The following is a 60948-nucleotide window of genomic DNA, read 5'->3' on the forward strand; positions in this document are numbered from 1 at the left end:
TTTGATCAGCGTCTCCCCTTTTCCCCTACTCCTCAGCCCCTGACAACCACCATTCCACTCTCTGTTTCTATGAGTCCAATATTTTTAGGTTCCAAACATAAGTGAGATCGTATAGTTATCTTTCTCTTTCTAACTTATTTCACTTAGCATAATGCCCTCAAGGTCCATCTATGTTGTCACCAATGGCAGGATTTCCTTTTTTATGGCTGAATAATATTCCTCTGTGTGTGTGTGTGTGTGTGTGTGTGTGTGTATCTTACATCTTTTTCTATCATCCATTGTTGGACACTTAGGTTGTTTCCAAGTCTTGGCTATTGTAAATAATATTGCAATGTCAAGGAGCATATTCTCTACGTTTTTTTCCTAGGAGTTTTATGGTCTCAGGTCTTATGTTCAAGTCTTTAATTCATTTTCAGTTGAAATTTGTGTATGGTGTATCATAGGGGTACAGTTTCATTCTTTTGCATGAGAATATCCAGTTTTCCCAACACCATTTATTGAAGAGACTATTCTTTCCCTGATGAGTGAATACTCCCTAGTCAATGTTAGTAAACCATATATGTATGGGTTTATTTCTGGACTCTCAATTGTGTTCCATTGGTCTACATGTCTATTTCTATGCCAGTACCTTACTGTTCTGATTACTGTAGTTTTGTAGTATAGTTTGAAATCAGGAATTGTGATGTCTCCAGCTTTGTTCTTCTTTCCCAGGATTGCTTTGGCTATTTGGTGTCTTCTGTGGTTCCATATGAATTTCAGTATTCTTTTTCCTATTTCTATAAATAATGCCATTGGAATTTTGATAAGGATTGCATTGAATCTATGGATGGTTTGGGATAGTATAGACAGTTTAAGAATACTAACTCTTCTAATCCTATGAACATGGGATATCTTTCCATTTATTTGTGTCTTCTTCAATTTCTTTCACCAATCCAAGACACTTCCCTGTTAAAGGGACAGATAGTAAGTATAGCTTCCTATAAAGAGGTATCAAGGAAATTGAGGGCCACTGAAATCTCACCTCCGGCCTTCTGAGTACAAGAGCCACAAGACACAGTGTGTTTTGTGTGACCCCAATTAAAACTGAAAGAAAATGTTGGTGACTAGTAAACAGTCTCTAGTTCCAGTTTCCTGCCTCTCACCCTAATCCATCCCCAGGTCCCTTCCCAGGCAGGATCAGAGCCCTGAGAAACTTTACCTCTGAAAGAGCTAAGGAACTAGTCTTCACATGTGGGCTCTACCCTACAGTTGGTGTATCCCCTAAGCGACAATGTCTCTCAACATAGATGTATATATTGCCATCAAGTTCTCCAATTATCCCATCTACACTGCACAAGGATGTCCTTGACAGTGTCCACAATTTTATTTGATGGCAAAATAGGAAAGCAGTTATGTAAGCTATCACACACTCACATAATGGAATATTATGTACCTAGTAGAATGTTTATAAAGAACTTGCTGTAACATGGAAAATGTTTATGCTATAACAAAGTTTATAAGGCAGGAAAAAATTCTGTGTATGCAGTATAATCACAACTATATTAACAATGCAAAGAAAGAAGTCTGGCAAGAAATATACCAAACCATTAAATGTAGTTTTTTATGGATGGTAATACTTAGAGTAATTATTTTCTATTTTTCAAGCTTCAAAAATTTCTCTAATTGCAATGTATTAATTTTATAATAAAAATAATAAAATAGATTCAGAATTTAATAGGAACCAAGATGACAACACAGGAGGCTCCTGAAATTCCCTCCTCCCATGAACACAACCAAATTTACAGCTACACATGGAGGAATTCCCTCAGAGAAAAGTCCAAAAACAAGCAATGGTATGAAACTAGAAATCAATCCTAAGAAGAAAACTGAAAAATTCACAAATATGTCGAGATTAAACAGCACACTCCTGAACAACCAATGGGGTAAAGAAGAAATCAACATGAAAATCAAAAAACATCTTGATTCAAGTGAAAACAGAAATACAACCTACCAAAACTTAGGGAATTCAGCAAAAGCAGTTCTAAGAAGGAAGTTTATCACAGTAAATGTCTACATTAAAAAAAAAAGAAAAAAACCCTCAGACATCTTAACTTTACACCTCAAAGAACTAGAAAAAGAAGAACAAACTAAACCCAGAGTTGGTAGAAGGAAGGAGGTCTAATTTTAAAATAAATTCTAGGGCTTCCCTAGTGGCGCAGTGGTTGAGAGTCCACCTGCCGATGCAGGGGACACGGGTTCGCACCCCGGTCCAGGAGGGTCCCACATGCCGCGGAGCGGCTGGGCCCGTGAGCCATGGCCGCTGAGCCTGCGCATCCAGAGCCTGTGTTCCACAACAGTGAGAGGCCCGCGTATTGCAAAAATAATAATAAATAAATAAAATAAAATAAACTCTATTAACTCAGAAGCATAAAGATCTTGGATGAAATTATACTGGTAAAAATATTATTAAATCAAGCCAATGGGTCTTTTATTCCCATTGGAAACTAGGTCAGTTTGCCACTGAAGGATAGAAAAACAGGAAGGAAATCAAGAATGGCCCTGGCTTCTCCCAAGTTGCTTGCCTCTGGCGGTAGTATGTGTGAGCCTGCCCAAGTGCCATGGTCCCCATGAGGAGAAAACAGCCATATCCTTGCCTGCCAGTTGGCCAGGTGAATTCCAAGCTAAGAAAGCATCCTTGAATTAGGGCACTCATCCCAGCTACCCTGACTAAGAGCCTGGAGGACACTCTAGGAAAGGTCAGGCCTGGAGTAAAATAATTTCCCAAATAGAAACAACTCCCTTCCAGTGTTAACCCAGCATGCATGTGCCTGATCCCAAACTCTCCTGCCCACAGCAGGGCCTCCAGCCCTCCCATTGGATAATAAGTACATTCAAATTGCATTATGTAAAAATTAAAATAAAAAATATTAATAAAATTTTAAAATAAAAGAAATTAACCTGTTCTCCCATCAAACTACTATAACCTTCCTTTTACCACCAATTTCTTAACAAAATTTTCTGTGCTGACTCCTCTTCCTCGCTACTTAGAGTGATAATTTATTTAAATAGCTCTTCCCAGGGGTGGTATTTAAAAGATATAACAACTGAAATAGCATCAATCCAAACGGAACACGCACCAAACAGACTGGGAAGCAGACGTGGAGAGGGAGTGTGGCTATGCGGGGGGCACCAGTGAATGGCAGCCCCCACTCAGCTACTCACCCACTTGCAAACAAACCTTCCAGGGCTCCACAAGGTCAGTGAACAAAAACATCCAACTTAATATTAACTTGATGGCTGGTAATGAATGTGGGCAAATTCTCTCTTCCCTAATTCCCCACAGTATTTTTCAGGTTTCCAAGTTCATGTCCTGACTTAGAATGTCTAAGGATCGTCATCCCCACTCCATTCTCATGTTTTATAGTTCACCTCCCACCCACAGCCTAGAAATCCAGAATCACTGCACAATCCCTCCCTCTCTCCTCCCAAGAAACTACAGGACACTCAACAGCTATTATGGGTTGGATTTTGTCCCCCACCCCCCAAAAGATGTATTGAAGTCCTGACACCCAATACTTCAGGATGACTTTATTTGGAAACAGGGTCATCGCAGGTGTAATTAGTTAAGGTGAGGTCACATTGCAGTAGAGTGGACCTCTGATCCAATATGACTGATATCTTTATAAGAAGAGTGCAATTTGAAGAGAGACACAGAGGGAAGATAGGAGACACAGATTGGAGCAATGCTTCCATAAGTCAAGGAACACCTGGGGCTACCAGAAGTTTCAAGAGGCAATGAAGGATCTCTCCATGGAGAGTTCCGATGGAGTATGGCTCTACCAACACCTTGATTTCAGACTTCCAGCCTCCAGAACTTTGAGAGACTAGATTTCCATTGTTTTAAGCCACTCAGCTTGTGGTCCTTTGTTATAGCAGCCCTAGGAAACTAACATAGCAACCGCTGTGAATTCTCTCACACTGCAGAGCCTTTTAAAATTTCACAAAAAGCGTTGAAAGTCAGCTCCTTTTCTTCCTTTTATGGCTGGCTTCTTCCCCCTAAGCCTACAGAGTTACCTTTTCTCTCCAATGGGAATCACCTCCAGTCTCCCTTGGGTCCTCCCTTCCCCACTTAAAAAGTTGAGATTTATGTTACTCAACATCTTGACCTCAAATAGTGTTTGTTTTGGGTTCTTAGGTGTGAAAGGCAACTTTTGCCCTTCTAAAAAGTAACAGACACTGTAAGTCTTGCATCTCATGTTTGCTTTAAATCAGCTAATAGAAAAAATGTACTGTATATTCATGCAAATAAATTAAGTGAGTCTGAAAAAAAAAAGCTTAAAAGAGAGAACACCTCTTTTGCATAATGAAGACCAAAGTAATCTTTTAAATGAAAGTCTATTTTTAAATTAGGATGTGACATTTGAAAGTTCTATGTGAACCTGTTAGACATTTGAAAGTTCTATGTGAACCTGTTAGAAACACATTTCATACCACGCTAGGATACTTCATTTTAGGGAATAAGTCTTAACAAACCAAAAGTTGTTATTTCTCCTTTGAAATTTAGCTAATATCTCTGAAGAGATTTAGTCCTATCTCATTTCTACTTATGTTTTATTCAGCTTATTTATTCCTACCAAACAATTTAGACATGTTCTGGACATGATTTTACAAAAAACAAAACAAAAATTTGAGTAATAGAAGTTCAGCTGTTACCAGATATAAATGATATGTAATCCTTGGATCTTATTACTAAAGATGAGTTTTGCCTTTATTAATATACTAGAGTTGATAATGATTAACTCTGCAAGTATAATCTATACCAGTGGTCTCTAAAATTGTTTTAATTACTCTCCCATCAGTTAAAAAAAAAAGTATGTTATGTACTCACAGTACCTGTATTATTTATACAATATATATATATATATGGATACTGTACTTTAAAATACACTAAATTTAAAAAAAAAATTAAAATACACTAAATTTAGAATTTTTAAAGGAAGAAATTAAAAACTAAATATAAATAGTAGTTCTTTTGTTTTCACATAGACCATCTTGAGAGCTTCACTTTGGACCTAATAGTGCATAAGATATAGGTAAACAGTAAAATCCTGAGTTACTTCAGCAGTAGTATAAGGATGCTTGGAGGTATTTGAGGGGTATCATAGAACTGGGTTAAGGGGAATCCTTTTCAGACTGTATTACTCTTCTCTCACTCATACAAAACCCTTCCCACCATCATAGCAAAAGTTATCAGGTTAACAAAGTATAAGACAGTCAGAACAGAGAATTCACCAAAAGATAGTATATGCAGCCAAGGATAATTGAAGAAGAGCAAACTTAAATTTCAACATGATATGGATCTGCACAAATAGAAATTATAGTAATATAGCCATACACTGGGAGGAAATATAATTGTTAAGGTTCTGGTGTTAGACAAAATTGAGAGGAAGGGGGTGAGTCAAGAATGTTGAAAGTCATCTCTTGATTTTAATTTCTTAAAACAGTGAGTGTATATGATTTGTAATATGCCATACAAAATCCTATGTAAATATCCCTTCGGTCTTTTCTAGATACCAGTGAGCCAGTAATGCACTTACCTGATGAGAGGTTACATTCTAGAGTAATAAGTCTTCATTACAGCTCCGATTTATTGAATGCTTGATAAGTACCTTACAGACATTATCCCACCCAACTTCTCAAGGTTGGTATCCTCATCTACAAACAGGAATAACTATCTCCAATAAGTAACTCCAGGGTTGTACAGCCATTAGGTCCCAGAGACAGGATTTTAGGCTAGGGCCGACCAATGCCAGTGGGCTTCAACACTCCTATACTACCTATCAGGAAGAAAGACCTCCTCATTCTACTTGTCATAGAAAAGACATCAAATTGCCTTTTCAACAATGCTAGTTACTCCATTAAATCTTTCCTACTAAGCAAATCAGATAGAGCAAAAAAATCATTAAGCAATTGGTTACCCCATTCTTGCTTTTTTCCTTATCAGCCTTAAATAGGGGAACACATGATAGAGCATCTGAGGAGCATCCAGAAACTCCTCTGCTATCAAAAGAGACATCCTTGAACTCCTCTGTTTGAGTTCAAGACTGACCTCATTGTTGCTGATAACACCTTTTGATCTTATTTTATTTTATTGCAAGGACGCTACTAGACCATTTCTGGAAGGAGTGAGCCATTGAATGAGGAATGAGCTTGGAGTGCTAAAGATTTTCTCTCAGTTTCATGATTTAAAACTTGGGCTGGGGGCTTCCCTGGTGGCGCAGTGGTTGAGAGTCCGCCTGCCGATGCAGGGGACACGGGTTCGTGCCCCTATCCCGGAAGATCCCACATGCCGCGCAGCGGCTGGGCCCGCGAGCCATGGCCGCGGAGCCTGTGTGTCCGGAGCCTGTGCTCCGCAACGGGAGAGGCCACAGTAGTGAGAGGCCCGCGTACAGCAAAATAAAAAAAAAAAAAAAAAAAAAAAAAAAAAAACTTGGGCTGGGAAATGGGGGGTGGGGTGGGAAGGAAGTCATTTTAAATGTCCTGAGACTAACCGAATAATAAAAAAGGATTTATTCTTATCCAATGTTATTATATTGTTGGGTAATATACTTATGAAAAAAACTGTTTGGAGTTTCACACTCTCTCCTCTGCCAGAGTTCTAAATTAATAGAGAGAGACAAAGGAGTAAAGCACATGGAGAGCATATTAACACCTCTATTATTAATAAAGGCTCTGTTGAACAATGACAGTTTTGCCCCCAAAAGGCTCTAAAATAGGCCCTAGGAGTCCACCAAGTAAACTGATCCTAATGCACTTTTCTTTCCTTTCTTTTTTTTTCTACTTCAATTTAATTAATTAATTTATTTATACAGCAAGTTCTTGTTATTTATTTCATACATATTAGTGTATATATGTCAATCCCAATCTCCCAATTCATCCCACCACCACCACCCCACTTCCCCCTCTTCCCATGCCACTTTTCATCCAAGGGCGAACATTCATACCTTATTCTATTTTCCACTTTAAGCTAGTCTATCCACAGTGTCCAAAATATCTTATCAGCTGTTTTGCAAATAAATAAATAAATAAACACCCTATGTATAAATTTAAGCCTGCTTACCATCATGTTCCTAGAAAGAAATTTAAATCCTCAAATGAAATCTCTTTACAAATTTAAGGCTTAAAAAAGGAAAATTCCAAAGAAATTCACGTTTAATATCAAATTCACATTCCTTTGTATGTTAAAAATTCAAAGCAACCCAGGGAGATTGGTTCAAGGTGGCAGAGTAGAAGAATGTGTGCTCACTCCCTCTTGCAAGAGCACCGGAATCACAACTAACTGCTGAACAATCATCGACAGGAAGACACTGGAACTAAACAAAATAGATGATACGCTACATCCAAAGACAAAGGAGAAGCCGCAATGAGACGGTAAGAGGGGTGAAATCACAATAAAATTAAAACCCATAACTGCTGGGTGGGTGACTCAAACTGGAGAACAATTATACCACAGAAGTCCACCCACTGGAGTGAACGTTCTGAGCCCCATGTCAGGCTTCCCAACCTGGGGTTCTGGCAAGAGGAGGAGGAATTCCCAGAGAATCAGACTTTGAAGACTAACAGGATTTGACTGCAGGACTTTGTCCTTTGACTCCACTCTTAGAGGGCACACACAAAGTAGTGGGCACATCAGGACCCAGGAGAAAGGAACAGTGACTCCATAGGAGACTGAACCAGACCTACCTGCTAGCGTTGGAGGGTCTCCTGCAGAGGCAGGAGTGGCTGTGGCTCACCACAGGGGCAAGGACACTGGCAGCAGAACTTCTGGGAAGCACTCCTTGGCATGAGTCCTCCCTGAGTCCACCATTAGCCCCACCAAGGAGCCTGTGGGCTCTGGTGGTGGGTCGCCTCAGGCCAAACAACCAACAGAGTGGGAACTTTGCCCCACCCATCAGCAGACAAGCAGATTAAAGTTTTACTGAGCTCTGCCTGCCAGAGCAACACCCAGCTCTACCCACCACCAGTCCCTCCCATCAGGAAGCTTGCACAAGCCTCCTAGATAGCCTCATCCACCAGAGGGCAGACAGCAGAAGCAAGGAGAACTACAATCCTGCAGCCTGTGGAATGAAAACCACATTCACAGAAAGACAGACAAAATGAAAAGGCAGAGGGCTAAATACCAGATGAAGGAACAAGATAAAACCCCAGAAAAACAATTAAATGAAGTGGAGATAGGAAACCTTCCAGAAAAAGAATTCAGAATAATGATAGTGAAAATGATCCAGGACCTCAGAAAAAGAATGGAAGCAAAGATCGAGAAGATGCAAGAAATGTTTAAAAAAGACCTAGAAGAATTAAAGAACAAACAAACAGAGATGAACAGTACAATAACTGAAACGAAAACTACACTAGAAGGAATCAATAGCAGAATAACTGAGGCAGAAGAACGGATATGTGACCTGGAAGAGAGAATGGTAGAATTCACTGCTGCAGAAGAGAATAAAGAAAAAAGAATGAAAAGAAATGAGGACTGCCTGAGAGACCTCTGGGACAACATTAAACACACCAACATTCACATTATAGGGTTCCCAGAAGGATAAGAGAGAGAGAAAGGACCCAAGAAAATATCTGAAGAGATTATAGTCAAAAACTTCCCTAACATAGGAAAGGAAATAGCCACCCAAGTCCAGGAAGAGCAGAGAGAGGCAGGATAAATCCAAGGAGAAACACACTGAGACACATAGTAATCAAACTGACAAAAATTAAAGACAAAGAAAAATTATTAAAAGCAACAAGGGGAAAAATGACAAATAACATACAAGGGAACTCCCATAAGGTTAAAAGCTGATTTCTCAGCAGAAACTCTACAAGCCAGAAGGGAGTGGCATGGTATATTTAAAGTGATGAAAGGGAAGAAGCTACAACCAAGATTACTCTACATGGCAAGGATCTCATTCTAAGTGGGAAACAGAAGAGAAGAAAAGGACCTACAAAAACTAACCCAAAACAATTAAGAAAATGGTCATAGGAACATACATATCGAAAATCACCTTAAATGTGAATGGATTAAATGCTCCAACCAAAACACACAGGCTTGCTGAATGGATACAAAAACAAGATCCATATATATGCTGTCTACAAGAGACCCAGTTCAGACCTAGGGATACATACAGACTGAAAGTGAGGGGATGGAAAAAGATATTCCTTGCAAATGGAAATCAAAAGAAAGCTGGAGTCGCAATACTCATATCGGATAAAATAAACTTTAAAATAAAGAATATTACAAGAGAGGAGGAAGGACACTACATAATGATCAAGGGATCAATCCAAGAAGAAGATATAACAATTGTAAATATTTATGCACCCAACATAGGAGCACCTCAATACATAGACAAATGTTAACAGCTGTAAAAGAGGAAATTGACAATAACACAATAATAGTGGGGGACTTTAACACCTCACTTCACCAATGGACAGATCATCCAGACAGAAAATTAATAAGGAAACACAAGCTTTAAATGACACAACAGACCAGATAGATCTAATTGATATTTATAGGACATTCCATCCAAAAACAGCAGATTACACTTCTCAAGTGCACACAGAACATTCTCCAGGATAGATCACATCTTGGGTCACAAATCAAGCCTTGGTAAATTTAAGACAATTGAAATCATATCAAGCATCTTTTCTGACCACAACGCTATGATATTAGAAATAAATTACAGGGAAAAAAACATAAAAAACACAAACACAGGAGGCTAAACAATTTGTTACTAAATAACCAAGAAATCACTGAAAAATCAAAGAGGAAATCAAACAATACCTAGAGAAAAGTGACAATGAAAACACGACGATCCAAAACCTATAGGATGCAGCAAAAGCAGTTCTAAGAGGGAAGTTTATAGCAATACAATCCTACCTCAAGAAACAAGAAAAATCTCAAATAAACAATCTAATCTTACACCTAAAGGAACTAGAGAAAGAAGAACAAACAAAACCCAAAGTTAATATAAGGAAAGAGGCCATAAAGATCAGAGCAGAAATAAATGAAACAGAAACAAAGAAAACAACAGCAGAGATCAATAAAACTAAAAGCTGGTTCTTTGAGAAGATAAACAAAATTGATAAACCTTTAGCCAAACACACCAAGAAAAAGAGGGAGAGGACTCAAATCAATAAAATTAGAAATGAAAAAGGAGAAGTTACAACAGACACTGCAGAAATACCAAGCATCATAAGAGACTACTACAAGCAACTCTATGCCAATAAAATGGACAACCTGGAAGAAATGGACAAATTCTTAGAAAAGCACAACCTTCCTAGACTGAACCAGGAAGAAATACAAAACATGAACAGACCAACCACAAGTAATGAAATTGAAGCTGTAATTAAAAATCTTCCAAGAAACAAAAGTCCAGGACCAGATGGCTTCACAGGTGAATTCTATCAAACATTTAGAGAAGAGCTAACACCCATCCTTCTCAAACTCTTCCAAAAAATTGCAGCACAAGTAACACAACCAAACTCACTCTACGAGGCCACCATCACCCTAATACCAAAACCAGACAAAGATACTACAAAAAAAGAAAATTACAGACCAATATCACTGATGAATATAGATGTAAAAATCCTCAACAAAATATTAGCAAACAGAATCCGGCAACACATTAAAAGGATCATATACCATGATCAAGTGGGATTTACCCAGGGATGCAAGGAGTCTTCAACATATGCAAATCAATCAATGTGATACACCATATTAACAAATTGAAGAATAAAAACCATATGATCATCTCAATAGATGCAGAAAAAGTTCTGACAAAATTCAACACGCATTTATGATAAAAACTCTCCAGAAAGTTGGCATAGAGGGAACCTACCTCAACATAATAAAGGCCATATACGACAAACCCTCAGCAAACATCATTCTCAATGGTGAAAAACTGAAAGCATTTCCTCTAAGATCAGGAACAAAACAAGGATGTCCACTCTTGCCAGTATTATTCAACATTGTTTTGGAAGTCCTAGCCACAGCAATCAGAGAAGAAAAAGAAATAAAAGGAATACAAATCAGAAAAGAAAAAGTAAAACTGTCACTGTTTGCAGATGACATGATACTATACATACATAATCCTTAAGTTGCCACCAGAAAACTACTAGAGCTAATCAATGAATTGGATAAAGTTGCAGGATACAAAATTAATGCACAGAAATCCCTTGCATTCCTATACACTAACAACGAAAGATCAGAAGGAGAAATTAAGGAAACAATCCCATTCACCATTGCAACAAAAAGAATAAAATACCTAGGAATAAGCCTACCTAAGGAAGTGAAAGATCTGTACTCAGAAAACTATAAGACAATGATGAAAGAAATCAAAGATGACACAAACAATTGGAGAGATACACCATGTTCTTGGATTGGAAGAATCAACATTGTGAAAATGACTATACTACCCTAAGCAATCTACAGCATCAATGCAATCCCTATCAAATTACCAATGGCATGTTTTACAGAACTAGAACAAAAACTCTTAAAATTTGTATGGAGACACAAAAGACCCTGAATAGCCAAAAACAGTCTTGAGGGAAAAAAACGGAGCTGGAGGAATCAGGCTCCCTGACTTCAGACTATACTACAAAGCTACAGTAATCAAGACAATATGGTACTGCCACAAAAACAGAAATACAGATCAATGGAACAGGATATAAAGCCCAGACATAAACCCACATACCTACAGTCAACTAATCTATGACACAGGAGGCAAGGATATACAATGGAGAAAAGACAGTCTCTTCAATAAGTGGTGCTGGGAAAACTGGACAGCTACATGTAAAAGAATGAAATTAGAACACTCCCTAACACCATACATAAAAATAAACTCAAAATGGATTAAAGGCCTAAATGTAAGACCAGACACTCTAAAACTCTTAGAGGAAAACATAGGAAGAACATTCTTTGACATAAATCACAGCAAGATCTCTTTTGACCCCCCTCTTAGAGTAATGGAAATAAAAGCAAAAATAAACAAATGTGACCTAATGAAACTTAAAAGCTTTGGCACAGCGAAGGAAACTATAAACAAGATGAAAAGACAACCCTCAGAATGTGAGAAAATATTTGCAAATGAATCAATGGACAAAGGATTAATCTTCAACATATATAAACAGCTCATGCAGCTCAATATTAAAAAATCAAACCACCCAATCCAAAAATGGGCAGAAGACCTAAATAGACATTTCTACGAAGAAGACATACAGATGGGCAAGAGGCACATGAAAAGCTGCTCAACATCACTAATCATTAGAGAAATGCAAATCAAAACTACAATGAGGTATCACCTCACACCAGTTAGAATGGGCATCATCAGAAAATCTACAAACAATAAATGCTAGAGAGGGTATGGAGAAAAGGGAACCTCTTGCACTGTTGGTGGAATGTAAATTGATACAGCCACTATGGAGAACAGTATGGAGGTTCCCTAAAAAACGAAAAATAGAATTACCATATGACGCAGCAATCCCACTACTGGGCATATACCCTGAGAAAACCATAATTCAAAAAGAGTCATGTACCACAATGTTCACTGCAGCTCTATTTACAATAGCCAGGACATGGAAGAAACCTAAGTGTCCATCGACAGATGAATGGCTAAAGAAGATGTGGCACTAATATACAATGGAATATTATTCAGCCATAAAAAGGAATAAAATTGGGTCATTTGTAGAGACATGGATGGACCTAGAGACTGTCCTACAGAGTGAAGTAAGTCAGAAAGAGAAAAACAAATACTGTATGCTAACACATATATATGCAATCTAAAAAAAAATGGTTCTGATGAACCTAGGAGCAGGGCAGGAATAAAGTATGGCAGTTCCTCAAAAAATTAAAAATAGGTACCCAGCAGAACTCAAAACTTATGTCTATACAAAGTCTTATTCCCAAATTTTCGTAACAGCATTATTAATAATAGACAAAAAGTAGAAACAACTGAAATGTCCATCAGTTGATGAATGGATAAACAAAAAATTGAATATTCACACAATGGAATATTATTTAGTCATAAAAAGGAATAAAGTACTGATACATGCTACAACATGAATGAACATTGAAAACATTATAGTAAGTGAAAGGAGCTAGTCATGAAAAGCCACATATTGTGTGATTCCATTTATAGGAAATGTCCAGAATAGGCAAGTCCATAAAGTCAAAAAATAGATTTGTGTTTGTCAAGGACTAGAGAAGGAGGGAATGGGAAATGATCCTGATGGGTATGGGATTTCCTTTTGTGCTGATGAAAATATTCTTAACTTGTATAGTGGTGATGGTTACATGACTCTATAAATACCACTGAATTGTACAGTTTAAAAGGATGAATTTTTAGTATGTGCACCATATCTCAATAAAACTGTTATTTAAGAAGATAAAAGAGAGCCTAATCAAGCTGTCAGTTGCTAAAAAATTCAAAATATTTTAAATAATATCTAAAATATTTTAATATTATTGGTTGAAGTAGATAAAAGGACCAAAGTCCTGGAAATGAAAGTGGACCATTTCCACACATTTATGCATAAGAAGGGGGTAGCTTTTGCATAACATCTAGATAAAGACAGGGGACTTGAATCTTAAGTCTTATGTTGATATGCAATCTGAAAATAGTATATATTGAAGATTTTTATACACTTCAACATTTTCTGTGTAAGGCCTTTACATTCTTAGTTATAGGCAAGAGCCCAAGTTTTCTGAGATTCCATAGCCAAACCATCAGTGAAAGAGGAGGAAAAATAATAACCTATACATTGGGAAGAGTTCAAGAAATTAAGTGACTTGCATATAACAATACTTGATCCACTCTTCTATTTATTTATATGAATAAAGTTTCTTAGCATTTAAAAGTTATAAACATTTGCTCCTTCAAAAAACTTTATTAATAAAGCCACAAATTAGGAGGGGAAATATTTGCAAATTGTATATCTGGTAAAGGATTTGTGTCTAGGATATGTAGAGAATTCGTAGAACTCAATAATAAGACAAACAGCTCAATTTCCCCAATTTTTAAATGGGGAAAAGATTTCAGTGGACATTTTGCTAAAGAAAATATACAAATTGCTAAAAAGCACATGAAAAGATAATCAATATTGTTAGTCATTAGAGAAATGAAAATTAAAACCAGAATATAATACCTGTACAAACCCACTGGAATAGCTATAATCCAAAAAAAAAAAAAAAGACAATAACAAATATTGGTGAGATTTTGGAGAAAATACTGGAGTCACGAATGTATAAGCAAAATATAGAATATCCATATAATGGAATTTTATCCACCAGTAAAAAGTAAAGAACTACTGACACACACTACAACATGGGTGAACCTCAAAAACATTATGCTAAGAAGCCAGACAGTAAACACTACATATGGTATGATCTCATTTATATGAAATGTCCAGAAATGGAAAACCTATGGAGACAGAAAGCAGATCAGTAGTTGCCTGAGGCTGGGGGTAACTGATGGAAACAGCAAACAGGTGCAAGGGAATGCTTTGGGGTGATGGAAGCAGTCAAAATCTGGGTTATGGCAATGGTTGCACAACTCAATAAATTTACTAAAAATTATCAAATTGTACACTTACAATGGGTGAATTCTCTGGTATGGATGTAAATATACCTCAATAAAGCTGTTTTTAAATAGCTAGAAAAAAAGTCAGCTATCTATGTTTAAAATAACTTTTTTTTCCTCTCCCTGTTATTTAATCAAATGGTTTTATTTTTCCCCTGTTATTTTCTGGTCACCTATTATGAGACAAGTGCTAGTTATCTCACCTCTACTGTTAGTAACATTTAATATTCACTTCAAGTCTATGAAGTCGGTGTAAATACACCCATTTTTCAGACTTCAAGCTTAAGTCACTTGGCCAGGATCAGACAGATCATCAGTAGCAGAGCTAGAATGCAAATCTAAACCTGTTTGAATTAGATGCACAGGCCCAGTCCGTAAGCCACGCTGCTGATCTGCTAAGGAATGCAAAGAGTTTCAAAGAAACTTTTTAGCAAAAGAAAGAAGAGTGGTTGCCCAAGCAATAAAGTTCTCAATTTCAAAACATATCCTATGCTCTGAGCCAAGCCACCCTAGAGTATTTCAAGACCTTTGCTGCTGACATAAAATGGGGACTGCACAAGTGACTCAAGACTCAGACCACCAAAGGTCAACCCAGCCTCTCTAGTCATGGCTTCTGGTTGGTTCAGTTGGTCACTGAACAGATGAAATGGGCATTTCCCTTTACTGCCCATACAAATCTCCCAAGGAGGTCATTTAAATGCAAAGTCTAAGCCCCTGGGCCCAGATATTCTGGTCCAATAAGCTTGGGACGGGGCTTAGAATCTATATTTTTTTAACTAGAATAGGAAAATTGTTAAAATTACAGGCTTCAGAAATAAATGTACCTGGGTTTGAATGCTGCCTTAGGCCATTAACTAGTCATGGCCCCTTGGCCAAGGTAGCATCTCTGAGCCTCAGTTTCCATATCTAAAATAGGGTGTTGATAATCATTACCTTTTTAAATTGTTCTGAATTTTTAATTAACCCCATGCTTTTAGAAAGCAGTCAATAAGCAGTAGTGCTTTTTCCACACTTTTGTGTGTTTTTTCCCCTAGAGAGTCTAAAAGGGTGGTGCTTTGCCAACAATCCAGATTGCAAGCTTTTTCTTAGAATCAGGTCAGAAGCAAACATGCTGCTGGGTTGGATGAAATGAACCCAACAGAGAAAACAAAATAACCAGGCCTGCAGCCCTCAAGGCTGTTGATTTGTGTCTCTTGTGGGAGACTTTAATATTTGGAGTTGAACTCCATTGACTCACAAATGTATTCTATTCCTGGCCTTCAAAAACAATCCTGAGAAAAATAGGTAAGAGCAGAAACCATGAGGCAAAGGTGACACCTACTGGCAGAGCAAGGCCCCTGCAAAAGCCCTTTCTGTTGCTCAGCTGCTTCCAACAAGGATTAATCCTTCCTATTCATCCTGCCGCCCTCTTACACAGGAAGCGTTGTCAGTGAAATAAACAGAGATGTGGACAAAGGTTTACATTCAAAAGTTTTCATCAGGTATTATTTATAAAATGAAATGTTGGAAAGAGTTAGTCCAACATTTGGGAAATGGGTTAAATACATTTTGGTATATGCATATAATGGGCCATTAATCATCCATTTTAAGCTGTTTTCAAACCATTTTAATGACATGAGGAAATGCTCACATAAAGATTTTAAATGCAAAAGTAAGATTATAAAACAAACATATATAGAATATTGATTAAGTAAGATTGATGTATTGATATATGCTCATAGGAGAAATCTAGCTTGAAATGTAAAAATGTTAATAGCGGTCGTTTCTTAGGTTAGTATTTTCTTCTTTATATATTTATGTATTTTTCAACATTTCTGCAATAAGCACATATTACCTTAGTGAATAGAAAGCAAAGGAATAAAAATTATTTTTTAATTTTTCCAGCTTTATAGAGATATAATTGACCTATAACATTGTGTAGGTTTAAGGTGTATAACTTAATGATTTTATACACATATATTGCAAAATGATTACCACAATAAGGTTAGTTAACACTTCCATCACCTCACATAGTTGCAATTTGTGTGTGGGGGGGTATGTTGTGAGAACATTAAAGATCTACTCTCTTTTAAAAGTATTTTTTTAAAAAAGAAAAAGACTCTCAATGCCATTTTAAGGTGAGAAGAGGGGCCCCAGAAGAGATACAGATGGAAAAGTGGCGAAGATCAGAGGTGAAGAGTTGAGTCTCAGAACTCGGGGACTATGATCAGAGAGGCTGATGAGAAACAGTCTGATCCCCATGATGACATTAGCAACATCCGATACTGCAATGTGTCAGGACAGTGGAACAACACAAGGAGAGAACGGGGCTATTTCATTGTCTGAAAAGCAGAAAATGTTTTGTTCTCCCTGACCTCGTCTTCAGGCTTTTTACAACTGGCTCTCCTTTGATATCATCTCTGGGGAATTTTCTTACATAAATGACTGTGATTGAAGATCTGTCCTGCTGGGTAGGTGAGTACAGCTCCGCCTCCTCGATGAATGCCTGACCGACTGATGCATTTCTTGCTTCCCCACCATACCTGGCAAGGCCCTGGTACTGTCACAGACCAGCTCTGTGAAATCACCTGACTTCTCTGCATTTCACTCCTCTCATTGATAAAATACAGATGACAATAGCCACCTTGCTAATGTCCCACAGCTGTGAGCTTTGCATGAGATCATGTGTTTTGAAAGCAACCCCATGCAAATCACAACCAAGATCATAGTAGCCGACATCCCCCATTGAGTGATCATGTGTCAGACACCCCACAAGGTGTTTTATCACCAGTTTCACTGAGTCATCATAAAAAGCTTGAGTGAGTGTGAAACCCATTTTACCCACAAGAAAACTGAGTTTATAACCTGCTCAAAATCGAATGCCTTTTACATTGCAGAGCCAGGATTTGGATTCAATTCCATCTCCAAAGGCCGGGCTCTTAAACACTATGCTGTACTACTGCATAGAAATCTTAGCACTCGAAGGGACCCAACAGATCATTAGGTTAAATCCCTATAGTTTACAGAAGAGGACACCAAGGCCCAGAGAGGGGGCATGACTTACCCACATGACCAACAAAAATGCCACAAACCTCACAGAACACCAAGATCCTCTGCACAATCTGCGAGCCAGTGTGGTTCCTCCTGGTCACCCAAGCCCAGGGAGTGGGCTGAGGCTTCTGTTCTCAGTTAGCCCTGCTTCTCTATTGCTGGTAACTGGAAACTTTTGGATCCACCCTGTTATTCAATGGCCAAATTACATATTCTGAACTGAGTGAAATTTTGAATTTCTGGAGAAAGTGAACTTCCACACAATCAAGTTTTCACCACAGCAAAAGCCAATGGGAGGGGGCATAGGGTCAAGGGGCAGAGAGGCCACAAGTGAAGGCTCCAAGGTTACCAGGCAATCTGAGCTCTAGATGTAGGATGTTCCCCCAAATTATCATCTTAAGTAAGTCCCTTGAGAGTGGAAGGGGATGCTACTGATAATTACAGTGACCATATCCACAGGGTAAAGCAGAACTGAGTTGAAGGAGAAGCTAGCAAGGGGCAGAATACCAGAAATCAAAGGGTCTGAGACTAGAGGCAGAAAGATGAAGCTGGGTTTGGGCATCCCTCTAAGTTGTCCTGAAACAATCAGATGATTTGCTGTTCATCGATACATCATGTCACTTCTCTGGTGCTATGCCCTAGCCCATAGGCTGTGATAGAAGTGGCTGTAGTATACACAGAGACCACAAACAACTTAAAAGTCAACTTATACACCAAGTACATATGGGAATCAAATTCACCACAAAAAAATTTCAATTTAGTTTACTCCAGCTCCAATTCTATGAATGCAGCATTTCCCTCTGAAACCTTCACTTTCCCTTCCATCTTGTATGTCTGTGTGAAAGTGAGAATACATAGCAAGTATCCATTTCCATATCGTAATCAAGAATCATATTAGATTATTTTACATCATGAAGTATGATGCAGCTTTCCAATAACCAAGGTGAGGAGAAAGACTAATTTACAAGTCATGTCTCTACATGGGAACTAACTAGTAGGATGACTGATTTTGCTTTTAGTCAATTGGCTTATTATCAATGACCATGAAGCAGACCTCAGAGGGCTCCTGAATTGACCATTCTAGCCCATAGTATTGTCTCCAATTACAACCTTGAATCTTTCTGGTCCTCAACCATACCTGGCCACAATTTAAACTCCTGTGTTCTGTGGCCTCTACTGCTCACCTTTCATTTGGCTGCCTTGTAAGACTGTTCTTGCTTCCACTGTATTTCATTCATTCATTCATTTAACAAACCCACCATATGCCAGGTACTGTCCAAATGAACAAAGATCCCTGCCTTTGTGGAGATAACATTTTTTTTTTTTTTTTTTTTTTTTTTGCGGTATGTGGGCCTCTCACTGTTGTGGCCTCTCCTGTTGCGGAGCACAGGCTCCGAACGCACAGGCCCAGCGGCCATGGCTCACGGGCCCAGCCACTCCGCGGCATGTGGGATCTTCCCAGACCGGGGCACGAACCCGTTTCCCCTGCATCGGCAGGCGGACTCTCAACCACTGCGCCACCAGGGAAGCCCTGGAGATAACATTTTAAAAAAGGAAAGCAGACAATAAAAATCAAACATAGTATATAAATTGTACATTATGTTAGAGGGTGATCAAAGGAAATATAGAACAGAACAAGATTAAAATTTTAAATAGAGGGGTCAAAGAAGACTTCACTGAAAAGTTACATTTTAGCAAAGCTTGGAAGAACATAAAGAAATGAGCCATGAAGGTATCTGGGGAAAAGTACTCCAGGCAGAGGGAACAGCCCATGTACAAGTCCTGAGATAGAATCCAGCCTGACATGTTCCAGAAACATCTAGGAGACCGGTGTTATTGAAGCAAAGTGAGCAAAGAGGAAAACTCGTCAGAGATGAGGTCAGAGTGGTGTTAGGGCACAGATCACAGGGGGTCAAGCAGGCCACTGTAAGGATGTTAACATTAACTTTTTTTTTTTTTTTTTTCGGTACGCGAGCCTCTCACTGTTGTGGCCTCTCCCGTTGCGGAGCACAGGCTCCAGACGCGCGGGCTCAGCGGCCATGGCTCACGGGCCCAGCCGCTCCGCGGCATGTGGGATCTTCCCGGACCGGGGCACGAACCCGCGTCCGTTGCATCAGCAGGCGGACTCTCAACCACTGCGCCACCAGGGAAGCCCTAACATTAACTTTTGAGTGAAACAAGAAACTGTTGTAGAGTTTTGAGCAGAAGAGTGACACGATCTGACCTACTTCCTTAAAGGATCACTCTTGCTGCTACACTGAGAATAGATGGCTAGGGTAGAAGCAGGAAGGCTTGACGAGAGCATCTTACAGTCATCGAGACAAGGGGTAATGATGGCTTGAACCAGTGCAGCAACAATGCAGGTGGTAAAAGGTGATTGGATTCTGGATGACTTTGAAAGTAGATTTGATCTGGCTATTTCCTGACTCATTGGATGTGGTATGTGAAAGAAGGTGAGAAATCAAGGGTGACACCAATGGTTTTGGCTCAGCCACAGGAAGAATGAGGCTACTGGAAGAAGGCCATAGGTGGAGCATGTATGTGGGGAGAAGACCAGGAGCTCACTGAAGGCATGTTGAGTATGCCCTCCAAAAGGAACTGTTCAATAGGCAGTTGGATACATGAGACTGGAAGGCAAGTGAGAGCCCTGGAAGTCATCAATAAGTAGGTAAAGACTTGGAGCTGGATGAGGTCAAGAATGGACGAAGAGAGATAGAGAAGAAAAGAGGACCAACAACTGAACCCTGGGCCCTTCAATATTAACCAGACTGGAGATGAAGAGGAACCAGCAAAAGAACCTGGGAAAGATCCATCTGGGGTGGAGGAGAACCAAGAAAGCACAGTAAGACAAATTCCAGTTTCAATGGGCACACAGGCCAGGAATATTCTGTTCTCCAATAACTTTTTTCTTTAGTTCCCTGAACCAATGCAAATAAATTCCACACTTCTGAGTGCTTTTTCTTTTGCACTTGATGCCCAACCATTTCAAGCCCTCTCCGCATGATTACTGTGGAGGTCTGAGAGCAGCCACAGCAGTAGCCCTGACGTCAGAAAAATGGCTCAGACAGGCAGCCTGTCTGCTGCTTTGATACGACCCGTGTCCAGAGGGAGAACTGCCAATCCAAACAGATCCCACGGATTGTGCCCTAACCAATGCTGTCAAAACACAGCATGAGAGAAACTCAAGCCAGCCTGCCTGGGGCAAACTGTCAGGTTGTCACGGAGCTTGTGGGAGCTCAACTGCATATAAAAGGTGAGGCACTGAATTCAGAGAAGGAGACAGATAGACTCAGGGGCCCAGAGCGTCCTACAACTTGAGCCTTGTAGCCTATTGCCTCTGCAAGGGTCCTGCCTTTTATCTTTGTGGGTAAGATGCTGAAGTTGCCCTAAAGAGGAAACAATGTCTAGGAATTCACGTCTGCAATTCTGAGGACGTGGAAGTATCTTTAAAGCGTCAACTCTACGATCTGATTTATACACTGACTCATGTATGAAATTCTACTGTTATCAGAGTTTAATCTCTTGATTTAAAAATGTTTTCAATAAACACTGCTATCCATCACTCTCAGCTCAAGATGGAAACAGAGTTTGGTAGAGAGGAACGGGAAGAAGGGAGAGGGCATGGGATCATGAGGATGCAGGACGCCCCCTCTACTTCCACCCCACCTCCCAGGGAGGAACGTTGTCCAGAACAGGGAGGTAGGAAACAACCTCATCCCTGGAGTTTTCCCTGTTGGCAGATGTAGGAGGGAGTCAGTCACAGGGATAAGTCAGAAACTTTTCAGTTGATGCTTTAGTGTTGCCTATGCAAATTTTCTTGGGCCTTCTTTACGACCACAAAGGAACAACCTAGGCCCAGAGGCCTTGCTAGTACACAGAAGCCTAACGGAGATGAAGTATGATTATTCTGAGGATCTGAGGACAGGTTTCTCACTTAAAGCCTAAAGGAACCTCAACTGTCCCTTCCTCTCTTTTTCCCTCTATCATCTTCTGGCCTTTTGCTCCCCACCCAAGTATCATCCAAAAAACATGACCCAATGCTGAAAAATACACAATACTGTGATTCTTCATTCCACTTTATTTATATCCCATATTTCTCATATCTCTTCCCTGGGCTTTCTTAAAATATCCATCTTTTTTTGTTTGTTTGTTTGTTTTTGCGGTATGTGGGCCTCTCACTGTTGTGGCCTCTCCCGTTGCGGAGCACAGGCTCCAGACGCGCAGGCTCAGCAGCCATGGCTCACGGGCCCAGCCGCTCCGCGGCATGTGGGATCTTCCCGGACCAGGGCACGAACCCGCGTCCCCTGCATCGGCAGGCGGACTCTCAACCACTGTGCCACCAGGGAAGCCCAAAATATCCATCTTTTGAAGGAGAGAAGGGAAGGGAGGCAAGAGACAGACCTAGGGAGTTTTCTGGACCCATTGAGAATTCTCTGGACACATTAAAACTTGTTGCTGTTCTGTTTCTAAGTCAGCCTCATCTCTAAGGGCAGCAATCTCAGAATCTGCTGGAAACTAATGGCCACAGCCCAGCATTGAGCCCAGAACCTCTTCAGTTGGCCCTGGGAAATAAGACCAGGTGCAGACCGCTCACAACCCAGCTTCAGGCTCCTGGCTGGTGAGACTTCATTTATTGCTACATCTGCTCCCCAAGTGATTCAGGAATATGTCCAGCTTGTTTAGGACAAGCCAGGAAGTCAGTGTGACCAGGGTGAAATGAGTGAGGAAGAAAGTGGTAGGAGGTGAGATCAAAAAGGTAAAAGAGGTCAGGTCCTGTGGGGCTTGGACAGCCCCACAAGAAGGCACTGGATTCTCTTTCAAGTGAAAGGAGAAGCCATTGGAGGGTTTGAAGTAGAGCAGTAACGTGACATGACTGTAATTTGAGAGGATGGCTCTGGCTCCTGTGTGGAGAAGTGAAAAAGGAAACAAGGAGGGGGCAGGGAGGCCAGGTGACAGAGGGATGATGGTGGCCTGACCCAGAGTGGGAGCAGTACTCAAAAATGGACAGATTTGGGACATGGTAGAAAGAGAGTCAACAGGATTTGCTAACGTGCTGAACTGAGAGAAAGAGGAGTCAGTAATGGGTCAAAATTTTCCAGTTACTGAGTTGAATCCATGGCCAGTGGCCAATGATTTAATCAATCGTGCCTATGTAATGAAACCCCTAAAGGACAGCGTTCGAGAGCTTTCTGGTTGGTGATGAACACATGGGGGTTTGAAGAGAGCAGCATGCTCAGAGAGGGTACGGAAGCTCCGCACTCCTTCCTGCATGCCTTGCTCTATGCATCTCTCCCATCTGGCTGTCCTGGGCTATATCTTTTTATAATATACTTGAAATCTAGTAAGTGAAATGTTTGTCTGAGTTCTGTGAGCTGCTCCAGCAAATCAGTGGAACCCAAGGAGGGGGTAGTGGGATCCTTTGATATATAGCCAGCTGGTCAGAAGTCCAGGTAACAACCTGGACTTGTGATTGGCATTCTGAGTTGGAGGGTGTCATTGGAACTTCCAATCTACTGCCAGGGGGTCAGAAACACAAGGGATGATATGGGCTTTAGACTGGCATCTGAAGTGGGGAGAAAGGGGGCCAGTTTGTGAGACTGAACCCTTGATTTGATGCTACCTCCAGGAAGATCGTGTCAGAATTGAGTCGAATTGTAAGATACTCAGCTGGTGTGCAGAGCATTGCTTGGTTGTGTGGGAAGCTCCCCTTTCACCCCTGCACATTGGAATTGGGTCCAGAATCCCAAATAGTAAGTGATCGGCCAAGTCATTATTTCTGAGAACTGAGTCAAAGAAGACTGAGAATGAAGTCAGAGTTCCAAGCTATGTTCTGCAGAACCCTAGGTTTCATGGAGCCCCTGTGGTGTTAAGTAGAGATGTTGGGGGAGGCAAGTGGTTACTGAACAAGGCTTAGCCGACAAAGTTCCAGGACTCTCTCCCTGCTTCAGTCAGACCTGCTCTTTTAGCTTTGGGGTTCCATGTGAGATCTCTGAAGAAAGTGTTCTACTGTTTCATACACAAACTTTAAAATCTGTTGGAGCCCATTCTACCACTGAGACAGGGCAAGAATGTGGAGAGGAGCTCTTTCTGCGGTACCACCTGCAGGGAAAAATCTAAAGCTGAGGGTGAAAAACCAGAGAGTAGATGATTCCTATGGCCTTTTCAGCTCTAAAAGATTTGAATTCTACTCTCTTATTCCCAAGCCCTGAACAACAATCTCAGTTCAGACTCCACTCATGCCCTGGTCTGATAATGACTTTGATGGAGACATATGACCTGGCTAGCCCTAATACATGGGTCTGATAACATTTACGGGCCTTTGAGGAGAGGTATAAGAAACATCTATTTGGGGCTTCCCTGGTGGCGCAGTGGTTGAGAGTCCACCTGCTGATGCAGGGGACACGGGTTTGTGCCCCGGTCCGGGAAGATCCCACATTCCGCGGAGCGGCTAGGCCCGTGAGCCATGGCCGCTGAGCCTGCGCGTCCGGAGCCTGTGCTCCGCAACGGGAGAGGCCACAACAGGGTAGAGGCCCGCGTACCGCAAAAAAAAAAAAAAAAAAAAAAAAAGAAACATCTATTTGATCAAAGTGCCTTGAACCTTTTGATTTTGAGAACTGCTGGACTGAAACATTCATTGTGAGTTAACAAACCCTTCCTTCTGCCGCCCCTGATCTTCATCAGTTTCACAGTCTTTAGGGCCTCAGGCAGTGTCTGGACAAGGTCTCATCCATGACTGCCAGCCTCCTACAGCAGAGAAGTTTACCTTTCCTGGTCAGTTTCTCAGTACTCTCAATTTTTCTTGGTTTCTCAGATAATGTCATTTCTCTGTCTTTTGCCTAGAGGAAGTGTTAACAGATTTAGGTACCCAAAGATGCTCTTCCCTTGAATGTAACCTTCTAAGCTCTACCAACTTGCAGTATAGGTCTGGGGAAGAAACACAATGATCTTGAAGAAAATCTGATTTTAGGGAAAGCAACTTTGTTTTCCTATGACAAACTCTCATTTCCAACACTAGGGTCCAGTTGCAAAGAAATGAAGCATGAGCAGCTGGATTCAGGAATCTTCTAAATCCACATGTTCAAAGCCTGAGGTGAAAGCATGCTGCATAGAGTTAACAGAAGCTGATAACTACAGAAATTCTTGAGCTTGTCTGACAGAACAACAGATAAAGGAACAGTTTGTTAAAACCCCTGGGCTTATAAACTGCCTTCATTGATTAAGCTCGCTTTAGTTATTTTCCTTTCTTTCTTTCTTTCTTTTCGCTTTAATTACATACCTTCCCAGCTTCACACAGCTCAGTTGTTTTATAGGAACTTGGAGTCAACGCTTGTCCAGTGCAAGGCAGTTGGAACTGGTTGGGACCGCCGACCCTAAAACAGGGTCCTGTCAGACATCAGCGGGCTGGAAAACTCCACCCTCCCATCAAGCTAAGTGCCTCTATTTTGAACATGCAAAAGCACGTAAACCAGATGCACCTGCACAAAACACCAATTACCTCATCTTTTCCTGACCTCCAATCACCTTTCCCCGTGCCTAAGACACTCTGCTTATCCAATAAATATCCCAACACCCTTGCCTTCCAGGAGGCAGATCTGAGACTTATTCTTCAGTCTCCCGATTGGCTGCTTTGTGAATAAACACTTTCTCAGCTGTAAACCTCAGCATCTCAGCATTTGGCTTGCTGTGCATCAGGCAAATGGAACTGGTTTGATAACAGAGCCATAAGATACTCATAACACCTGTGCTCCTCTTCCAAGATTTTCACCCTATATTTTAAGAACTTTGATGGAGGATCAAGTACATCTTCATTCTAGGGGAACATTATAATGCCACATCCTTTGTAAGACAAGAGAAAGGCAGAATTGTGCATAAGTCACCCAACTCACTTGCCCACCATGGTGAACATATGTTGCTCTTATCTGTACAGCACCATTATTTTTCTAGACCTCTTTAATTACATCGCCAGAAAGAGCAATTGGCTTAGGAGATGGGGAGGCATGCATTCATTTTTTACAAACAAATGAGTTTTACTACTTTCCAAGTGTTACTGCAAGGATGACTAGACAATAACAATGAAATTGATGGCTGGAAGCCTGCTAGGCTCATCCACTTCTCCACGCTAATCTCTTAGCTCAAATAATTTACTGCATGTCATTCTTTGTTCACCAAAACCACAAATGTTAAATCCTTGACTGCCAAGGACCTCTTGTACCCTGTAGTAATCTGTACATATAATAGTACAAAGTTTTTAGTGCTATTTATAATTTATCAGCTTTAAAATCTATTTTTAATGTTACCTTTGTGATCTTTGTAGGGTTTATTTTGTTTGTTTGGTTGGTTGGTTGGGTTTTTTGTTTGCTTGCTTGTCTGTTTTTTGCTTTAAGTCATGGTTTGTTTTTTTTTTTTTTCTCTTCTTGACAATTCTGTGCTCTTAATATTAATTCTCAAACAAATGGTCTAAATTCTCCCTGGCAAATTTGGATGTGTTGGGAGAGTGGGCTACGTTCCACGTGTTGCCTTTGAAATATGGGCACAGTAAGATGACTTCACATCGTGTGAGCATACCAACCAAATTCAGGCTGAGGGCTACAGCCATGACACAGTCCTTTCATATCAGCCATCTTCAAAACTGCCATAAATTATTGCTGCTGGATGTAGTGCCAGGATCCTGGGGCCCATTTTCATGTTTAAGAGGATTTGAGGGGTGTCCCATACCACCCTACTGGCTCAACTAGCTAATGACGTCTCCTCTCCACCTCAGTCCTTCCGTGAAATATGGCAGTGACTTTCCACAGTGGGACCTGCTCCTTGCAACAGAGCAGTAGGTTAGCTATTTGAAGGCTGAGAAAGATGTAGCATAGACGACAGAGAAGGGAGACAGAAGGGAGAAGGGGAGGCTATTAAACCACTTCAAAATGACTTAGAGTTTCAGACTGCATAGAAAGTGGCTCTGAAACTCAGAGTGAAACCTCAATCTTTCGTACATTCATCTTTGAAGCCAAAAGTTGGTGAAAAGACTGGCTATGAAAGCAAGCCCCATACTTTCATAAACAGCAAATTTAAGTAATTTCCCCAAATTTCCTATGTTAGCTTTGCTTTAAATTACTATGGCTGCCATAAATAGTCTCCCTCATCTTCTCTTTATATCCTTTATCCCCACACCTTCATTCCTCAGATTTAGGGCTTACAAAGAAACTGAGATTTCATTTTCAGCAGAATATATCATGACCAAGCCTCATGTGAGGCTGTCTGTACATGAGAGAAATAGAAATGTCTTACGGCTTGTCCTTCCCTCCTTTATAAGACATAATCACCTCCAGCTGAGCCAAGTTGAGCAAATGCTCAGTTTTCACATGATTTTGCTACAGCATCATAATGAATGCACCTCTCTGATGGAAGAAAGAAGCTCCATGGAAAAAACAATTTAAGGATTTGGAGTTGGAGCTGAAAACATGGGCTGCTTTGTTCTTATGACAACGGTTTCACCATCTAAAAAATTTCTCCAGTTTGAAGGATCTGTCTTTCCCAGCCACAACCCTCAAGCTACAATAACAGACTCATGATTTTTTTAGATGCCAAGGTTATGAACACTCTTTTATGAATATTTTCCTTTGAACTCATTTCTTTGAAGAAGAAAAATAGCCCTGTGTGTTGCAGGGTTGACAGTAACAGACAAAACATACAAATTGTTCTCTTAGGGGCAGTAAAATGCTCCAAAATGCATATAGAAAAATTCCAAATACAGCATAATGTTTATGGAACCCTGCCTTTGTAGCTATAATTTTTAAAGTAATATTTCTGACTGGCATTTTTATACAGAACATATTTCAGGGATTAATATCAAGATTAATGCCTTAAAATGTCTCCCTTTCCAGTATCATGATTGCTTTTCCCATATTAGTACAAACTCTTAGTGAGTAGAATTTTAGAATGTGCCACTCGGAAGGAAACTTTCATTGAGTTAATCTGCTTATGTTTTTATTTTTCCTTTTATCTCATTTCAACATATCCTCCAACTTCTTCCTCTAAAAATAATTCAACTAATGTCAACCCAACAGATTATAGTAGATCTATTTATTTCATTCCGCCTCAAAATGAATTTATTGTTTAGGCTTATAATTATATATGTAGTACTGTCAACTAATTTTAAGGCTCCTTATTAAAACTTCTTTTCAGTCTGTTTTTGTGTGTGTGTGTGTGTGATACGTGGGACTCTCACTGTTGTGGCCTCTCCCACTGCGGAGCACAGGCTCTGGACGCGCAGGCTCAGCAGCCATGGCTCACGGGCCCAGCCGCTCTGCGGCATGTGGGATCCTTCCAGACCGGGGCACAAACCCATGTCCCCTGCATCGGCAGGCGGACTCTCAACCACTGAACCACCAGGGAAGCCCTCATTCTGTTTTAATATCATCAATTAAATCATTTCTTTTCTGGTGTTTAAAAAAAATGTTTTCCCTGAACCCCTTTCAAATGTTTTCACTCATCCAAAAATTAATCCAGGAAACTCAGCCTCTTTTAATCCTGCTTTGTGGCTTAGATTCTTTAGCCCTGGAACCATTCGCGTTGATTTCTGTTATAAGCATGCTTATGTAAAAATAGCCTTTGATATGGCAGAGAAATAATTCTATTACAAACGACATGCCTCTGAAGCCTAACATTGTCAGGTGAACCCTGGCAGCAGTGATTTAAGAATGCTCTCCCAGACTGGGTGAATGACCTATAAAAATTTCAAGACACAATTGTTGCTTTGCGCTTGGCATTAAGAACTTTCTGCAAAGGTCTTTTCATGTAAAGAGGCAGTACTCTAAAGTGCTTCAGAGGATGAGCTTTAGAACCAGACTGGTTGGGTTCTAAACCCAGCACTGCCACTTACTAGCTTCATGATCTTGAAGAAGAGACTTAACCATTCTGAGCATCAAAAAATGGGGCTAATAATACCCCTTACCTCTTAGGATTGTTGTGAGGATTAAGTTGGTAAAAACATATAAAGCACCTATGACACTGACACTGAGTTAGCACTCAATAAGTGTTAGCTGTTAATATTACTTAACTCACAAAAGCATGACTTCCCTTTATATAATTTTAGAAGATTTGTAAAATAAAAAGAAACCTATAAAAATCTAGTTCTATAACATTTACCATATAGACAGATATTGTTAGATATAATTGTCTATAACTCTGGCTATTCTTTTATAAAATTGTATCAATTCATATAGATAAAATTATATTGATCCCTTTTTTTAACCTGGAAAGTTTGTTTTCATAAGTAAATTCCTTTTCCAATGACTTTCTTTGTTATTGAACTTAAGGTTGCCATTGCTTTCCCACTCAGCTTGTCTATCTCACTCCCTACCCAGCCTCAGCACATTAATTCAGCGAGGTTTATTAAATGTCTGCTCAGAACAGATAGCACATGAAAAACAACAGCCCCCAGCTAACTTCATCTATATAGCAGGATCAATTTCCTAATTGTTTAACTGATCAAGTTTGTATTTTTAGATAACTGTTTCCTACAGCCAAAGAAAAATCCATGAATTCCTATGTGTTTCCAGCCCAAACAATTCTACTTCCATGAATCTCCTGAAAGAAATAGGCTATAAGTAATTAAACTAACTTGAATACCGTATAATTTACCTACACAAAAATGATCCTAATTTCTGTCCTGCCAGTGTGTTACCTTCATATTGACTCTGGAGGACACACTCAACAGTCTCTGTCTTCATCTCAACCCAAGATCAAAACAGCAAATAAATGTCTGGTAATTATGTCATTTAATAGCAAAAAGGCCAAAAACGTGTAGGTAGAGTTTCATTATAACGACATAAAAACTGCATTGAAAATATGTGAGGGAAAACTAGAGTAAATGGTTACTCTGCTAATGTAATGAAATTATAGGGGTTTTTTCTTTTCTCCATTTTCTACATTTTTGGTACTGACTATATTATTTTATGATAAAAATGTTAAATTTGTAAAACTATAAAAATTGAGCTATACTTTAAGTTATACAATTTTTCATTCATATATTAAAAAAGACATTCGCAACATGGCATTTAATTCTGATTTAACTTCCATGAAATAAACCGTACAAAGATTTCTCAAAGAAATTGAGTCTTCAAACTGCATCTCTGTTTTGTATTATATGCAATAGATTCCCAAGTATAAGAAAATCATAAAACTAAGGCTGTACTTTGCACATGACCATCATATTTAAGTACTATTTAGAAAAACGTGATACTGACTATACACATCTGATTTAGCTTCATAGTTTCTTATCTAAAGAAGTTTTTAAAAGATATTTACCTTCAGTTTTTCTTACATTTCCCTTTCTTTATCACTAGATGAAAATGAATAAGCAATTTGGACATGACATAAATCTAGGATATTCAAAGATACCTATAGAATGAATCTATAGGATAGAAGTTTCCACACAGAAGTTTCCACACAGCATCTGGAGTCAGATTAATTTAAAGGGTGCCTTGACTTTTGAATATAATACTAGATGCAATTATCATAAACTAAACCAGAATATTACAAATGAAGATATTCTAACACAAAGACTTTTAGGATTTTGTTTAGATTATCAATGGTTGTTTTATCCAAATTTTCTTCATTGTCATCCATGGTGTGCCAGACTTCAGGGAAAGGAGATGGTATCAGATGCAAAACTGGAACACCTAACAAGATGAAACAACTTGTAATTAAGTGCATATTTCCCATGAGTAAACTAGAAAGTATCATTCTTCAAGGAAATCTGAGTAGGACTATACTATATACTGTACTATTCTATACTATATAAACACAGCTGATAGTTCATCAGCTTCTGTGTATTTCCCTGTATCTTACCCTTATACTCCAAAGTCATTCATTCGTTAAACAAATGTTAAGTAATTCAGTAAATAATTATAAAGCACTTACTATGTACCAGCCCCTATTCTAGGAATTGAGGGTTCATCAGTGAAAAGGCAAAGCCCTGCTCATATGGAGCTTACATTCTACTAGAGAAAGAAACAAATAAACAAATACAAAAAATAATTTTAGAAAGTGAGAAGGCTTATAAAGAATAGTAAAACAAGGTAAGGGAATAGAGAATGAGAGGCAGACAGTAGGGCCAATAAAGAGGTATTTAAAATCAGGGAAGGCCTCTTTGAGAAACTAACATTTAAATAGATGTAACAAAGGAGAAAGCAAGCTGTGTGAAGATCTGGGGACGAGCATTCCAGGCAGCAGTATTAGCAAGTGCAAAGGTCCTGAGGTAGGAGTGTGCTTGGCCTGCTTGAGGAACGGCAATGTGTTCCTCAAGCAATGTGGCTGGATCAGAGCAATAATTAGAGAGAGAGGTAGGAGGTGATGGCAAGGGAGAAAAGAGTTATAAAATGGAGGCCCTTGTAGGTCATGATAAAGACTTTGGGTTGTTTTCTACTTGATGGCAAGCTACCAGAGCTTTAGAGTAGGGAAGTAACATAATTTGATTGACATTTTTTAAAGATAACTCTTGCTCCTACGTAAAGAATAGGGAGGCGGAACTTCTCTAGTGGTGCAGTGGTAAAGAATCCGCCTGCCAATGCAGGGGCCATGGGTTCGAGCCCTGGTTTGGGAAAATCCCACATGCCACAAAGCAACTAAGCCCATGCACTTCAACTACTGAGCCTGCGTGCCTAGAGCCTGTGCTCCATAATGAGAAGCCCCTGCTATGAGAAGCCCATGCACCGCAACCAAGAGTGGGCCCTGCTCGCCACAGCTAGAGAAAGCCCGCGCGCATCAACGAAGACCCAATGCAGCCAAAAATAAATAAATTTTTAAAAAGAAAAAGAATATTGCTTCTTTATTAGCAGGAAAACACCAGAGTTACACAAACTATAAGAATACAGTCTAGCTCTATGAAAGGGAAGGCAGGATGTCAGAGGTATATGAGATTTGATAAATATTCTATGGGTAGGAAAAAATATAAAAGTGTCCCCAGGGATTTGGAATGACTTTCATAAAAAAATATAGAAGCCATGAGATGATTGGTGAATGATTTACTTAATCAGTTATTAAATTGAATGGTTCTTCACACTTCTAGACTGTTGCAAATGCACATAAAATACAATAAATATAATAGGTAAAAAACACACATGTGCAGTCATGCATACATATATACACTCATACATTACCTTTTCTTAAAAATGGAATATGGTCATCCTGAATCACACCTCCATAACCATAATTCTGGAAATACTGCCTCTCCCAAGAGTGATCCTTGAGCAAACCTAATTCATGGAGTTCATTTTCTGCAGATGATAATTAGACAGCAGATGAACATATATTTTTATCTGATCAACAGTCAGATGCATAAGGAGTTTGAAATCTTGACACTTGGTTTTAAAACATTATGCAGTAGTGCACCCATGGCAACAACCTCTGAGCTGCAGGAGTCAGGCCTCCCCAGAGGGCCCACGGCCTCTGCCCTCACTGCCCTGGAGGTGGGCGGTGAGACCCCAGGACAGGAACCCAGCCTCTGGCTCCAAAGAAGAATCAGGCCCTAAAAGAGAGCCCTAACAAAATTAGACAATGGTTCTCCTCTGGTTCGTGATTTTAAAGCTGATTTTGCTGCCACGTTTGGCAAAGCAAGGGCCACTCTGTTCTCCCAGCAGTTCCAAGTCTGGGCCACACACCTGCTTTTGAGGAGGAGAGACCCTACAGGAGCAAAGACGCCCCCAGGCCACACAGCAGGTCGTCAGGGCCGTCACCACCTTGTCCCCTGAGGGCAGGCTGCTTCTCGTTTACAACCAAAGATGGTCAAAAGCATCATTTGTATTTTCAATCAAATCAAGCACTCAAAGACACAGTAATATTTTGGTAACATTTAAATATTCAAAGCACATGATGAATACGAGTTCACTGTCAGAAATCCTCACAGCATCTCACATGCCTTTCATTCTACAGATGACGCAGCAGGGAGAATATTTCAACCGAGATTTTTAAAAGCCTTTGTCTTTGGTGTCTGTTTTTTTTAAGTTTTCAAACTGTAAATGTTGGGCTTTGTATTTTGATGTAAACTCAGAATAGTGGCATTTGGGGCCAGTGACCAAAAACCAAACCAAACTTGTAACTGACCATGGACCTTAATAAACCTGTTCTTGGTAAAAAGAAAAAAAAAACCCTCTGAGCTGAACTTGGGTGTGGACATTTTGGAGTCCTTCTAAGAGTCACACATGATTCTAGCTTTACAGGTGAGAACCTCCTTAGAATCAGAAACTCAGCAGAACAATGGAGAGATGGAGAATGAGAAAGCTAGAGGAAAATGGAGAGAAAAAACACAGGTGTAGATGCTTACAGATCCTCAATCCTGCATGAAGAATGCCTTACGAGGAGACGCAGAGCTTGAAAGGGGAATCCTTAGAGAGAATAGGTATGAAGTACTATACTGAGTGACCACTCTTTGGGAAAGGGATACCTATTATGACTTGCATCAGTGGTTCTCAAAGTGGTCTCTGATCAGCTGCATCAGCACCACCTGGGAACTTGTTAGAAATGCAAATGATCTGGTCCCACCTCAGACCAACTGAATTAGAAATTCTGGGGGTGGGGTCCAGCAATCTGTGGTGTAACAAGCCCCCCGGGTGATTCTAATGCACACTAAACTTTGAGAATCATTGGCCTACATTTCGTCAGTCCTGTCATCTTGCAACATAGAACCCATGTATTACAGGATTACATATAACATGAGCCTATGTTACAAGATGATAAGAGATCACAAGAAGAGTTTAAGACAACTGAATGAAACTTTCCAGGATTGGTTATTTTAATTACTAAATTTAAAGGGTAAAATTAGACCAAGTGGTAAGCATTCATATGTAATGTGATTTTAGGAACATCAAGAAAGCCCTACTATGACCAAAACAATATTCCCATCTGTTTATTGATAATTATAATTCCTTTACCTTAGGATACAACTTTTCCTTATACAATTAGAGATATGGTTTGAAGTGTAAGGATCACTCGGTGGGTTATACAATGGGTTAAAATTGTATTAAGATGTGAGTTACTGATATACATCCATTCCAGTGGAAGAAATAAGAGAAGGGAATCAAATCCTTGACAGAAGGCCAAACCCAATTTCTTGAGGCTACTCAAAGTAAGGAAAACATGCTGTAAGGAAGTGCCCCCAAGAAGCTTACATTAATAATACCATAATAGCAATTCTTTCAAACTAGAAATTTAAATTTGCCATAGATAAGCATCTGAGGTTCAGGTAAAAGTTTCTTTCATAATATTCTAGATCTGGATATTAAGCACGTTCTGAACTCATGGCAAAAGCATGAGTTGAGATGGCAGCATTTTCCCCACTGCTGAGAAGAAAGTACAACCCTATCCTGCTCCAAGAAGTTTGTGTGGCTAGAAAGGAATTCTTAGCCTGATGTTCTTGCCTCAAAGCAGGGCTCCTGGCCTGGATTCTATAATAAAATTCTATCACATGTTCACCTCTCCCTGATGCCAGTTTTTTGTGCTTTGTTGTGTTTTGTTTTGGGGTGTTTGTGTGTATGTGTGTGGAGAGGGAGGGGTGTATGGAGTGGAGGTACAAGAGAAAGCAGTTATTCTCCTTTTCCTTCTGCAAGCCCCAAGCCTCTCTCCCGAGCCATAGATATCTTTGTTTCCTTGGCTGGTCTGGCCTAACCTTATCTGGTCTCTTCCACTCTCATTTATTTGACACTGAACCTTCTCTTAAATGACTCTTGAAGGATTTTGGCTTGCTGTTGCATCGCCATCTCTTACTCCTTTGGAAAATAAGCAGAGATTGTACTAGATTTTTTTTTTTTTTTTTTTTTTTGCTATACGCGGGCCTCTCACTGTTGTGGCCTCTCTCGTTGCGGAGCACAGGCTCCGGACGCGCAGGCTCAGCGGCCACGGCTCACGGGCCCAGCCACTCTGCAGCACGTGGGATCTTCCCAGACCAGGGCACGAACCCGTGTCCCCTGCATCGGCAGGCGGACTCTCAACCACTGCGCCACCAGGGAAGCCCTGTACTAGATTTAAAAGAAAATCACATCTGCATAAAGCAGAAAATAGAAGATGACAAAGACAGAGATGGAAAAGAAAGAAACATTAAAAAATATCTTTTGGTATCATTATGAGGACATAACATTCATCATTATCCAACATGCTTTGCTGAGTTTTCCCTAAAAATGCATTCCATATGCTTCAAACAGGACTCTCAGAAAATATTTCCAAGCCATTTCTAAGGATATGCAAATATGAAATGTAGTATTTTATGTTTCCATTTCAAAATTCAGTTTCATGCAGGAAAATAAAGTTGGCCTTCTAAAAGAGATGAATAGGAATAATAAACTAATCAATAAAGCAAGAAAAAAAGCCAGTAAAGTATATTGTATACTCAAATCGCACACTTAAATCATAAATTCTGAATTTTAAAACTCAGTGTTTGTCAGTGGGAAGAAACCAGGTTTGACTCTTGAATAACAGTGGTGCTTACCAATTGCTTGAAGTCTATGAAACCATCTGGCAGTGTCTGGGAAAAAGTTGGGAAATGTTGGGTTTGGAGCTCCAATTAAATCCAGTAAGATCAATAAGTCCTAAGGGAGAAAAAATATTGTATAATTACTGTCGCCAAAACACATTTCATACTCATCAATGGAAAAAAAAATCAGTCAAAACTAACTGCACTTTAATAACTGAGAATAAAATGGGGAGCTGTATAAATAAACAAAAGGTTTAATAACATTGTAAGTGAATCCTTTGGCGGAAATTTTAAAATCTTGCTTATGCAACGTGGACAAACGGCAAATTGTAGATTCTTTTTGTCTGTAACCCCAGAAGAATATCACTAAGGAGGACATTTGGATAAATATTTCATAGGAAAAAAAAAAGAATACATTTGCTTTATGTCAGGTGGGCATGCAAGCCTGTCTGATCTTCTATTCCATTCTAATTAGCCATTTTATCCCCAGTCTATAATAACACCACTGCCAAAGGAGAGCATTTGGATAGTAACTATTTATTCCTTAAAGCAGCATATAAGAAAATTTCCTTGACTAGAAGCTCTACGAGCTTAGTCCCTGGATCTCCTTTTCCTTTTCTATCAAACAAGAAGCTCAAGCTTGCTGATCTCTAAAGGTCCTTTCTGGCTATAAGCCTCTATAATAAACCAGTGTTTCTTAACTTATTTGAGCCATAAAACATCAGCAGGCTTGAGGACTCCCTGAAGACTAACCCAAGATTAAGAACTCCTGATTTATATAAGTGAGGTAAGGTATGGGTAAATATCTAGCATTGATCCTGACGTGTAATAGATAAATATTTTCAGAGTCTATATGACTCTAAAGACATAGTATCTACTAACTCATGAATGATGATTAAATATACTCACTGGGAAAAAATAGTCTTGTTTGAAATAGGAGTATATTCACAAGGTTGGATAAGCTCCTAAGAGTTTGTTTCTGGGGGAAAAAATGGTCTAACTATCACTATGGATTCATATATTTGGACTGGTAAACAAATAACTTTGTTCCTCCTGCCGATCAATCAGGTCTCTTCTCCTCTGAACCCTTTTTAGCCACTTGAGCAAAAGTGATTAAATGAGATACCAGTTATGTTCTCCTAACCCCTTATGAGCTGCCAGTGGGCAATGAGACAGACAGAAAGCCAACATGAGATGTGCTGGATTCACAGAGGACATTGAATGTGGTCATTTGGACTCATACGGTGAAGGTCAGTGATAGGGCAAAGACAGGGATGAACGGAGAGGGTTAGAAACAGGCTATCAGTTCACAGATAGGGTGAGGGCCAGGGATGGATGGAGCCACAGGGAAGAATGAAGTCTCAGGGGTTCCATGCTGCGGTTAGTGAGGACTCAAATACTGAGTGAAAGTCAAATATGGGAAGGGAGCCAGAATAGGAAGGAAATTCAAAGGTGGGGTAAGGGACTAGGTATGGGCTGTGGGGTCAGAATGGGGGATGAGGAGGGGGCCATAAACTGCACCCATTACTTGGTAATAGGATCAGGGTTTTAAGGCAGCACTGAAATGTCTCCACCACCATGTCAAAGCACCACGTCAAAACTGACACATCAGGGGCTTCCCTGGTGGCGCAGTGGTTGAGAGTCCGCCTGCCGATGCAGGTGACATGGGTTCATGCCCCGGTCCAGGGAGATCCCACATGCCGCAGAGCGGCTGGGCCCGTGAGCCATGGCCGCTGAGCCTGCGCGTCCGGAGCCTGTGTTCCGCAATGGGAGAGGCCATGGCAGTGAGAGGCCCGCATACCGCAAAAAAAAAACAAAAAACCTGACACATCAAAATGTCCTATACACACTTGGAGTCACTATAATGCTTTGAAGCCACCGAGGAAATTCTTCACTCTCATCCCCATACTATGTTCCACTCTTACTCCATTTCCCAAGACCCCAGCCTCCTCTGGCTTGACAGAGGCCTCAAAGATGGGATTTGCTCTCTCCACCTCTATACTTACTGGGGGAATGTGCTCCCGTGAGACTGAAATGAATCTGATGTTTCCTTATTCTGAATTTTTACATCATTTTAATTGAGCTCAGTCAACTTCTAACCTAGAATCATTCTTTTTTAGCTCTGGGATTCCTCAAAAACCCAACGCCTGCCAAAAAAATGTTCTATTATAAACACTCTGCTCCAAGAATGCTGTGGCATTTTTAGGTCTTTAATTGGCTTCCCCTCCCTGCCACAGGCTTCCTTTGAATCAGAGTCTGTAGCTGCAGCACCGTGAAAATTACCTGGACTCACCATGCCATGCAATTGGTTGGTGTCCGTCGCTCCAGGTGGATGTGCAGTTGATGCCATCTTGGAAGCTAAGTGCCGAGACCCATACAGAGAATCTTGAGGAGACCAGTGAAGAAAAGCCTCTTCTCCATCAAAGAAAATTAGCTGGAGTGAGAGATCTGGCTTCGAGTCTGAGGCATTCTGATTTAAAACAAAAACAGTAGAAAAAGAGCAAAAATATGAGAACTAAAAAATAGCATGTTTTCCTATTAACTGGACAAAAAGACAGATGTGCTGTGAAGAAAAGGAAGAAGCCAAAGCAAGTGAAAATATGCCAAAATTTATTTTGCACCATTTCCTCTCTGAAAATCATCACGGTTCCCACAGTCTGCAGCCACAGAAATCTCACCTTCTTCACTCCCTCTGAAAATAGAAGTCTTACACTTTTTTCTTCCTCCTTAGAGAACACTGGAACTATGGAACTGCAGTGGCGGACACTGTGACACAACACCCAGGTCCCTTTCAGAAGGGTGCATTTTCCCTGTTGCCAGTAGAGGTGTCCGCAGAAGGCCTTCAGTTGTTAGTCCCTTTAAGGATTTTGTCAGCCATGGGGGTTCCTACATCCAGTGACTGGCCTAGCAGGTGCTGGGGGCTCCAGAGCTCCCCAGGGTTGACTGAGGCTGTTGTTGAACCTGCATGGCAGCCTGGCTTCTTCCTCTGCCTACTCCCATCTCTTTCCCCTCCCTGCCACAGGTGTTGAGCCAAGGCCACTCCCTACTACGTGATTGAAATGCTAACCTCCACGTCAGAGTGCGCCTCCCAGGGAATCCAACCTGAAACAACGCAAATCTATCTTGCTTCTCACCTTATGTAAGTCTGCAGTGTTGTACTGAGCCTAGGTTCAAGAATCTGCCCTTGGAATGCAACAGAGACCCAAAGAATGGTAATTACAGTCTCTCCCTCAGAGGAACCTACACTTTAGTTGGGTTAGGGAAAGATGAAACAAATACACGGGTATGGCAAAATGTACTAAGGGTCACAACTATAACACAAAACTCCTCTGGAAATTGGATAGATTGAGAAGTGGAATCCTTGGAGTGTCAAGGAAGACTTCATGAAAGAGACAGTCACTGAGTGGAACTTAGGAGGGTGAGTAGGATTCTGATTGATTTTATACTTTCCACTGCCTGACAACTCTCACCTTTCAGATTAGTCCTTCTGGTACCCTATCCCCACAATCCTTCAACCCCATTGGAATCCATAATCTTTTGAAATGTTCACCTTTTCCCAGTCTTTCCTTTACCCTTATGATGTCCTCACTTCACCATATATTCAGCTTAAATTCCAGAGTCAATCATTCTAATTGCTCCCTGCGTACACACTCAACTCCTGTGCCTCTCTCTGCCTTGGTCAAACTCACATGGCAAAAAAACATAATATTAAGTCCAACTCTCTGCCTGCTTTGTGCCTGCACTCAGGCAGCTGAACATGGATGAAGAAAAATACACCACCATTTGCTCTCTCTGTCCCTGTGCAGTCCTGGGGAATGTGCTCCCGTTGGAGGAACTGAATCTGATGTTTCCTTAATCTGTTACGGATAACACTTCTCCTCTTATCTAAGGATATTAAAAGAGTGTTCTTTAAGTTATTTTCTGCTCCTGTACACTATTTCTTCTGAGTTCATTTTTCAACTTGTATTATTTGTTTTGCTTTCTTTCTTTCATGCTGGAGATGGTCCTCAAATATCTGATCATCCTTTGTGTTCATTTGCATTAAGCAATAAGATACTAAAACACTGATTAGAGACACAGATTGGTTGGCTCCACTGCAGGGCAATCTGATGCCCAGTGAGTGTTTTCACTGAGGATCCCCAAATGTCACTGTCTGTGGGTCTTTTCTATGAGGTGGTTCACATTTTCCAGAGAAGGATCCTCCAGGTTCCTGTCTGATGGGTGTGAGCTAGCTGCTGTCTTTCTCGTGCCGGAAGTGAGGGAAGGTTAGGGAATCTCACTGCTCAGTGTGTAGTCTTTCCCCTAATCTCACTGATTTCCATGAGGCACCTCATTACTGCCCTCCTTTATATCTGGTGTCCCAACATCCAAAACCTCCCTGGTTCAATTTCTCCAGAAAAATATCCTGTCACCTCCTACAAGGGTACAGGTGGAATACTCACCTACCTGCCAGCTGTGGGGTAGAAATCTTATATACCTAAGTGCTCCTTATACAGACTTAAAACACTCTCCTCGTCCGCCCTCTGCCTCACTTCTGCCTTCCTTACTGTCCCCTCCCATCCCTGAGCCAGTCAGGATTTTTCAGGGGACCACTGGCTTCCTTTTTCCCCTCTGGGGAATGTGACATCTCTGTACTCTGATATGTCATCTGCCTTTTCTCCATTCACCTTCTGTCTTCATATGGTGGTTTCCAGATGTTCACTGGATTCTTCAAAGATGGAATTTTTCTTGATCGTTTTAGGGTGATTTCATCAGAAGGAGGAAAATGTCTTTATCAAGTGAAAAGTAAGTTATCTTTGTATGGTAATCATTTCAATTGTCTTAATATTACTCCTTAATTAGGCCCCAAGAAAAGGACAGTTTATTGTATTTTGAGTCTCTCATAACTCCTGACAGTACTAAGCACAGGATGTGTCTATCTGTATACTATATATGCACTCAGGGTTTAATAAGAACTCAGTAATGAAACAGATTGTCTCACTGGCAACACGTGTATAGTGCATACATTTGTGAAGACAGTCTAAGTTTCCAGTTGTTTAAAGGGACTTGACTGGTTCCAAAGTTCTAACTCCAAATCAAACAGAACACCAGGGCAGAATAAGACTGCTTGGGACCGGAGACATTCTGTTCATGCCCAGGGCAGAAGCAAAAGGAGGCAGTCTTCATATTCTGCAAGCTTGAAGGTTCGGGTGCCTCAGAAATGTCAACAGCTTGGCGACTCCAGTGTTCAGTGAGATGACTTCCTTTCATTCTCTTCTCTTAGCACCATTTCATTTAGATAGGCATAGACCGTTTTGGACAATTACTCTGAGTCCTGTGAGGCAACGTGCTCTTTTTACTTCTTTTTAGGATTGGCAGAAAAATAACTGTGGCCTTCAACTTCTAATAACTCAGCCTAGTATCTCGGAGCTAGAAAATCTGCATGGCTAGATTTTCTTGTAGTCATTCTTCCTGGCAATATGACAAATGCCTAGTAACCATTGTTAACAGGGTCAGTATGTTACCTGCAGTCTTTCCCCAACCAAGGCTGTATCAGCTAATGCCACAACACTAAGGTGTAAAAACCACCTGAAACTCAAGTGGCTTAAAACAACAATCATGAGTTCTGTGGGGTCTGCAGGTCAACTGGGGACAACTGGTCTAGGCTGGAGAAGCTCTGCTTCACCCTGCAGTCATCTAGCTTGGTTCTGCTCCACAAGCCTCTTAGCCTCCTCCTGGGACTGGCAGGCCCGCCAAGGCATGCTCTCCCCATGACGATGGCAAAGACATGACAGAGCAAGTCCAATTGCACAAGTACATTTCCAGCCTCTGCTTGTGTCATCTACTAGCGTCTCATTGGCCAAGGCAAGTCAAATAACCGACTCCAGAGACAAGCAATGAGGAGGTACCACCTGCTAAAGTGGAAGGGTACAGCAAAGTTACAAGACAAAAGAGGTGAATGTATAATTACAATCTTATTGCTAGAGGAGGAAGACTGCAAAGAATTGGAACCATCATCCAGTCTCCTATCCAGTCTTCTCCCAGGTCACATTCTTCCACCCCTTACCCAACCCATGATGGCTGAAGGACATAAAATATCTCCTTAATACAAATCAAGTTAAAGTACAACTGGAAGAATAAAACTGATACTCTCAAAGTTTGCATTCAAAACCAGTCTTTATTTTTAATTGTCCACATCACTGCTTACCTCTATTAGAAAAGATAATTAAAAGAATGTGTGTGTATTTTGATAATGGAGATCCCCACTCAACAACTCATTCAGTCCTTTCTATTTCTGTTCACCAAAAGCAGGTGTGAATTACATGGAAAAAGGTAAAGGAGCTCACCAAGAGATTGTGAACCCACCACACAGATTGTGTCTTTAAGTCATTCTTCACCTCACTTCATGTCCTTACACTAGAAATGCAAATACGAAAAATTAACCTTTTATATCAGCTTCTGAACTCTCTCACCCAATTGCTGGGAAAGGATGCTAGTTAAAAGCAGGACAGAGCATGGGACAAAGACATTATAGAAGGTTCAGAAAACAAAACAAAATGAAAAAACAGTGAAAAAGATACTGAGAGGTTATAAACAATTCTTGCTTTCTTCAAATTCAGCATCTAAAGCAAAAATAGAACCAAATATCTCTATTACTTCCATTACAAGATAAATCTTTTATTTCTTTACCCCCCTTGTATCAAAAGCTGGCCCCTTCATAAAGCTTTGAGGGGAAAAGAAGGTATTTGTTGCCTGCGAACAAAGTTTTTTGTTTCTGCTTTGTTGTGTTTACTTGGTTATGAGTGATATCTGAACAAAATGTCTTCATCTAGCTTAGCACTTTTTTTCAATATACACTTAAGAACACAGAGACTGAAATAACATCTGAGAGTCCCAGAAGTATTCTGAGCTGAGAATGTAACAAAAGCTTTGCTATGCTGCATAAAATTGAGCCAAGATTCACAGATAATAACAATAATGCATTTCTGCTTCATGCTTTTCATCTTGATGTGTCTGAATTACCCACTGTCTACTTCAGAACCACTAGCAGAAACTCCCTCCTTGACTCAAGGCCGCCACATCTCAGTATGGAAGGCTGTGATGTTCCATGACTATATAAACAAGAAGAAGTAAACATAATTCTCCTACACATGCCTGTACCAACCTTCCACCTTCTTCATTTTTTGCAAAAAGGAAACAATGTTTTTTTTAATTTGATGTGTATTCATAACTAAGAAATCAAGTGCCAATGAATGAATATACTGTCATGTACTTATTGCCCATGGTGGACATTTTAAATAATATAATCTTCCAATTAATATTATTTCAACTTCATCTCATTTTGCAACAAATTAGTACAAAATGTACAGAAAGCCTACACTTCTAAATGGCTTTCTCACTCACCCAAGGATTCTAGAATTCACTCTGAATTACTGCTAACATGTTTTATCTCAGGAATCTACAAGATGGAAACAGATACCTTCAACGAAAGGAGTTGCTTGTCTACGGCCCGGGCAAGTTCCAGTATCATCGCACATGGCACAGCTGAATCAGTGGCTCCCACAAACACTCTGTTGTCCCAATGAGGAAAATACTTGGAGTCATAGTGACAGGCGAGGACCAAGTGTCGTTTAGCAGTGGGATTGAGGGTGCTGATAATATTTGAGAAAGACCGGTACCCATAGGGTGTCTGACTCAAGAAGGTATCCACTTCCAAGACCCAGTCAGCTTGAAGTCTCTGAATTCTCTGCATGATGTGCTGATCAAAACAAAAAGCAAAATTTCAGCTCTAGACAGTTAAATTTTATGTAATGCCTTTCAAGTTAAAAATGCAATCCATGCTTATTATATGAAGCAAGGATGTTTAAAGGAAAAGCTAATCCTCTCCCTCTCCCTTAACCTCCGCCTGCCAATCCAACTCAACCAACTGTTAACATTACCAATGTTAAGAGTCTGCTGTATATCTTTTCACACTCCTTGTTTATACAAACATGTACTAGCACTCAAACACGTATATTTGGCCGAGGGATGTATATTCTTATAGGAATAGAATCTTACTCTATATTTGCTCTGCTCTTTGCCCCTCTCACTTAACAGTGTATCATGGACATCTCTGCACATCAGGAGAGAGAGCTCCAGTTCAGTATATATTAAAGCCCACTTTTAATATTTCTAGGAGGATAACAAGACAGGTTTGAGAAATTACATATACTAGGTGGGTCGTACAGGTCATAACTTCTACTCTAAGCTCTTTGAGGGTGAGAATTGCACACGGCAGCTCTTTTTGTCCGAAGCACTTAGTATGTGCCTCCAGTCAGCAAATATTTCGTAATGTAACAAACACTAACAAAAAATACTAATGCTCACCTGTTAAGGATAATTCACAGAGAGTCCCGTTACAAGGGGATGGTTGGGGGATATTTGAGGCTCTGCCTGCTCTAAGAATCAACAAGCGACTCTGAACCATAATGACATATCAAGCAGTTTTCCCTTTCCATTCAAGGCAGGTCCAGACCTACTGCAAATGCTGGTGAAAATAAGAAAGAATCTATTTTCCCATCTCTCCTGGTCATCTTGGGCTTTGTGAGCAACACGGTGACTGACAGGGAAAAGCAGCAGATGGAAAAGAAACACCTCTTCAGGGACTGGAGGTGTCTTCTTAAAGAATCTAGGGCTTCCCTGGTGGCACAGTGGCTAAGAATCCGCCTGCCAATGCAGGGGACACGGGTTCAAGCCCTTGTCCAGGAAGATCCCACATGCTGCAGATCAGCTGAGCCCGTGAGCCACAACTACTGAGCCCGCGTGCCACAACTACTGAAGCCCGCGCACCTAGAGCCCATGCTCCACAACAAGAGAAGCCACCGCAATGAGAAGCCTGCACACCGCAGTGAAGAGTAGCCCCTGCTCGCCACAACTAGAGAGCCCGCACACAGCAAAAAAGACCCAATGCAGCCAAAAATAAATAAAATAAATAAATTTATTAAAAAAATAAAAAGAATCTAGAGTTTGTGGTGTGAAAAGGTACAGGTGAGTTCATTGCTGTTCCATTTGCCCTTTCCTATCTTTATTTTCCCTTTGCTTTATTTTCCTCACTATGTTCCATTTATTTCGTTTTGAAATATTATACAGATTTTTGTAAGTTGCCTTAAAAAATTATTTTTAAGTCACACAACAAACTAACCATCAACACATCCGGCGGGGATGGACCTTGAGGTGATAAACAAATAACTTATAATGACTGGAAAAGAATGGGAGATTCCCCTCCACACACGACTTTCTAGCCTAGCCAAGTCTTGTGTGACCTGCCCTAACTAATGTGACATGACACGTAGGCAAGGGCCTTGGAACAACTGTGGCAGGAAGCTTCCAGGAAGAGGAAAACTAAGCCAGAGGGAGGACAGTGATTCTACAGTCAGTCCTGCAAAAGCCAAATAAACAAACAGTTTCCCAGATATTCACTCCTTGCTCTCTGTCAGGAGGTGGACTTTGGCCTAAAGAGCATGTATACACAGTACCTTGCCTTTTCTATTACACATTTACAGGTTGTCTTTTCATATAAAAATAATTTTTAAAACTTTATAACCTTTTTGAAATTATCACTCATATCTCATTTATTTTGTTATTCTCCACAATTCTTAGTGCTGAGCTTTGTACACAGTAGGCTATCAGTAAATACGGGTTGATTATAACAAATAAGTTATTCTCAATGAGATTATATAAAATTATATGATATGGAACATTAATAGTTTGACTAGAGAGAAATCACTGCATCTAAGACAAGTTTTCCAGAGAATGTGAAAATAAGTTATCCTCAGACTTTGGCGAAAAGAAATTTTTCCATGAAAGGGGTCAATCTTAAAAAAAATAAAAAGCACATCCTCCAGAACATCTGGTATCCAGATGATGAACTGCTCCATAAAATGTGTTCAATACCAATAGCTGCCTGAATGCTTACAAAATGAATTGGGATTTTAAAAAATATATCTGTTAGCTTTGCTCAGCTGAAGTCTCACACACAAACTCATTCCTCATCCAGTGAACAGGTTTTGGCCATAATTTCTGATATCTGTGTTGACACTAAAATCCACAAAAGCATCAGCAAAAAGAGCTCTGCCTGAACTAACATTTTTTATTCAGTATAAATATTTTTATTTATCTTAGCAACTAATTTCTTTATAAACAATCAAATTGGCTGCATAATCTAATTAGGTCACCAATATCCTTTATTGTTGAGCTTTTGGCTTGCAGACTTAGTCTGCAAGTTCCCACTATAATTCTCTAGAGTAGGCTCCAAAAGCTACTGCTCTTCTCACTAGAGTGCCCCTAAACAGGGAGTGCCTGGCTATGAGAGGGCATCTAAAGCAGCTGTGCTTCTCTAACTACAGGTAGCCAAAGCCTCTGCCTACCAGGCATGCTAAAATGCAATTTAGAATACAGACTGTATTTTGGATTTCTATACATCTATCTTTTTAAATAGGGAAGGGAGAAAAGAGACAAAGAGAGATGGATAGATTGAGACAGAGAGAGATAGAGATTGAAAAGAGAGACAAAGAAAAGGATATGAAAATAGAGGGGGAGACAAGGAGAGAGAGACAGAGACAGGCCAAGAGTGGCAGTGGAGAGACAGAGAGGAAGAGAAAGATAAAAGTAAACATGGCATTCTACTTCCTGGGGAGGAAGGCCCCAGGGGATTTTAGGTTAACACTGGTGAGTGATCCTGGGCCAAATTAATTAAACTTACATTCTCATTTCCAAGTTCTCAGAAACACTGTCATTAGTAGACCAGATTTGTTTGGAGGGAGCAGATCCTGTGATATTTGCAGTAAGTGTGCAAACAGACCAATGTCTGGTTGCTGAACCCTGCCACTGGGGACTTCAGGTTCCTCCTTCCTCTTGGGTGGACCATATATTAGTCTCTCAGGCTCCAAGCTGAAGGCCCTCCACCCAGAGCCCTCCATTCAGGGATACACATACCTTTCAATGAAGAAGCCTAGCTTTAGCTACTCAGATGCACTGGACATACATAAGGGATTTTAACCACCAAGTTTCTAGCTTGCCTCTTTTAGACAAAGTTTCTGGCTTGCTCCTTAGTGAGACTTTACCACCCTGATTTTTTAAATTTATTTTTTATTCCTCTCTCAGCTAGAAATCACTGAAATCCTCTAAAATTTAATACTTTCCAAGTATTAAATTTACAAATAAAGTATCTTCTCAAATAAAAATATTCTAAAAATCCAACAGGCAGCTTTAGGCCCATTGATCAGAGACAATAAAAATGCAGACTATGGGATATTGTTCCCATATTATCTTCTGAAAGGGAATTCAGAGCAATGCACATCTTTATTGATAACTGCTAAAACTTAAATCACTAACCAATTTTATATCAAGTCCACACTTTGTTTAGATTTTAGAGTCTTCTTTAATTATAACGCTGAAACTCTATGAATTATAAAACATCTGATCTAGTGCTTCAAAAATGCCTTAGGAGAAAAAAATAATTTTCCACCAATCTTGTCAAAATGGAGTTCAGAGTAAAAGGTACTAATCCTCGTCAAATTAAAGCCATTAAGTGGAGTTCCCTCATAATAACTCAGTGTCATCTACCTCATCTTCAAAAGAGGAAACCATTTATCTTCCACAGCTTAGGGGACAGCTTTCCTAAAACTCATGGTAATTTTCTTTCCCCAAAATTATAAAATCAAATCTCTTAAGTGAGATTTCTAACACAACCATCCTGTTAGGACTACTACTCTGTCAGCCAGCCCATGTGCAGGTAGCCCAGCTATTCCCAGCACATTCCAAAGTACCGTCAATAAATTTCTCACTTGCCTCCACCCCACATGACATGGAAGATGTTATTATGGATTCTGTAACACTTTTAAATGAATATGAATTTTTAAAACCGCCACAGAACCTATGTGTATTATTTGTGAAATCTATTCTGTTGAAGTTAAATATCAAATAGCAATATTTGTTGTCTTTATGGCTTTCTAGAGGTCACAGGCAAGGAACCTCAAGTCTGAAGTATGCACATACATTTCTCGGTATATACTTGGCCTTCTGAGCAAATGGTATGGGGAAATGAAAAAAGTGGAGATAAGTGAGCACTACAGACCTAGATTTTTTCTAATGAGGAACTGAGGATTTGGGGAAGACCCAGTAAGTGCCCTGAACTTCTTTTAGAAAATGCTTGGGAGACGAGGCCCAGGGGAGGTCACTGAAAAGCGTGGTATGCGCCTCACTCTCCGACCAGGGCCTGAGAAGATACAGAGCTGGACACATTTGTAAGCACACACCACAGAGCTGGTCTCTCCCTGCTACCACTCTCCAGGGATTGGGTGGAGAGGCCAAGCAGATACCAGTCCGGGTTCTGGCCTCATCACTGCTACGTGTACAACCTTGAGTGAGTTAATTTGCATACTTAAGCCTCAGGTCTTTTTTTTTTTAAATTTATTTAATTTTATTTATTTTTGGCTGCATTGGGTCTTCGTTGCTGCACGTAGGCTTTTCTCTAGTTGCGGCGAGCAGGGGCTACTCTTCGTTGTGGTGCGCAGGCTTATTGTCGTGGCTTCTCTTGTTGCGGAGCACGGGCTCTAGGTGCACGGGCTCCAGTAGTTGTGGCTCGCGGGTTCTAGAGCGCAGGCTCAGTAGTTGTGGCGCACGGGCTTAGTTGCTCCGCGGCATGTGGGATCTTCCCAGACCAGGGCTCGAACCCGTGTCTCCTGCATTGGAGGGCGGATTCCTAACCACTGCGCCACCACAGTAGCCCCCTCAGGTCTTTTTTAATCTGTAGCACTGGGAGAACAATTGTACCCACAATTATTGTGTGGACGGAATGAGATGATCCATGCAAAGACCTCTGTAAAGTGCCTGACCTGAAAAAAGTGCCAGATGAACATCAGCCATCATCAGCATTATTCCTCACTCTGCCTAGAGCTTAGAAAGAACTAAGGTGCTCTTTGGGTCTCTGCCACCTAAGTCCTTAGGGGAAGCAAGAGCTGTTTGGATAGAAGACAAGAGGCTAATGGGGCAACAGACAATGGCATCTGGGCTCAACTTGAAAAGCAGAAGCCAAATAGTAGATAGAAAGGAAGAGCCCCCCAGCTGTGCTGCCAGGCCTTGCAGGTGTCAGTCTGTCACAGCAGCGGGGTGCCAAGGTGTTTGCCTGAAGTGTTAGGGCAGGTGGGCTACTCTCAGAGGAGGATATGAGAGGCCAGCCTCACCCCATTCCTTCCCAAGTTGCCCCTTAAAATGGGGCTACGAAAGAGCGGCATGGACGTGTATACACTACCAAACGTAAGGTAGATAGCTAGTGGGAAGCAGCCGCAGAGCACAGGGAGATCAGCTCGGTGCTTTGTGACCGCCTGGAGGGGTGGGATGGGGAGGGTGGGAGGGAGGGAGATGCATGAGGGAAGGGATGTGGGAACAGATGTATATGTATGACTGACTCACTTTGTTATAAAGCAGAAACTAATTAAAAAAATAAATAAATAAACTTAAAAAAAAAAAAAAAAAAGGGGGGCTACTTTGAAAAAATAGTCATTCAGAGCTGGGGTTTCAGATTGCTTAAGAGGACTGACACTAAGGAGACAGAGAGACACTCAGGTCTAGCCCACCTTATGGCTTAATTTACCCTCTATAACAGTGCCTTTCAAACTGCAGTGTGCAAATCAGTGTGCCTTGAAAACAGATTAGTGGGTCATGACCAGCTTTTAAAAAATAATAATAATAAATAGTAAAATAGAATTAATATCAGGGTAGATTGCAGGTAATAGGGGTATTTTTCATGAAACTTTTGTATCAGCTAACTCTATGTTTGTGTGTATAAAATGTAAAATATATATATTTGTTTACCATGGGTCAGAGTCAGAAGCCTGAGAAGCATTGTACTGGACAGAGTAGCTTATCACTGATCTTGACTCTCCCTCCTGGGAGAATACAATTTCCCAAAGGGGAATAAAGGCTTGTTAGGACAGTAACTCACTCTTGACCCAGAGCGGTTAAGAAAGAAATGTCCAAGCCTGTTGATATTCGGTGTTTAGGGTCCAAGAACACTCGGTTGGGTACCTGGGGTTGTGTTATAGAAATGATCAAGACTTGAGTACTTAGTACCCTGTCTGATGTTGCACCCCAGACAGAGATTTCACACATAAATTGATTTAGGTTAACATGCATCTTTTAATTCAGAACAGATATTTGCTCTCAGTTGTTTGGTTTTCTGGGTGCTTATTTTAGTGAAAAAGATGAGATGACAGATCTGAATATCAGACAACTCAGCACTTCAGGCATAATGTTATCTCTCATGTGAAAGCAAAGTGTTCGACAACCTTCAGGTTTGTGTGCTGTTTTCTCACCTGGCGAGCAGCATAGCTTCCAGGGGATCCAGGATATCGCTCAATCAGCAACGGTCGTAAGTCATTTTGCCACATTTCAGAAATACTGGTGCCTTCTGCAACTTGTCGAAGAGATGATAAATTCAAAAGGGCTGGTTGGTGATAATTCTGAGGATCAAATAAAATTATTTAACTGGCTATCATTTCATAATATGTTTAAGACTTATCCTGAGACACTTTCAATTGTAAAATATTCGCTTTGAACCTCAAAATAAAGGGATAGCTCTTACGTTATACAAAGTAAATTAAACTACTCCACTTTAAAATTGGTCCCTTAGATCTAGAACTTAAACTGTTTTGGCAGCTTGTTTTTTTTTTTTTTTTTTTTTTTTTTTTTTTTTCTTTTTGCGGTATGCGGGCCTCTCACTGTTGTGGCCTCTCCCGTTGCGGAGCACAGGCTCCGGACGCGCAGGCCCAGAGGCCATGGCTCACGGGCCCAGCCGCTCCGCGGCATGTGGGATCCTCCCAGACCGGGGCACGAACCCGTGTCCCCTGCATCGGCAGGCGGACTCTCAACCACTGCGCCACCAGGGAGGCCCCAAGGCAGCTTGTTTTTAAAACAGAATTAATATAATGCTTTGAACCTGAGAATTAATATTTAACACTTATAGCCTGTGTAATTTTAATAATTTTTGTACAATTGCTTTGTAAAACTAAGGTTTACAAATAACAATTGGTATCCTAGTCTTAAGAAAACTTAATATTTCAAAAACTACTGCCAAAAAACAATATAATTTGTTAGCATAATTGCTTTATAAAAGCCAGTGAGGTCTTACAGAATAAGTATATTCTTGGGGTGCGAGAAACTAGATTCAAAGTTTCTGGCTGCCATTTATAGGTTGTATGACCTTGGGCAGGTCCCTTAAATTCACATTCCCCTCAAAATACCAATAAAGGAATTTGAGCTAAATCTGCACTGTCCAATGTGGTAGCCACAAGCCACATGTGCCCATTAAGCTCCTGAATTGTAGACAGTCAATGTGTGTAATACACATATTGAATTTCAAAGACCTAGCATGAAAAAAATGTAAAAGATCTCGCTAATAATTTTTATAGTGATTACACGTTGAAATGAAAATTTTTGATATATTGAGTTAAATAAAATATAGTATTAAAATTGGTTTCACCTATTGTCTTTTACTTTTTTAACAGAGCTACTAGAAAATTTTAAATTACATATGTGCTTCACATTATATATTGCTGTTGAATAGCACTAACCTAGATGATTGCTGCAATTCTTTTCAGCCAGAGCTTGATGATTCTATAACCCATAAATAGTACACCTTTTGCCTTCAGTGAAAATTATTTTAATATTCTATTAATGCTCACACTCTTTGGTACACTTATATATTAATTAAGTGAACCTTAATTTAAGCAGCTGAACAAACATAACATTCAAATTTGTATTTTGGATATGACTTTACATGTGATACGAGTAATGATGAATCATTCATTCATTACATGTTTATCAGGTACTCAATGACGGAATGTGTTACTCCTTCCCATAGGGAACAGTGTGATTCGTTGATCAGAGGATTTCTTCCCTAAGGGGAATGTTGAAGGTAACATAAATTCTTTGCAATGCAAAACAGAGCTCAGGGGAGCCCTGTCTATTTTACAGCTTTTTCCAAGACCAGTGTAAATTGACTATGTCTAAGTTATCACATGGCTATCTTCACTCCATGGGACACTGTGGAATTAGAGAATGCTTGTTGCCTAATTACTTTATACCCATCTACACTTTGCTATGCTTCAGCATCACTCTCAGGTATTATCATGCAAAGAGCATGGGCTGTGGGTCCAGGCAGCCCCCCTTCAACTCAGCCTCTCAACTCAACTCCCCACCACTTACTAGCTGGCCAGGTTACTTAACCTCATTAAGGCTTAACATTCTCATCTGTAAAAGGGAGGTAATAACACCTACTTCCTAGGGTAATTATAATTAAGTGAGCTAATACATGTAAACTGCCTCAGTAACTATTCGGAAAGTTTTATTAGTTCTATTACCTTTCATTAGTTCTATTACCGTCTACCAAACATTAAGAGGGATAGAATTCCAAGCTGGAAAGGCCGCTGAGAGATGATTATCATCCAATCTCTTTGCTTTCTGTCAGTGGAAACTGAGTCAGAGAAACCAACTGATTTTCCCAAGGTTGTAGAAGAGTTACAGGTAAGTTCGAGAGGAAGGATCCTGGTCCTGTAGCTTCCCCATCCCGTGCTAGTTCTCCTCTGCCTTCCTACACTGCCTGTGCACTTCCACTGTAAAACACAGTGTATCGATGCTGTATCTGGAACATCTTAAGGTTTGTGTTTATTTACTGGTAATACATTTTAAAATATATTTCCTTAGTAAATTTGTTGCTGCAGCCTTTAAACTCCTTGGTACCTCAGATCTAAGTCCTCCTGTTACCTCTCAAACAGCACTTTGAGAAGAAAGAAGGAGCTGAATGAAAGACAACAATAGAAATGTGAGAAGTGAAAAGAGAATGGAGGCAAGAAGTTGGAAACTTACGTGGTTAATTATTACTTAACACGGCCAACAAGAGCCTGCAGTCTCTCCTTCTGCCTCACAAGCCCCATGCAGGGCCACTCGCCCTGGCTCACCATGCTTCAGTCACCTGGCATCCTTCCAGGACCCAAAGCAGTGTGAGGCTCAGGCCTCCCAGGGCCTTTGCATTGTGGTGCCTTCTACCTTGAAGGCTTTCCCCTTCCTCTTCACCTGGCTAACTCCTGCTCAGTTCAGGTTGTAGCTCAGAGGCCTTGTGTGTTTACTTGTTTAATGTCTGATTTCATGCAAGAGGTCAACTCCAGGAGGACAGGAACTATCTCTCTTATTTTCCACTCTCTCCCCAGAACCACACAGTACCCGGCTCACGTGGCACACTCAATAAATACTGGATGAATTCATCAAATGTGGAATCGACAGATGAACTATTTTTCTAAAATAGTTCAACTTCACTAAGATTATGTTTACATAATAATAAAGTAAAATGGGCATGTTTGCCATCATATATACCAAATCAGTTGAATGAACAGAAATTATAAAGTCAGGAAAGACAAGTGGCTGCCTGCTGCAAAGGGCCAGGAAGTACTGTGGGTCAATGTTGGTGGGCTTTGTTCTTTTTGAATCTCTGAGAGTCGATGCTTGTGATGATTTAGAGTTGAGTTGGCCCAGTAGTCATTGTGACAATCAAGAACTGTTGTGTCAAAGGCTGTTTGGCCAGGGGCTCCTTTTCTATGTACTATCTATTACTCCATCCCAGAACCTACCTGGTCACTGTGGTCCTTCACTCCATGTCCACAGTGAAAGGAAATCAAGCTGATGTGTAAATGGGCAATTTATATTAAAGATTGCTGCCATGACCTCCCCCCTACTGCCCACCTGCCCAGTGGGGTGGAGTGTCACTCCAGGACCCTTTGTTTTGGACCTGTAAGATCCCCCTGTCCAATAAATCATTGATGTCTCTGTCACTGTCACCAGGCTCTTTCTCTGGCCTTGAAACTAGGCAACTACAAGGCTTGCAGGCCTGCGGGATACAGTCCAACAATTGGTGAGCCAAACAGGAGGCCAAGGAAATTCCCGTGAGCCCCAAGATGTTGGGAAATAAGGATGGGGAGGAAGAAGATAGATAAATAAATAGGTGATTTATGGAGGCTTGAAAGAGTTCTTAAGAGATTTAAGAAAAAATGGGAGCAAAATAAATAACCCTCCAGCATCTCTACCTGTAACAGATATCGTGGATGAAACGTAGTTAACAAATAGCACCAAAAAATGCTTAATGGATGAATAAAGGGTAAGCTCAGCAGAGAGGCCCATCAGTGCTCCTGAATACAGACACTTACCTGTGTTGATCCTCAATCTCCTGGGCTCACCCACTTAATGAACATACTTCAGTAAAGTGCCCTCCTTCACCCTGCCTCCCTGGGAATAAAGATGCCCCTGTGAAATCATTGGGAAAAGCTTCCCAATCAGTGATGGATAGAGAAGGGGAAGCAGTCACACTCAGTTAATTACTTAAGCCTTTCTATTGATAATTATTAAAGCCCTGAATGGAAAAGCATTCACTTTTTCCAAACTAAATGGCATCCATTCTATTTTTATGGAGGCTGACTCTCAGAATCCAATAAATCTAAACATCTATGTGGGGCTGAGAGGAAGGAGGAAGAGGGGACACCTGGAAAGAAAGTGTGGGCTGGGCATGAGGAGAGTAAACAAATGAGGCAAAACTATGTTGAGCCCAATGTTAAATGCCAACCCCCAATTATTCTAGGTGTATTTCAGTTAAAAGGCATGTAGACAATTTTCTATTGGTACAGGCATTCTCAGAGGAATGAGTCTCTATTACAGCCCCTGCCTTGTCTTTCATCCAGGCAGAAAGGACAATAAGTCTGCTCTGGGTGACAAGAATCTTTCAGCTAAAAAAGTGTGACCCAGATATCCTACAGCATCTCCTCTGGACTAATCACATGGTGCCAGGCCAAAGAGGAGTTTAATTACATAATTTGTAGAGCTGGCCCAGCTTGCAGAGGTATTTGAGGTCTCAAACCATTGAATTAAAGGGAGAACATTACAGAAGCATAGCCAATTCAATTCTAGTTTCCATCCCATATGAGCGTCTCCCAGACAGCACTCTGATTAACACCTGTGTCTACTGCAAACTCAACCCAGCCAGCATTTACTGAACTCTTTCTGTGTCAGATGCCACTGATATTACAAATGTAGTTGTGGAACAGTTGGGAAGTGAATAAGATAAAGTTCTGTCTTCTTTAAAGGCTAGCAGCCCTCTATCTAAAAGCAAAGTAGTGCAGGCTTTGAAAACAATAATTTAGGGCCAAATCGCAGCTCCCTCACTTACCAGCTGTGACTAGGAAAAGCTTCCTTATCTGTATAATGGATGTCATAGTACTTACCTGCCAGATGGCAGAAGCTCAAAAATGGCACATTTTCTTTCTCCCTCTGCCACCAATACCCAGGCTACCACTGGTCCCCTGTCCCTTCCTTGGAGTCTCCACTGCTGCTTCATGATTCATAAGAATCATCATGGGTAGAGGGGTAGATGGCTAAGAACTTTTAGAACCATGGAGGAGGGGAACCCTAAGATTTTTTAGAATATATGTGGCTCCAGAAGCAGAAGAATGTGAAATGCTGTGAAAGCAGTAATTGTCCTCCAGAACTACCCTGGAGGAGGACTGTTAGGTGAGGCCAACTTTCCTTTTCAAGGTTCCTCTGTTCAAAAAATCTGTCCCTCCACCCTCAATATGACTCGAATAATAAAGGAAAATTCTACCAATTAAAATATGTTGGGTCCCAGCTTTATGATAAAGTTTGGAAACAACCTAACTATCCGATAATAAAGGGATAGTTAAACTAAGGAAAGATGAGGGCTCTTCAGTTCGCTGCTGTAATGGTGGTCAAGTTTCCTCATCTGTAAATTGGGGATGAACGTACCCTCCTCACAGGGGCACAGTGAGATTCAAGTCAGATGCTTATATATAGAATCCTGGTACCCAGATGCCAATGCCCCTAAATATATACCTGTGGGCCCACCTGTGAATCTAACAACTTATATTATTACTTCTATGGAAAACAATGTTTATAAGTTTCAAATAAGCAAATCACAGTCTTCTAAACACAACCAAAAATTAGGGTTGAACTGTTTTTACATATTAGATCCCACTGTTAGAGACACACCTTTATTTCAAAGCAAAGAAAATGGATTTCATAATCAATGCTTCCTTTACCACACCTCACCTTTCGGCAGACCAGTGTGCCAAGGGCACATCCCACATGACTAATAGCTAAATGCCATTCAGAGCAGGAAGGCTTGTATTTTAGTGTGGATTAATTCATTTCCCAGGCTGCAAACTGTACGTGACATCTGGAAGACTTTATGAAAGCCTGGAGAGTAAGGGAGGGCAGGGGGAACCAGAAATCAGGAATTGTCATGGTTGATTTTGTCATTTGCTTCATTAGCTTGCACCACTTTAAAGGAAACAATTTCCCAATAGAAAAGCGACCAGAAGTTTCTTCAATATAAAAGGGATTCGTGCTTTAAAAGACATTTCTCAAAAGTTAGAGTCTCATTCATTTAAAACATTGTAAGAATCCAGCACCTTCTCCCACCCACAAATACATCCTGCCTGTAGATGATCCCTTCAAACAGTCCCCACCTCATTTAGTCCCATTCATGTCCATGTATCATAGACACATTTGGTGGCTCCACATTCCGGTAGTTAATGCCCCTTCCCAATTTCTGGTCAGGAAGGAGAAGATTTAAGTCTGTGCTGAATCCCCATGGGAAGCCTTTCTTTCTTTTTCTTTTTGCTAAGATTTTGCTGATTTATTTTTTTTAATAGAGCTTTATTGTAGTATAATTGCTTCACAATACTGTGTTAGTTTCTGTTGTATAACAACAGAAAGTTAATCAGCCATATGCATACATATGTCCCCATATCCCCTCCCTCTTGAGCCTCCCTCCCACCCTCCCTATCCCATCCCTCCAGGTCATCGCAAAGCACGGAGCTGATCTCCCTGTGCTATGTGGCTGCTTCCCACTAGCTAACTGTTTTACATTAGGTCGTGTATATGTCGATGCCACTCTCACTTCACAACAGCTTCCCCCCTCCACCCCCCACACCATGTCCTCAAGTCCATTCTCTACGTCTGTGTCTTTATTCCTGCCCTGCCACTTGGTTCAACAGTACATTTTTTTTTTTTAGATCCATAGATATGTGTTAGTATACAGTATTTGTTTTTCTCTTTCTGACTTACTTCACTCTGTATGACAGACTCTAGGTCCATCCACCTCACTACAAATAACTGAATTTCGATTCTTTTTATGGCTGAGTAATATTCCATTGTATATATGTGCCACATCTTCTTTATCCATTCATCTGTCGATGGACACTTAGGTTGCTTTCATGTCCTGGCTATTTATTGTAAACAGTGCTGCAATGAACATTGTGGTACATGTCCGTTTTGGAATTACGGTTTTTCTCAGGGTATGTGCCCAGTAGTGGGATTGCTGGGTCACATGGTAGTTCTATTTTTAGTTTTTTAAGGAACCTCCATACTGTTCTCCACAGTGATGGAAATAAAAACAAAAATACAAAAAAAAAAAACACCCCCAAATAAACAATTAAACTTAAAAGCTTTTGCACAGCAAAGGAAGCTTTTCTTATAATGAAGTTATTCTTGAGTTGACTACCCTCATCCTCCCCAGGTTCCCTATGGCTAGTGGTGTCCATGTGTAAGTGGGGCATGTTGTGGCCCTTGAATGGTGAAGCTGTAAGTATCACCCAGAGAGCTGAAGTGGGCTATTCATACACATCGCCTGTGGCTGGGCAGGAGGGGCATGTGGACCATAAGAGGGCCTATGCATTCACATTATGTCCTGGATTTCCAAGCTGTGAATCAATACTGGCAGACTGTAAGCATTTAAAAGATCTGTTCAACAACACTGTCAAAGTTTATATCCCTTTACGTTGCTGCTTTTCTTAGTATCTTTAAAAGTATACCATTTACTCCAATACCATTAACCTTTGCTTAAGTCCCTAGAAATTTCAGGGTTTCAAAACTGTTACACAAGAAAGGGAAATAATTGTGAACCTATATACTTCACACAAAGGGAACTTGCCAATCACTTTTATCCTAAGTTCCTTATGTGAAATCTCCAACTCTATACATTTCTCTGACAATTGCATTTTACTGTCTTTTGAGAAATATATATATATAAAGTAAAGCATGTCTCCAGTTAAGCTCCTTCGTTCGGAGCTGATCCGCTTAAAAATCTAAAACAGACTGACAGTGACACTGGACCGTGCTGAGACTGCATGAAAACCTCAACGTCGGGAGGGCTTCCTTGGATGCCGCGGCGAGGAAGCGGTGGGCACACCGCCAGACGCGCCCAGCACCCCGGCGGCCGGGAGCGCAGAGACCGCTGGCCTCGCGTGTCCCGAGCGGGCGGCGGCGCGGCGATGCACCCTCACCTCCCGGCTCCGCCACCGCAGGCGAGTCACACTTCCTGTGCCTATCAGTACCCGCATCCGACCGCAGCCGAGCTGAGGCTGGTGACATCACCCAGCTCCCGTGGCATCTCCAAAAGCAGCCCCGCGGCCAGCGAGGACGCAGAGCCCCGACTCCTCGGGGCGCAGGGGCCGGGGACCTCGGCTGTGCCCCGCCTCCCATCCTACCTAGGTGGGGGTCACGGGACTCTTGAGTCCCCGCACCCGCAAGAGCCTCCCAGGTACAATCGCCCAGCAGCAGCCCCTCACCTTCTCCTGGGTCCACTCTGCCGCTCCCCGACTGACCCCCCGGGACACCAGGGGCAGGGCGGCCAACAGCAGCAGCAAACGGAGGGTGTCCACGACGCGCAGGTCCCTGCCGCCTGCCATCTCTCCTGGGCTCTCTGGGCGCCGGTTCCCCGAGCCGCAGGCGGTCACGAGCCCGGGAACGCGCGTCCTTCGCCTTCCCCCTTCTCCACCCTTGGGTCGACTGCGCCCGCCTCCCCATCGCCTCCCGGTCGCCGCCCCACTGCGCTGCGCAGGCCGAAGCCGCAGCTCTCCACCACCACCCACCACCTTAGCAACCCGGGGTCTGGGCTGTCCTGAGAGGCACAAGCTTCCGAATCCATGGGAACAGAGACGGCCACTTCCTTGTCTAGGAGAGGAAGAAAGGAAGTAGGGAAGAGACATGGAAGAAGCATTTTTATGATCTCCACTGCCATGACTGGGAATAGAAACGGGAGGGAGGGTTCATCAAACCCTGTGAGGTTAAGAATTCTTTTCCTACAGCTCATTAAGAAGGGGTGGCCAGGGATCGATATTTACCGGATACTTCTGTACCAGCCACTGTCCTAGGTGCTTTTCCTATGTTCCCACATTTACCCTTCCTAACCATGTGAGGTAGGTATTAATCCCATTTAACAGATGAGCAAACAAAGCCTGAACTGGGACCCTCAAAATATTTCCTTTATAACAGTCCATCATATCTTTTCTCTTTTTTTCTCACAGATAGTTACCTTGCCTTATAGGAGACAGACTATCATACTCCCAAGCTGAGAAGTATGGTTGAAGTAACTGATATACATGAGATCTAAAATGTTCACAGTGGAATCCATGCCCCACAAAGGAAAAGCTAAATACAACTGTATTTACTTTGTAACATCAAAGATCACTGTTACGGCATGGCACAGGGAGATCAGCTAGGTGGTTTGTGACCACCTAGAGGGGTGGGATGGGGAGGGTGGGAGGGAGGGAGACGCAAGAGGGAAGAGGTATGGGAACATATGTATATGTATAACTGATTCACTTTGTTGTAAAGCAGAAACTAACACACCATTGTAAAGCAATTATACTCCAATAAAGATGTTTAAAAAAAAAAGATCACTGTTATCAAGATAATCCTAGAAACAAAACGCTATCTCAGTTTGGTCTGTACCTTTCTAGTCTAAGTTGTCTGGACAATTACTTCACCATCCTCTTTTTCTTCCAAACTAAGGATCAGGGTGTGGCTTGCCATGAGTCATCTAGTAACATATAGATCCCCGAAAAAAACCAAAGGCACTGAAACAGACCTGTTTGACAGACAGCAGAAGTCTGAAGGTAATGCAGTCAGCCTGAAGGCTCACCCACTCTATATTCTTAGGCTTGGCTATAAGAGTAAATTTAGAAAGGGAGAGGGCTGACCTGACCTGAGAATACTGTCAGCCCTCCTCTGGAGCTATGGAGGAAGACAGGATGGAAATACACACTTCCCTGATGTTCAAAATTGCTAATCCTATTCATGTCTAAGAATTTTGAGTAACAATTCAAATCTTCCGGCTCAAACAAAATTCAATAGCTTCTTTAGTACATCCATGGTCAGTTCTGATAATCGGGCCACCCCAGAATTTTCCATTGGTATGTATTCAGAACAAAACCACTACCACATCTTCCAATATATTTTTCCTCTTTTGCTGCTTAGGCCAACCTTGAAATTGTGGGTTTCCTGAGTGGCTGGGTAAGAAACAGCATAATTGTTTTTCTTATCCTATTAGCTTTTTATCTTTCCACAGTGTGATTTCTATAAGAAAGGGAAGGTGGAAATAGCAAACCTACATGAAACAAAATGTTAAAGAGAGTATGCTAAGTATAAGCAATTCAAAATGAGAAATACAGAAATGCTTGAGTTAAAAGGTTAACACATAATTTTGATAATTAGTTTCCATTGCCTACAGTTCCCCAATCTTCTCCAATTTTGATTATATTTAAGTCAGTAAGATGCTGTTGCAGTTTGAGATCTATAGGAAGTAGACTCTGAAACAGAGCTTAGCATTCAGGATGTGTATTAGGGAGTGCCCTTGGGACAAACCCCTGTGGGAGGGAGAGAGAGGAACCGGACTGGGCAGAGGGAAGAGTCATCAGGGAAGCGACCTCCTCCTCCACAGCTTCACCCAGCCCCATGGAGAGCCCTGGAGCTGAAAGTGCCTGTCAGAGTTGTCCCACAGTGACCCCAAATGGCTGAAGCTTTGTACCCTCACCTCAGTGGGGTGACTTCCTATAAGCAGTTCTCTGCAGCCAAAGGAGCTGACAGCTAGAGGCTGTCTGCCAGTGACACTCCAACAGCTGGAGCAGAGTCCTTCACTGAAGGGAATATGAACAGTACATCTCTGTATCCACCACTCATGTATCCGTGTGATGGATCCCATACATCTAAAACATTTTGCATAGTACGTGAAACTGATGATAAATTGTTTTTTACACGTGCGGGCTTTTCTGACAACTTTCCATAAATCTACAAATCCAATACAATTCTCTATTTATGTGTCCCTTCCTTCTTTATTTTTATCTTTTCTTATGCCTTATACCCTAAATATTCCCTTCCCCTTTTCTTCATTCATTCTTCTTTTCTCTCCTCCTTCATTCTGGAGACTTTCAGAAATGCCTTCTCTCTGCTATTTTTTTTCCCCTACTACAACTTTTTCTGTCTTCAAACTCTTTATATGGAAGATAACCCATGACTATTACATTTAACTAAACAACCACAGGCCCCATTTTTCATCATGGAAAAAAATTATTTGTGTATGCAATGATAGCATTAGTTACAAGTGGAATGGTTATCATCTTTATTATGGTATAGATTCTATACTGTGATTTGAATCACACTAAGGACTCAACTGCTAATTAAGGTCTTACCCATGCAGTTTTGGTGGCAGAATTTTCATATACCTAGTCTTACCTTTAAAGACACACTATTGGACTAAAGCAGTAATAACCAGAAAGTTGTATTAAAACAGTAGTTCTCAAAATGTGATCCATTGGCCCCTGGGGATTCCCAAAGACCCTTTTGGATGTCTGCAAGGTCAAATCAATCTTTACAATAATACAAAAGCAAGTTGTACTTTTTTACTGTATTAAATTTGCACTGATGTTGCTAAAGCAATAGTGGGTAAAACTTCTGGCACCTTAGCACTTATCAAGACAGAACACAAAATTGTACTATTTTAAA

The 60948-nt window shown here is 40.8% G+C and overlaps 1 protein-coding gene across 1 annotated transcript; it reads right to left on the minus strand.

The window, feature by feature from the left end:
- Nucleotides 1-27810: 27810 nt before the first annotated feature.
- Nucleotides 27811-57957, minus strand: QPCT (glutaminyl-peptide cyclotransferase). Its single transcript, XM_081254402.1, has 7 exons — nucleotides 57735-57957; nucleotides 49422-49568; nucleotides 42548-42826; nucleotides 37382-37558; nucleotides 35104-35203; nucleotides 31784-31900; nucleotides 27811-30304 (listed from the first exon to the last, which is right to left on the minus strand). The coding sequence occupies exons 1-7, from the start codon at nucleotides 57852-57854 to the stop codon at nucleotides 30159-30161; spliced, it is 1086 nt and encodes a 361-aa protein (XP_081110528.1). The 5' UTR covers nucleotides 57855-57957; the 3' UTR covers nucleotides 27811-30158.
- Nucleotides 57958-60948: the final 2991 nt, after the last annotated feature.

This window comes from Mesoplodon bidens, assembly GCF_964165515.1.
Source record: "Mesoplodon bidens genome assembly, chromosome: 14".
Classification (NCBI taxonomy): domain Eukaryota; kingdom Metazoa; phylum Chordata; class Mammalia; order Artiodactyla; family Ziphiidae; genus Mesoplodon; species Mesoplodon bidens.

Bases quoted from the DNA above. Each gene is read 5' to 3' on its own strand.
- QPCT (XM_081254402.1), bottom strand. From the start codon at position 57,854: ATGGCAGGCGGCAGGGACCTGCGCGTCGTGGACACCCTCCGTTTGCTG. The intron at 37,559-42,547 runs GTATCTGTTTCC...GTTTTAAATCAG, and splicing joins AGCAACTCCTTTCGTTGAAG to AATGCCTCAGACTCGAAGCC. The intron at 31,901-35,103 runs GTAAGCACCACT...TATCATCTGCAG, and splicing joins TCATAGACTTCAAGCAATTG to AAAATGAACTCCATGAATTA.